The sequence below is a fragment of the Schistocerca cancellata genome, chromosome 6 (assembly GCF_023864275.1).
Source record: "Schistocerca cancellata isolate TAMUIC-IGC-003103 chromosome 6, iqSchCanc2.1, whole genome shotgun sequence".
NCBI lineage: Eukaryota > Metazoa > Arthropoda > Insecta > Orthoptera > Acrididae > Schistocerca > Schistocerca cancellata.
Window position 1 is genome coordinate 497,274,155 of NC_064631.1, and position 72,089 is coordinate 497,346,243.

Genomic DNA, 72,089 nt, shown 5'->3' on the forward strand with positions numbered 1-72,089 from the left:
AAACGACACTGTAATGGTCAAATGTGTGTGAAATATAATGGGACGTACCTGCTAAGGTCATCAGTCCTTAAGCTTACACACTACTCAACCTAAATTATCCTAAGGTCAAACACACACACCCATGCCCGAGGGAGGACTCGAACCTCCGCCGGGATCAGTCACACAGCCCATGACTGCAGCGCCTGGGACCGCGCGGCTAATTCCGCGCGGCGACACTGTAATGCCATTCAGGAAGAATTTAAAGATTTGGTTGACAATGAATCTGAAAAAAATTAAACCGATCGAGAGTTGTTATTCGTACATCAACAAGCACTTTGTGTTAAATTTACAGGCGCTGAGCATGTGAGGAAATTGGTGGCACGAATAGTAAAATCTCTGAAATCGTACGCATTATTCGATTGTCAGTTGTTAGAATTGATAATAGAAGTGAACGAAGAGTTTGGAGACTTCATACATTACTGCGAAGTATGTTTGTTAAGTAAAGGGGCATACCTGGAACGATTTTTCGGTTTAAAATTCTCTTCTGTTGAATTTATTAAGGAAAAATGAGCGCAGGAACAAAGATTAAAACATGTGGAATGGGTTGCAGACTACAGATTTTAAGTGGACTTGAATGCATACTGCCTACAGTAAGACACGGTAAGGTGACTTCTTTCTGATTTGATGGGGATGCATTTAAAAGGAAAATCGCATTGTAGAAGGGGAATATTCTGTCAAAGACGGCGCAGTTCCCGAAGCTCACTGGTGCTAAAGAAAACCCGAGGCCTGAAGAATTAATTGTGGCCGTAAAGGAATTACAAAGATAATTTCCTAAACATTTGGAAGACATTGCCAATCTTGCATCTATACTCAAGCTCTTTTCGATACCGTTTGCCGTTTCAGTGGAAAGCACTCCTGTGGATGTGCAGATGTAACTGTTTGAGCTGCAAGGTAATTGCCGTTTTAGAAAGAAGAAATTTTAACGTTAAAACTGTCTAGAACGTCTGTATTGCTTTCCTGAGGTTCAGTTTCCATTTCACCATAATCAGGTTGCAAAAGTGCTACAATATTTCTATCGTCATATTGTGTGAAACACGTTTCTTACACTTTGAAACTAAATAAGTGACAGTTACGTCAAAATCAGAATTTGAAAACCCGTGAAATTGTCTGCCTTTGCCCATATGCTGACGGCTTGATTCAGAAAAAAATTATGATATGTATTCGGGGTGCCATAAATAATTAAATAATAGTGAAAATTTGTTTTTTTATCTCTGTTGGTGATAAGTATGAAATATAATACAAATTGATATGCAATGTGACTGTATTACCATTCGAATGCAGTACGTTCGCAGTTCTCCGTCTCTCCCCTCCCTGCGATCAGGCAGCATAGCGTGGTAAAATTTTTGGAAATTTGTCATGAGGCCTTATGGTACCAAACTGGTGAGGTCATCAGTGCCTAGTAGCTGAGTGATCAGCGCGACAGAATCTTAATCCTAAAGGCCCGGGCTCAACTCCCGGCTGGGTCGGAGATATTTTCCGCGCAGGGACTGGGTGTTGTGATGGCCTAATCATCATCATTTCATCTCCATCGACGCGCAAGTCGCCGAAATGGCGTCAAATCGAAAGACTTGCATCTGGCGAACGGTCTACCCGACGGGAGGTCCTAGTCACACGACATTATTATTATCGGTGCCTGAGCCTACACACTACTTAATCTAACTTACACTAACTTATGCAGTGGATGATACACATTTCCATGCTCGAGGGAGGACTCGGGCCTCTGACGGGGGAAGTCGCGCGGACCGTCGAAAGGTGGCTACACTGAGTCACAGCGCCAGAGATTGCGCCAAAGATTACTATTCTGTCGCCTCCACTAGTGCAGTAGTAGTTCAGAGGATGTCGAGGGCAGTTGTTGTTCTGTTAGGCGAGAGAGTAGATGCTGTACAGTTGGTGTAATGTATAGATAGAACAAGTTGCAAATGTCAGAGTGTATTTGAGAAAGGATATGGGCTTTTGATTTATGATGCTGGTGTAATGGAAAATTTTCGTCAATATATAATGAGGTAAAAAGGTATTACAGTTTTCTTTAATGACAATGCCTCTTGCTCACAGGTACAGTCAACAAGGTATCTGGCTCGTGTTCATTTATTAGACTTGTAATTCTGATTTCTATGAGCAATTATAGTATTTCTTGTTTTTCAATTGGTTCATTGTAAATGGTGTTCAAAGTATTTTGTCATATTGAGAATTAACTGAGCCAGATACATGTACGTTGAGTCACACTACCACACACAGAACTTGTGCTTTGTAGTTTCGTAGCTGTTATAGTTGCAGGGGACATAATTAATCAATTGTGTTAATGGGAAGTCCTTGTCATTCTTTATTTTTATTTTATGCAGTCAGATTGCGTGCTAATACTAGTCAGGGCCAACCGGTTACGAGACTTCGTAACCGGTCACACAGCTAGTAAAATTATTGCATTTATTCATAAATATTAGTCTTTTCTTTTTAATTAAGCCCCCACGTACGTGGCGACCCTGTCAGGATCGTCCCTTGGAATTCTTTTGATAGTAAAAATAGTAGAAAGTAGTACTGTTGTAGTAATTTGTAGTTTAGTAATTGTAGTCTATATTGCATGTGTAAATTTTGTAATTGAACATTTGTAGTTGTCTTGTCATTTTTCTAATGGTATTTTTGCAGAATTTAATTTCTGATGTGTCATATACTGGTTTGACTATTTTGTGCAATTGTGAAGGTTTTAATTGTTCGTTAATCGTTTTGTCGGGCAGCATTTCCTGTGAATGGTATTGTTGCTGATATTGTGTGTAATTTTCGTATAGTGAAGAGTGTTGTATATTTTGTAAATGATTATGCGATCTATGAAAAAGGCAAGAATGATGTATAGTCAGAATAACGAAATTGTTAACATGGCGAACTCACCAACACAGGAGAACAGTATGGTGAATAATGGAGTGGAAAACAATTTAATAAGACGGGAAAATGGTCCTGGCCATGCGGTTCTAGGCGCTACAGTCTGGAGAAGAGCGACCGCTACGATCGCAGGTTCGAATCCTGCCTCGGGCATGGAGTGTGTGATGTCCTTATGTTAGTTAGGTTTAATTAGTTCTAAGTTCTAGGCGACTGATGACCTCAGAAGTTAAGTCGCATAGTGCTCAGAGCCATTTGAACCATTTTTTTCAAAATAGTCCAGAACCAGTTCAAATTTTTTCACAATCGGAAAATTTTCGGAATACGAGGTTAACGATACAAGATTCTGGAATACTATCGAAGACAGATAGCTTTACAGCTATGACGAAGGAAGTTAGTTTTACGGGAAATTTTAGTGGAGAAAATAATTTCGAACCAGTTAATATGGAGCAGTTAATGAGTGCAATATTAAATTGGGGATCACAAATAGGAACAATTATAACTGATATGGGAACAATGGAGACACAGTTAGGATCTGAACTAAAAAGAGAGATGGGAACAATGGCAACACGGTTAGACTCACGAATAGCGATATGTTTTGAAAACATGAAACATGAATTAAAGAAAGAAATTAGAGAAGAAGTACAACCGATTTTGAATGCTCACAATATTAGATTAACTTCAATAGAAATTAGACAAAAGGAACACGGCAGAGAACAGGAAGAAAGAGATCGCGTGATAGTAAAAAAAATTTTAGAGTTAAACTTACAACGTGCTCACGACAAGGAAGAAATATTTGAAAGAATCGAGGAATGCGTACCAAATGACAGAATAAATAACCTAACACAAGTATATGAACAGTTAACTACTAAATGTGTCAATAGTGAAACCTGAGTCGCAACACTTACGTAAGACGTAAATAAACATAAAGAACAAATAGGTGACTTATCGGAAACAGTTGAGGAGAATTCAGATAAATTGATAAGTCTTAGTTTAAATGCCATGCTCCTTTGCCATTTGCAGAAACAGAAGAGTACCAAGATATAAATAAACATGTTGAAACTCAGGGAAAATTTAATGAACGCATTAAAAGGGTATCTGAGGCTTCACGAAAGCAAGTTAAACAAATTGAAAACGAAATCGTAGGAAAAGGCAGTAGAAGAAATTTAGAATCACCGATAGCGGTGGGGTTTTGAAGAAAATAATTTATTTCATTTACGAGATGCAACAAGAGAGCGCCAGGCGCGCGGACTTGACAATAATCAACATTCGGACTGGGACAGACGCTGTAGGTCTTTGTCGCCACGAGGCGAAAACTTCTTTTGAACTCTTCGGAAATTTAAGATCTTTCGCAATTCTAATAATAACATATATCCATGATCATGGTTAGATCAATTTATGTACGCACTTCCGCCAAATTGGCCACTAAGTCACAAACTGGAATTTATGTGTGGATATTTAGAAAACGAATTCCACCCCTTATAGCCCGACTGAATTAATTCGTATTTGTTTAACTAAGCTGCCACAATCGATAGGACACATTGGTTTAGCCGGAAGATGTAAAGACGACATTGAAACTTTTAAGACTTCGCTACAAGAACTTGAGTATGACAACGACGACGGAACTTCCTGTAATTTTTTCAGTAACGGTAATCACAATATATTTTCAGAGAAAAGGGATAATGATCGGAACGGACGTTATAGCGGTAATTTTGAAAATGACAGACGAAACAGACACGACAATAGATACCAGCCTTATGACAATAACAGACGTTCTAACAGAAATTACACAGACAAGTATAATAACAGAAATGATCAATCATACGGAAACAGTAATCGGTATCATCAAGAGAGAAATTATTCATACAATAATAGAAATTCTTACTACAGAATTAACCAGGGTAGTAGACCTAACAATAATTTCAGAGGTGACTGTCGAAATTACACAAGAAGTAGTCATGCAGATAGCTAGGAAAATAGAAATTTTAATAACAAACACAACCAAGAATTTACATCTAACAGACAGCAGGGACCTGATTGCCATCCTCCACATGACAGAAATTCAGAGCGACAAGTGCAAATCGCAGAAATTGATCCTCGAAATGACGCGAATAATCAAAGACGTGACGCAAACAATCGACAATGACTTGTAGCTTCGGCTTCAGGCAGCAATATAGACGGTTGAGAAAGTAATGACACTACGACTTTTCACTACGTACGCTTGGAAGATATGAGAGATACTTTGCTAGACGTAAAGGAAAATAATGTAGACGCACTTTTACATCCTGGTATTGAAGTATGCGTGAGTAAGAATAAGTTCACTGCGGTTTTAGATTCTGGGAGCCCATTGAATGTTGTTAGTAAATCGGTTTTTCGTATATGTGTAAGAACTATTGCTTCTCCTGTGTTACCTCTTTCTAAAACTACGATTCGAGGAGCTATTTCTGGAAAAAGTGTGGAAGTCAAACAACAGACCAACTTAAATTTCATTTGTCAAGGATATGAATTTTCTGCTAATTTTATTATTGTTCCGTTACTCAGTACACAAATTATATTAGGTATGGAGTTTCTTAAGACATATAAGGCAATTTTAAACCTTAAGGATGGAAGTGTGACCTTGACTGTCGCCGGAATGCCGAGATGTTTGAAATTTTTCGAGTCTGTAACGAAATCTGAATCCGACACAAATTGTTTAAGGTTTCTTACTTCTGATGTTTTCGCTGAGTATTATGATGACAATGTGTTTATTCATGACAACGACAATAGATGCAGAGACGCGATGGATGACATGATTAATAGTGAAGAATTAATTAATGAAAAGGTTAACAAAACAGAAGTGACAGATGACGTTGCAAGAGAAGAATTGCACCATTGACTTCACATGCTACAGTATTTAGTCATCACACAGGAACTATACAAGGCTTATAATATTTATCTAAAATAAAAGAACACACACCATTTCGGGTAATAACGTACGCTATTCCTTTGGATTATAGAGACAAGGTTAAGAGTGAACTTCAATACATGTTAGATCAAGGCATTATTGAGCCAGCAGTCAGTCATTATACCAGCCCATTAGATGACGTTCTTAAAAAGGATGAGTCAATTGGTTCGGTTCGGGATTCCAGACAGATAAATAATATTATCATTCCTGAAACTGACCGTCCAGAAAATTTAGATGAACTTCATCAACATATCAATGGAATTAAAGTTTTATCCACAATTGATATGCGCGCAAGTTTTTGGCAAATTGAACTCCACCCTGATTGTAGAAAATACACTGCCTTTTTATCCTTCGGTAACTGTTATTGATTTCGGAAATTACCGTTTGGACTTATTGTATCTTGAGCAGAATTCATTCTTGGTTTAAATGAAATTTTACCTTTTATCTTCAAAAATGGCTCTGAGCACTATGGGACTCAACTGGTGTGGTTATCAGTCCCTTAGAACTTAGAACTATTTAAACCTAACTAACCTAAGGACATCACATTAATCCATGCCCAAGGCAGGATTCGAACCTGCGACCGTAGCAGTCGCACGATTCCGGACTGCGCGCCTAGAACCGCGAGACCACCGCGGCCGGCCTTTTATCTTCGTAACATTATTACCCCCCCCCCCCCCCCCCAATGAACCATGGACCCTGCCGTTGGTGGGGAGGCTTGCGGGCCTCAGCGATACAGATAGCCGTTCCGTAGGTGCAACCACAACGGAGGGGTACCTGTTGAGAGGCCAGACATACGTGTGGTTCCTGAAGAGGGGCAGCAGCCTTTTCAGTACTAGGCAGGGACAACAGTCTGGATGATTGACTGATCTGGCCTTGTAACACTAACCAAAATGGTCTTGCTGTGCTGGTACAGCGAACTGTTGAAAGCAAGGGGAAACTACAGCCGTAACTTTTCCCGAGAGCATGCAGCTTTACTGTATGGTTAAATGATGATGGCGTCCTCTTGGGTAAAATATTCCGGAGGTAAAATAGTCCCCCATTCGGATCTCCGGGCGGGGACTACTCAAGAGGACGTCGTTATCAGGAGAAAGAAAACTGGCGTTCTACGGATCGGAGCGTGGAATGTCAGATCCCTTAATCGGGCAGGTCGGTTAGAAAATTAAAAAAGGGAAATGGATAAGTTAAAGTTAGATATAGTGGGAATTAGTGAAGTTCGGTGGCAGGAGGATCAAGACTTTTGGTCAGGCGAATACATGGTTATAAATACAAAGTCAAATAGGGGTAATGCAGGGGTAGGTTTAATAATGAATAAAAATAGGAATGCGAGTAAGCTACTACAAACAGCATAGTGAACACATTATTGTGGCCACGATAGACACAAAGCTCATGCCTACTAAACTAGTACAAGTTTATTTGCCAACTAGCTAGACAGGGTTGTAGCCTCTCCCCAACGTATTCAATCTGTATATTGAGCAAGCAGTGAAGGAAACAAAAGAAAAATTCGGAGTAGGTATTAAAATCCATGGAGAAGAAATAAAAACTTTGAGGTTCGCCGATGACATTGTAATTCTGTCAGAGATAGCAAAGGACTTGGAAGAGCAGTTGAATGGAATGAACAGTGTCTTAAAAGGAGGATATAAGATGAACATCAACAAAAGCAAAACGAGGATCATGGAATCTAGCCGAATTAAGTCGGGTGATGCTGAGGGAATTAGATTAGGAAATGAGACGCTTAAAGTAGTAAATGAGTTTTGCTATTTGGGGAGCAAAATAACTGACTATGGTCGAAGTAGAGAGGATATAAAATGTAGACTGGCAATGGCAAGGAAAGCGTTTCTGAAGAAGAGAAATTTGTTAACATCGAGTATAGATTTAAGTGTCAGGAAATCGTTTCTGAAAGTATTTGTATGGAGTGTAGCCATGTATGGAAGTTAAACATGGACGATAAATAGTTTAGACAAGAAGAGAATAGAAGTTTTCGATATGTGATGCTACAGAAGAATGCTGAAGATTAGATAGGTAGATCACATAACTAATGAGGAGGTGTTGAATATTATTGGGGAGAAGAGAAGTTTGTGCCACAACTTGACTAGAAGAAGGGATTGGTTGGTAGGACATGTTCTGAGGCATCGAGGGATCACCAATTTAGTATTGGAGGGCAGCGTGGAGGGTACAAATCGTAGAGGGAGACCAAGAGATGAATACACCAATCAGATTCAGAAGTATGTAGGTTGCAGGAGGTACTGTGAGATGAAGAAGCTTGCACAGGATAGAGTAGCATGGAGAACTGCATCAAACCAGTCTCAGGACTGAAGGCCACAACAACAATAACAATATTAGTTAATATGTTGACGATATTCTTATTGCTAAACGTTCTTGGAGTGAGTGTAACGGAATTTTGGATTCATTATTACGTACTTTTGCAAGAGATGGCATTACAGTGAACTTGGAAAAATCTGAATTTGGTCGTACTAAGGCGAAATTTCTTGGTCATATTATTTCTACAGAAGCTATTCTCCCTGATCCAGAGAAACTAGACGCTATTCGTAATTGTGCTGTTCCTACTACTAAACGTGATGTTCGTAGTTTCCTTGATGTCTGTAATTTGCTTAGACACTTTGTTAGATTGGTGAATTTGGCCACACCTCGTTTAGGTGAACTTTCTGGGAAGAATTCTAATTGTTGTTGGGATGAGGAAGCTCAATTATAATTTGAACAACTTCGTGATGCTTTAGATGCTGCTCCACTTCTTTCACATCCGGATTTATCTAAAGATTTTTGTTTGGTGCCTAGGTGCACACTTATATCAAGAGATAGAAGAAAATGGCGTTGTAGTACAGAAAACTATTGCATTTGGAAGTCGTGTTCTCTCTAAATCAGAAAAGAATTATTCGATTACGGAACTTGAAGCTTTGGCGGTTGTTTGGGCTTTCACAAAATTTCGCATCTTTTTGTATGGCAGACATACTAAGGTTTACACCGATCATCGAGCTCTGGAATTTCTTATGTCAACATAATTAACACATGGAAGATTATCACGATGGGTACTGTATCTACAGGAATTTGATTTTAGTATCGTTTACATCCAGGGTTCTTCTAATATTATTGCTGATGCCTTATTATGTGCACCTATGGGTTTGAAAGAAAGTGTTGAGGAAGACTCCAAAGAAAACAATTACTGTTTGATATATATTCAAGGTGTTGCGTTTGAAAATTTCATTTCGTCCTCGCTCCAGGACATCGCTAAGGAGCTTAACAAGGATCCAATCTGGAAGGACATTAAGGAGAAGTGGAGGAGAAAGGAAAGCGTAGCGACTAGGCAGTATTATTTAGTTCGCAATGATATTCTTTTTAAGCGAATCTCAGTTGACAACTCTGTTTGGTTAGTTTGCATTCCTGATGAGTGGGTTAATAAATTGATTTGGTATACACATATCAGTTATGCACACTTTGGTCCCAGAAAATGCTTTCATAAATTATGAGAAAACTGCTACTTTATTAATCTGGAAAAACGTATTCGATTTGGTCTTGCTAAATGCAAATTATGTCAAAAGGCTAAGCCGGCAACTATTTCTCACAGAGCACCGTTGTTTCCTATCATTCCAGCGAGATTAAACGAGATGGCTGCAGTCAATTTGTTCGGTCCAGTGGTTCGTTCTACTAATGGTTTTACGTACGTTTTGGTAGTAGTGGAATTGACGTCAAAATATGTGTGTTTTACACCTTTACGCAAAGCAACAGCTCGTTCAGTATCTAATGCTTTCATCAAACATTTTCTTAAAGAAGTGGGTCATGTTGATAAAGTTATATCAGATAATGGATCACAGTTTCGCTCTAAAATTTGGCTACTTACTCTACGGCGTCGTAAGATTAAACCAATTTTCATTTCACTTTTTCACCCTCGATCTAACACGTCAGAGAGATGGATGAAGGAGATCAATAAATTGTGTCGTCTTCATTGTCATCATAATCACAGAACGTGGGATCAGTATCTTGATATTTTTCATTCTGAATGAACTCCTTAATGATCGTACTTTTTTACCGCCTATATTGATATTAAAAAATAATGCCCGACAAACCGTATTTCTGAAAACGCTCCTTTTCGGCCTACACGGAAGCTGCGGCATTCCGAAGTTGCCAACCTGGCTCTACAAAATATTGCATCTGCGGCTGCTAAAAGAGAGAAATGTCCTGGTCGTTTAAAAACTATGTCAGTTGGTCAAACGGTGTTCATTAAGCCTCATCGTTTGTCTCACAAAGGAAAAGGGTTGTGTCGCAAATTTTTTCTGCTTTCAAACGGTCCATATAGAGTTCGCAAAATTATTCGTGGTAACAGTGTTCAAGTAGAAACTCTTAAATCACGGCGCTCTAAGGGAATACGTCATATATCGAACGTTAAAATTTTTGTGGAATGACATACTTTTGACAAATTAACAATTACATGTATACACGAAGAGAATACAGGGATACCGCGCCGTGTTCTAGCGGCAGCACATACACAAAGCGACAGTCGGTCCGCGCGCCGCACAACGTAGCCGTTAACCGCAAACAATTACTTCCTACGTCACGCTTACCTACAGCTGATCGAGCGCTCAATGCAACTGCACTGACAGCCGTAGACAGATACACAGTCTAATTTCTCTGACTAAATTCAGTATGAAGCTACAGTGACTTGATAACTTTTGTTATTAACGTTCAGATTTTCCAGGATACAGTTGTATAAGATATTTAAGAACTTCAGGTAAATTCTGTGTGCGTCCGACATTAAGAAGACTTGCTATCTAGAAAATTTCAGGAAGAATGTAATTTCGAGGAAGAAAGTAATAAACTAAAAAGGTAACTATTCACTGAGTTTATTTTTCAGGTAACATATTTCCACTTAGGTATGTACTTTACACGTAATTTGCTGCTCGCGATTACGTGATTCATACTTTGTGTTAAATATTATGCTCTATGAATTTACTTGTGAAGTGACATGCTTGCGTACATTTGCTGATTTTGACAATGTTTTATTAATGAATAGGGTTGTTACTTGTGTATATTATGCATCGCTTGGCCGCTATGCTTATTCACTGATGTCATATTTTTCATTATGTGCCTGCTGTACCTATTTATTTAAATTATAATTGTCACCTGATTAGTTGTGCTGATATGGCTATGTATATGAGTTATACTTTGTGGTTTATCTGCTTACGCCTTCATGTTTACTTATTGAGATTACATATGAACATTTATTTGCTTATGCAGATATGATGCTATTGACCTGTTTGTTATGTAAGATATATACTTGCTGCTTTGCGTATAGATTGCATATTTACATATTTCTGTTTAGTCGTCATAACTACTCTTTAATTTAGTATACAGAAATACTTATATACTGTGTTCGAACATAGAGTTTAGGTTACACTATGGTATTAATTATAGATTGTTCGCTTGGCAGAGCCTCGTTGTAGGGATTGTGCTGCATCCACTTGTTGACATTCTGTTCTCTACTGGTATATTTACTCGCTATTGCATACTTTTCTTACGCTCAGTGCTTTACATTTTAAGATAAGAAAATGAACTGCTATAATTCTGCGAACTACATGGGTACAAGAAACTTCATTGAAGTCACATGAACTGGAGGTTTTATGGAAGCTGTATAAATTGATGATAATAGAAAGGAAGCTGATGACATGAAATACCAACACTAGCTTTAGACCATTGACATTTCTTACATTGCTTTCTTTGTGATCAATTGAAATAGCAAGTGACACTTGACACAAAGAAATACTTCACATGTTTGCTTCTGCTTTGCCATGATTCTTGAAGTGGTGTACACACTGTGAAATATTATGATTTATTCATTCAAATTCTTATGTGATCATTAATACTGTGTACTCCCACCTACTTACTGAAAGTTATTCAAACTAAAGGCTGTTAGAGGTCATGTATGCATTTCTTTTATTTTGTGATGGACAAGGTTACCAAAATGTATTTTATCATTCATAATGAGTAGAAGATTTGGCTCAGGTGGATTACACAGAGGTTGTGTGTGGACACTGTGTCTTAGGATTGTATGGGATGATGAATTGAAGTTTGCACTAGGATTTTATCTGTACTTGTTCGAGGAGACTGACTAGAGGAAAGAGTTGTTATAGAAGTGAAATGATATTGGCGATAAGATTTATAAGTGTCAACGTATTGAAGAGGTATTATTGAAGTATTGAGATTGTGTGATGTTGATGATTATTGAAGTTTTGGTGGATAAGAGGTAAGGTAAATGATATTGGTGATAAGGTTTATATGTATCGACGTATTGAAGAGGTATTATTAAAGTATTGAGACTGCTGATGATTATTGGAGTTTTGGTGGATAAGAGGTAAGGTACGTGAGGAGCATTTTTTTTTTTTTTGTTGGTTTATATAGAACAAGAAGGATGAAGATGACAGACTAGAACACTCCAGTGGAAGGAGGATTGTCTACACACACACACATTGTTAAATCAATAAGCAGTATATATATATTTTTTTTGGGGGGGGGGGGGAGGAAGTATTTGCGTATCTTGGCAAACTGACAGTTGTTCAGCAACCCTATATTTTGATGTGACTTGGCAAACATTGGTCTTGACATGATGACTATGACGGCCACTTAGCACTACCGAGAGGGAAGACCACGGTGTCAGGCGTATGGTTCTAGCACGTCGTACTGCGTCTGCAGCAGCCGCTTGAGGAACACACGCACCGCAGTGACACAATGAACTGTTACAAATCGCTTACTTCAGTGTCAAATGGCTGGTTCAAATGGCTCTGAGCACTATGGGACTCAACTGCTGAGGTCATTAGTCCCCTAGAACTTAGAACTAGTTAAACCTAACTAACCTAAGGACATCACAAACATCCATGCCCGAGGCAGGATTCGAACCTGCGACCGTAGCGGTCTTGCGGTTCCAGACTGCAGCGCCTTTAACCGCACGGCCACTTCGGCCGGCACTTCAATGTCAGCTCCTCGCCAGACGCCCTATATCGTACATTCCACTGACCCCAAACCACCCCCATTTGCGACTTCAGTGACGTCAAGACAGAGCTTATTGGAGAGCAGGGTGGAGGACTGTAGTGTTTTATGATCAAATCTGGTTCTGTCTCGGTGCTGGTGATCGCCCCTGTGTTGTTTAAAAGGGGGCAAAATGAGAGCGTGCAACCAACTTGTCTGAATGCTAGACACACTGGACCTACACAAGGAGCTATGGTAGGGGACTAGAGATGGGTCGTTGGCGAACTAACGGATCCAAAGGAACGGTTCACCAAGATGAACGGAACGAGCGAGGAACGAACTCTAGGGAACGGTCTGTTATAGTTCACTTCGGTCGCGGCTTTCTACTTATAGTTCCCGGGAACGGGAAACGGTCCCGTCTCGTTCCCGCAACGGCACGTCGGCCGGTCTCGTTCCAGCCTCGGTCCCGTTCCCGTCTGTCTCGGTCTCGGTCTCGCTCGGCCGGACTCGTCCTTCTTTCGCGTCGCCACTCGTCGCAGTTCCACTGCCAACTGCTCATAGTTCAGTATCGAATCGTTGTTGTTTGTTACGTTCGCTTCGCACGCCCATTCTAGATCTTTTTCAAACCTTTTTTGAACTGTGAACTTCTGGTTCTTTTGGTATTCTATTCAGCGTCCACGACCGGTAATTAAAATGTATTTTATAATTACGTCAATTACATAAAAATTACATGGTATGTAATACATTTATCTTCTCAGGTAACAAAACAGCGTATCAGCTTACTTCGCTATTTCGATAAACAGCAGAAGAAATACTTGTAAAAAGGTAAGATTTTTTGTTAGTACACATGCAAAGGACGTCGGAACGGCACACACGAGTGGCCATTTTCCGTCTTTTTTTTATCCAAGGTAAAAGAGTATGTTCATTGTTATGGAAGGCAGACCGACTTACAACCGAATGAAGTCCGCGCTTCGTGATCGAGTGTATGGTGTCACATTTTGTAAAGAGAATATGATAACTCTTACAATATTATTTCAGTGGTACAGGGTGGCGCACGAAAAATTTGCCCCGAGTACTAGACTGCTCATTGCCGCTTACCAATCGTCATCTATTGTTTCGAAGTTGTTTGTATTAGCTTATTTTTCATTTCTTCACTGCCTAATTATTACACGTTTATCTATTCTGCTCGTAGTGGTCAACAAATCGTGCTTAATTGGCAAAACAGTCTGTACCCGGGGCCGATTTTTCGTGCGCCACCTTATATTATTTCACTGCGATCAGCAGCATAACGCTGCAGTTGGCTAAACGAGATGTTTTGCAGAATCACGAAAATTACAAGAGAATTCTGTTATGAATAAAAACTCTGTACTCTAGGAGGGAGCCAAGTGCCCCTCTTGGCGCCTTCCATCTTCAGTCACCTATGTTACTAATTTTCAAATTTTCATAAGAACCATATACCAGGTACAATGAACGATGAACGAGTAAAAATGAACGGTTCCTAAAAAAAGGACGAGCACCAGTGAACTAGTTCCCAAGGATGAACGACTTTGTCCATCTCTATCGGGGACGTGATTCGTATGACAGCTCAAGCACTCTCGTGGTTATCCCGCGCACCCTGACTGCAAATTTGTCTGTGAGTCTGGTGATTCGACTGTTTGTGCTGCCATTCATGAACACCATTCCATGGGGTGTTTTCCAATAGAATAAAACACGCCCACATACCTCTGTTGCAACCCAATACGATTTACAGAGAGCTGACTTGTTGCCTTGGCCTGTTCGACCATCAGATCCGTTTCCAGTCGAACACATGGGAAATCGTCAAACGACGACTCCAGCGCCATCCACCACAATTGGCATTAACCGTTCCTATACTGACCGACCATGTGCAACAGGCATGCAACTCCATCCCACAAACTTACATCTGGCACCTATACAACATAATGCATGCACACTTAAAAATAATTGCTTTCAACGTAATGCCGGTTACACCGGTAATTAATGTACCAGCATTTCACATTTATAATAACTTATCTCACGCTTACATTAACCTCCGATTTTGCAATGTTAATCACTTAAATACATTAACTAGATAAATGTATTTCCGAAATTTCGTTACTCTACATCAATTATTTTTAGTGTTACGCGTTTTTTCCCGTCGGTATATGCCTGGGCTACGTCTTTCTCCGATATTTTGTTCAAGATGGTTGAGTTCTTTGTGAAGCCAATTTCATGTTGGAAGATAGAGGACCTATAGTTTAAGTTTTAAGAACATTATGTATTGAAGGGTCAACAGTTTGTTACCTGAAGAAATGACTATACTGTCACAAAACTAGTCCTAGACCAAGATTTGATACTGGCAGAAGTGAAGCAGTAAAGATAGGCAGGGATACATCGGTGAGACTACTCTCTGCGAAAGGCAAAGTACTGCGTTCGAGTCCTAACCTGACGCACAGTTTTAATCTATTAGGAAGTTTCAAAGGCGCACACTCCACTGCAAAATGAAAGACACGTTCTGGAAACAAATCCGTAGCTAGTATGTGGCTAAGCCATTTCTGCGGAGTATCCTTTCTTCCAGGAAGAGATAGCCTGATCTATTGCACTGGAGAGCTTTTGTGAACTTCGGAAAGTAGGTGAAAGGTACTGGAAGATGTGAATTTAAGAGGTGGATGGGGGACGGGGGGACAACCCATTTTGTAAGTGCATTGCTTGCGAAAGAAAAAATTCTGGATTGGATTCCTTATCCGGTACGCAGTCTTAATCTGCCAAACAGTTACAAAAAAGTCGCACACGTCGCTACATTCATTGTATGACAAATGAAACAGCAATAAGATTAAAATATTGAAAAAAAAAACAAAGGAATTAAATACAACTCCATCATCGAGTGGAAACACCCTGATTGCTATATTTCTTACAATTATTTTGTTATTTCTTCTCACAGATACGTTTATTAGTTTACGAGGCCAGTTTGAAATATGTCAAACGGTGATTTTTGCGTCTAAAAGTAAAGACAGAGCGTAAAATTTCTACGTAATGTTACATATGAGTTATCTACATTAATATATGGAGGGGAACTTTGTTAGCGAAAATCTCGAAAAGTTCTTGACCAATTTACTTCTGATTTTTACACGAGACACTAATAAACATTCAGGTGGACATAGCTTATGTACTTGTTTAAGCAACGATGTACACGTTTTCTTTTAAAACCGACTGCGTGACAGAAAATGCAGTATTGTGCTGTGAAGATGTGTGGTTTCGTTTTCCTTTTTACTATCAGTTTTAACTAGAATAACGGGGCGTTTAAACCAATAGACAAACTGTTTCTCCCATATATTGTTTTTCCATACATATGACGTTAAATAAAAAATGTGTACACGACAATGTGCTGGCGTCTTTACACTTTGGCTTCTCTGGGTGTGCATTTGCTATTCACGGTTGCCTGCGGTACGTGAACACGGTAAGGCTCGTACAATTATTTACAGGAGTCCTAAATAGGAAATTTTATAAACCGATTTTTGACTGTGGGCAACAATTTATATCATAAATGCGTCTTTTCGCAATATGAAAATTAGACGCATTTGCTATGTTCGCGGATTTTTTTCATTTTAATGTATCTTTTAAAGTTTTCCTAGTTTCCTTAGCTCCCTCAGTTTTCCTTGGAGCTCGTCGACAGTGTCCGGAACGTTCTGTAGTTTTATGCACTGTTGCCAACGAATGTGATTTGCAATGTGCAGCACTACAATGAACGGAAATTCAGTATACATTGGACGCAATAGTGTTAATGTGATAGTGATGATGACACAAATCTAGAGTCCAGAAGAATGCAGTGCCTGCGGATGACTTGTTAATGATTATATCCGTTTTGAGTATTAAAATAAATTTTTACATGGTTTTCAGTGTAATTCAAGTCTCACTCATTGAATAACTGTCACATGATTTACTTTTTTCTGTATTTCATATCCATTGATATAAGAAAGTACCGTAACATAATATGAACTTGCACAATAACGCTCTTCCAGCAAATGTGTTTACTTTCGTGCTGTTTTCACCACAATAAGTGAGGACTGCGTGCCCGCTGGCGATACTGCGAAGAAGCCTTCCCACTGTTAAGCGTTGGCTTTTGCTTTCGTTCCTTCTTGCCGCACTTCCCTCTCATCCCAGGAAACTGGAAAAACTTTACAAGGAATAATGGTCGATACCCGAGCGTATTATTAATTATACTTCTAATCTGCACGGGAATGACACTTGCGAAACAGATTGTTACACAGCAATTCAAAAACTGTTAAATGTAATACTCAAGGAAAATAGATCTGTTATCCATGGTAACACATTAGACTCGTTCATTTCCTAAATATGGCGGAATGTCATCTAAAATTAGCGCTTACGGTGTATATTTTTGTACTTTTTAGTTACAATTTAAATTTCTAAAATTTTGACAAATGCAACATGCCTGTGACTTTCCTATTACTAAAGAAATTAAATGTTTTATTGTAATAATGACATTAATCAATCTTGTTTCCAATTCATAAAAAAGTAATTAGTTGATAAAGCCAATCTCTGGAATTCATTTTAACTAAGTTCCGAATTTTGTACACTAGAGTACGTGACAGTGAGCACGAGAAAGTTCAATGGAATACAATAATTTTTTTCTCATTTATATTAATTTTCGTTTCAGTGACCTTCAGTCACACAAAAAAAGTCGTCAACACTTGCAATCATTCTGAAAGTCTAGTCTAAGCTATCCCAAAATAAATATATCATTTAAAAGAAAAAGCAGTCTACTCTATGGTTAGTTAGCCGGGAACCCGCGAGGAACAAATTCCGTTCTTCGTATTTGTCGTCCCTATCACAAAAGCGACAGCACTACTCAGCCAAGAATAGATGGCTCCTTCCTCCGACGCTTACCGACAATTAGAACTGAAATCGTAACGCTGCCAACATACGTAGTCCAACAATGTGTGGTGCGGTATTATTTCAGTAGGTACTTCATAATGAAGTAGCCACACATCTGAACATGAACACATATGCAACGCTCTTTAACGGAATCAGGCGATTTTTATGGCGCTCTGAGCCCACAGTGCATCAATAGTTCAGCGCAGGTGTGTTTCCGGCACTGACAATATCCCTCCTCGCCGTATGTAGTATCTACTTTTCTCTGCTCCATACGTGACAGTATTGTGTCTTTTGTGCAGTTGTTTTTGCTACCTATTTACCTGTAATTATGAGTGATTGTGAGGAAGACAGTGACCGTTCGTGAACTCTTACTCCAAGAAAAGTACCCAAAAAAGGCGACTGGACAAGTAAAAAGGAGGTAACACATCGCAGCATCGCTCACAAAATTTTAGCCATCAGTGATTACAGGATCCGGCTTTTAAGGACTGGCTTTTGCCAGACACCAATGATTCAATTGAAGATAGGTGTGCATTTTGGCCGAGAACATCGATGATACCTGAAGTATCTAATTTGTAAACTCACGCCACTAAAAAAAACAAACCTGGTTCTACGGTAAAAACGCCAACAGTAACATCGCTTGGATTCCAAAAAAGTAACTCCAGAAATTAAAGAAAAAGCACGTGCAAAAATTAAACTTGCTGGCTCTTTTTTTTTTTTTTTTGTAACGTTGCATTTTCGGTTGCTGACCATTTGATATCTTTATTAAAAGTTGTGACGGATTCTAAATTAAGGACATAGGGCTCAAATGAACTAAAGTAACAGCAGTGGTAAAGAGCGTTGTTGGAGGTCAGAAAGGAGAATTAGCCCAAAAACTACAAAAAATAAATTTTCGGTCATGACGGACGAGACAACCGACATGTTAACAGTCAAAACTGCTTGCGTTATGGTACGCTATTTTTATCAAGAAGCTTAAAAAAAAATATGTAACACATTTTTGGAGTTGCACAAAGTTAAGGAAAGAACCGATGCTGATGATATTCCCACAGCCAGTGCCGAGATTTTATATAGATCTCTTGTCGATTCATTCACCAGCTATGATGTACCACTGAAAAGTTGTTGTATTATTGTATTGTGCTATCATCTTTAGCATCTCGAAACTGTTATTGTTTTGTAGTTATTCTGTCCTATGACAGGTCATTTGTTTCAACTGTCTATTTTTTATTTGTCTAACCACATATTTGTTATCTTCAGCGTTGCAAAATGTTGCAAATTTAGGATACAGAATGAAATTCGCAAATAAAAAAATGCCCCCGACCAAGGATCGAACCCTCGATATCCTGCATGATAACCCAAAACTTTATCTACTGCGCCAACCGCACAGAACGTGTGTTATCTGCTGACAAAAATACTTATCAAACATTTTGTTACAGTGTTGTCATATTGCCGCTCTTTAACGTCCTTTTTCTGCGGATGTACTCATAGGACGAAATTTTGTGAGAGATATTTTTTTATCGCTGGTACGTGAGGAGTTGCGGTACGTTGCCCAAGTGCGCGAATTTCGCTTCACCCTGTATAACGACTCTGGGGATTCAAGATGATGTTTCAAATCTCCTGCTTTCTAACAAAAACTGAGTGGGAAATTAAAATTCGTAGAGTGAGACAAGGAATTTTATAATTTTCTCCAGTAATATTGTAGAAAGGAAAACACAAGTCAAAACAACAAAAAATAAAAGGTAAAAAAAACAGTAAAAAGAAATAAAAAATTTAAACATGCCTATGCACTATGTGTGTAGCCAGTCCTCAGCCTGGATAAAAGTTGAATGTCGGTTCTTATTACAGAACGATCGACAGAGCGTTTCCCACAGCTGCATCTTCCTTTGATGATCAGAAAACCCACAACTAAAATATCTGCGGTCGGAAACGTCAAAGGTCGCGAAGTCCACGGTCGGATAGTGCTCTACACCGACATGAAGGAATCGCTGGTGACGAACCACACCGATTGTAAGACATTGCTGACAACGCAATAGGAACATTACATCACTGCTTGCAGTATATGCGTTTAGTCTAAAGATGACCACTGGTTGATCGAAACAGATTACGGCGTTGAGGAATGATCATGTAACAGTGTATTAAAAAATAAAATAGCGCTATTGTTTCTGCTCTATAGTACACTCAGGTCTCGGTGGTAGCAACAATGGCACGAACGTAACCACACTACGTGTTGAAAGGTGGGAGTGTTTATAAACGCATTCTGTCTTAGTCATCAGGAACGTCGCTAAGGTCTGAGCAGGTGGAAGGGGGAGGAGGAGGGGATAATTTTGAAATTTCGTGACAAATGATGATCAAGATTGGTTGGTTTGTTTAAAACAGGGAGGGGGAGGGACCAAACTGCTAGGTCATCGGTCCCTCGTTCCGATTAAAATAATTCCACAAGGGTGGGAGTAAAACGATCGAGACATACGAAACACAGCTGGAAGACAGGAGAAAACCACAAGAATGACAGAAGGGCAACAAATACTAAAATGGACAAAATCGGACAAGTAAACCACAGAGAGACGCAAGAAACATGCAGAAGATTACCATGGCTGGCTGACCATGAGAATAAAAAGGAGAAGCCAGACACTCTGCAACACATTAAAACCTCCACCCTAAAAGCACTAGGGTGGAGGACGCAGAGGGACAAAGGATATGCGCTAAAACTTAGATCAAATGATAAAATCCACCCTCACGAATATAACGTAAAACTAAATCTGCTGTTGAGGCATTGTCGCCCAACACTTAAGAAAGGGTGCTGGAAAAGTTAAAAGTCCGGCACAGAGTGGATAAAATTGGGCAGTCAAGCAAGAGGTGGACGACCGTCATTTGTGAGTCACAGCGACACTGCCGTGGGTCTTCACGACGGAGGAGGTAACCACGCATTGGCCAAATATGGTCAATGCGGAGCCGGCGAAAGAGAACTGATTCTCTGCGAGAGGACCGCATGGAAGTCTTCCACACGTTCATAGTCTCCTTAATGACACGTAGTTTGTTGCACGTACTGTTATGCCATTCCGTCTCCCAAAGCTGAAACACCCTGCGGCGTAAGACAGAACGCAGGTAATTATCGGAGATTCCCATCTCCAGAAGTGGTTTCCCCCTAGACTGTTTGGCCAGACCGTCGGCAAGTTCGTTACATGGGATTCCGACTTGTCCTGGGGTCCACACAAACACCACTGAACGACAGGACCGTTCCCGGGCCTAGATGAACTCCTGAATGGACGCTACCAAAGGATGGCGAGGGTAGCACTGGTTGATAGCTTGTAGGCTGCTCAAGGAGTCAGTACACAGGAGAAATGACTCGCCAGGGCATGATCGGATGTGCTAAAGATCACGATATATGGCCCCCAGCTCTGCAGTGAAAACACTGCAGCCATCTGGCAAGGAGTGCTTTTCAAAATGTCCTCCATGAACATAAGCAAAGCCTACGTGACCATCATTCATCGTGCCTTCGTTGTCGAGAAACGAGAGGAAGTGATAGCGGATAGCTGCAGGTTTGATAGAGTCCTTAGGGCCATGCAAAAGGTCCAGAATAATCTGCGGCCTAGGGGTACACCATGGAGGTATACATGAATGGACCTCAAATAGAGGTGGTAATGGGGAGGACTCCAGTTCAGACAGAAGGGACCGGACGCGAACCGCAATCGTAAGCCCTGACCTGGGCCGCCGATGCGGGAGATGAACCGCCGTGGTTGGGCAAAGGAGACGGTAATTTGGATGCGCAGGAGAACTACGAACGTGTGAAACGTAACTGGCGAGCAGATGTGCACGCCTGACCTGCAATGGAGGGACTCCAGCTTCCACCAGGAGACTGGTCACCGGACTCGTTCTAAAAGCTCCCATCGCTAGGCGAACGCCACAGTGGTGCACTGGGTCGAGTAAACGCAACGCTGAGGGCGCCGCCGAATCGTAAACCAGACTCCCACAACCAAGACGGGATTGAACAAGGGCTCTGTAGAGCTGCAGCAGCGTAGAGCGATGTGCACCCCAGTTGCTGTTGCTCAGGCAGCGGATGGCATTTAGGTGCTGCCAGCACTTCTGCTTAAGCTGACGAAGGTGAGGTAACCAAGTCACTCGGGTGTCGAAAACCAGTCCTAAGAATCGATATGTCTTCACTACAGTGAGTGGATCGTCATTAAGGTAAAGTTCTGGTTCTGGATGAACGGTGCGACGCCGACAGAAATACATGACACACTACTGAAAACTAGAAGCTGTGGGCTACAGCCCATTACTGTGCCTTGTGAATGGCTCCCTATAGGCGCCGCTCAGCAACACCAGTACTGGAGGAGCAGTACGAAATGCAGAAGTCATCCGCATACAGAGAAGGTGAGACAGACGGCCTACAGCTGCTGCTAGACCGTTAATAGCTACCAAAAATAGGGAGACACTCAATACGGAGCTCTGCGGAACGCCATTCTGAATACGGGGGGAACTATGGGAGGCACTGATATGGACACGGAAAGTACGGAACAACAGGAAGTTTTGGATAAAAATCGGGAGCGGGTCCCGGAAACCCCACTCATACAGTGTGGCAAGGATATGATGTCACCAGGTCATGTCGTGTGCTTTCCGCAGATCAAAAAAGACGGTAATCAGATGTTGGAGTCTGGAAAAGGCTATTCAGATGGCAGACTCGAGGGACACAAGATTATCAGCTGTAGAGCGACCCTGGAGGAAGCCACCCTGACATGGAGCCAGTAGGCCACGTGACTCCAACACCCAACCCAACCGCCGACACACCATATGTTCCAGCAGCTTACAAAGAAAGTTGGTGAGGCTGATGTGCCGGTAGCTATCCACATCAAGCGGGTTTTAACCGGGTTTGAGCAGCGGAATGATGGTGCTCTCCCGCCATTGCGATGGAAAGACGCCATGGCACCGTATGCGTTTGAAGATGACGAGGAGATATCGCTTGTAGTCAGACGAGAGATGTTTAATCATCTGACTGTGGATCCGATTCTGCCCAGGAGCTGTGTTGGGGCAATGTTCAAGGGCGCTGAGGAGCTCCCACTCTGTAAATGGGGCGTTATAGGGTTCACTGTGGCGTTTAGTGAACAAGAGGACTTTCCTTTCCATCCGCCATTTAAGGGTAAAAAGGCTGGGCGGGTAGTTCTCCTATGGAGAGGCTCAAGCATATTGCTTAGCAAAGTGCTCGGCAATCGCGTTTGCGTCGGTAGATAACACGCCATAGTTGTTAATGCCAGGGACACTTTTTAAGGTCTGGTACCCAAAAAGACGTCTGATCTTCGTCCAGACTTCGGAAGTTGACGTATGGCACACAATGGTCGACACGTATCTCTCCCAACACTCCTGTTTCTGTTGTTTTATAAGCTGGCGAACGCGGGCACGGAGCTGCTTAAAGGCTGTTAGATGCTCTAGGGATGGGTGCCGCTTATGTCGTTGTAGAGCTCGCCGACGCTCTTTAATTGCCTTAGCGACTCCCGGCGACCACCAAGGGACTGTCCTTCGCTGGGGAGACCTTAAAGAACGAGGGATCGCTTTTCTGCCGCAGAAATGATCGCTGTACTGACCTGCTCAATGACAACATCGATGGCACCATGTGGAGGAGATTCAACAGTGACAATAGAGGTGAAGGCTTCCCAGTCTGCCTCGTTTAAAGCCCATCTGGGTAGGCATCCGTGGGCACGACGGTGGGGGAGTGACAGGAAGATGGGGAAGTGGTCACTACCACGCAGGTCGTCATGTGCTCACCAGTGGATAGATGGGAGAATGGCAAGACTGCAAACCGAGAGATGAATGGCCAAATATGTGCCATGTGCCACATTGAAATGTGTGGGGGCACCTGTATTTAAGAGGCAGAGGTCGAGTTGTGACAGTAAATTTTCAACCTCCCTACCTCAGTCAGTAAGCATGGCGCCACCCCACAAGGGGTTATGCGCATTACAATTTCCCAAAAGTAGGAGAGGTTTAGGGTTTTCATCAATCAGTGCAGGCAATACGTTCAGGGGTGCAGCACCATCTGGAGGAAGGTATACATTGCAGACAGTTATTTCCTGCATTGTCCTCATCCTGACAGCCACAGCTTCAAGAGGAGTTTAAAGGGGCACAGGTTCACTAGATACTGAGTTCGAGACACAGACAAAACTCCACCTGAAACTTTATTATAGTCGCTATGGTTCCTGTAATATCCCTTATAGCCACAGACGGCAGGGGTCTGCATTTCCAGGAACCAGATTTTCTGGAGGGCAATTCAAAAAGCAGATGTAAAGCTTAACAACTGCCATAGCTCAGCATGGTGATGGAAAAAATTGCCGCGATGCCACTGGAGGATTATGTGATCATGAGACTGGGGAGGCATGAAACACTCAATGAGGCAGTCTACGCCTCAGGGTCACCTGATGCTACCAGATGAGTACCTGTGCAATCAACATCGATTGTCTCTGAGGGCCCAGCGAGATCTAGGTCCTCAGTGGATGCCAGAATCTCCACCTCATCCTCAGACACAGAGCTTGTAGGTAGTGGTGGTGTAGGTGCCCCCGCAGTGCCTTGGTTCTTGGGTGCCTTTTTCTTTTTACGTTTCTCTCGCTGCTCCTTAGGTTTGTACAGCTGGGAGAGCTTCTCTGTTTCACTCTCAGGGACTGAGGAGGACTGTGAAGCCCTACTACCAGCTACCTGTGGTTGCTTCAGCCACTGGCCAATGTCAGCTTTGCCACTGGTAGGAACCTGGGAAGGGAGTGATGCAAGGGATCCCTTCCTGGCAAGAGAAGTCGAAGAAGACTTACGCTTCTCCGGCTGAGAAGTGGGGACTGATGTCCCCGATGGTTTGGGGGGGGGAGGGGGGTGTTGCTCCTGAAGTAGGTTTTGCAGGAGCAACAGGGAGGGAAGTGCCTACTATCATCAATGGAGCAGGTGGAGTCTGATGGCTCTGAGAGCCAATTGTACACGGCAGAATGGAAGATGGTAGAATTGTCGTTGTAGCGGCGACGTAGGTTGGCGTTATAAGCGCAGGATGTAGCCTCTCATATATTCTCTTAGCCTCAGTGTAGGCCAGTCGATCCAAGGTCTTGTATTCCATTATTTTTCTTTCTTTCTGGAGAATTCTGCAGTCTGGAGAGCAGGACGAATGGTGCTCTTAGCAGTGGACACAGATGGGAGGTGGGACACAGGGAGTGTTGGGATGTGAAGGACATCCACAATCGTGACAGCTGACACTGGAAGTACAGTGGGAAGACACATGGCCGAACTTCCAGCACTTAAAGCACTGAATCAGGGGAGGGATATACAGCTTTACATCACAGTGGTAGACCACCAGATTTTCCTTCTCAGGTAATATGTCACCCTCGAAGGCCAAGATGAAGGCGCCAGTGGCAACCTGATTATCCCTCGGACTTCGATGGACGCGCTGGACGAAATGAACTCCTCGTCGTTCTAAGGTGTCGCGCAGCTCGTTGTCAGACTGCAAAAGAAGATCCCTGTGGAATGTAATACCCTGGACCATATTTAAGCTCTTATGAGGCGTGATGGTAATGGAAACATCCCCTAGCTTATTACAAGCAAGTAATGCCCGTGACTGGGCACAGGCTGTCATTTTTATCAAGACTGACCCTGACCGCATTTTGGGCAAGCCCTCCACCTCCTCAAACTTGTCCTCTAAATGCTCTACAAAAAACTGAGGCTTCATCGAGACAAAGGAGTCCCCATCAGCTCTCGTAGATACGAGGTACTGGGGTGATAAGCTTCACTGCCATCCTTAGCCTGGCTTTCCTCCCATGGTGTGGCCAGGAGGGGGGGGGGGGGACGATTTAGGGTCATATTTCTTAGCACTGAAGTTAGACTTTGACAGCTTAGAGATTGCTGGTGTTGACCACCAGCAAGAGATAACGACTACATACACTTCATGGTGTGTCATCCGCCCTGATGCCAGCCACTCCGACAATGGGCCCTCCCCACGGGCGCCACCCAGGCGCAGCAAAGGCCACCTGGCTGGATGGCCATTGCCGGGAGTACCGCGCCACAGGGTGATGGGCATCTACTCCTTGGCATATGTGAGGAGTTAACGGCGCAGGCATCAGCAGAGCGATCCCTGTTTGGTCAGAGGGCTACAACCAACAGGGTGCACGGCGGCCCCACCACAACGGACTGGCTACCGTGCGGGATATCAGGCGCAAACGAGCTAAGAAGTCCATTATCGTCGACAGCGCAGAAAGAGATAGTGCGCAGAGGATGGAGGAAAACTCACCTAGCAGGATGGCCTCGCCCAACAGCTGGAGAATAGCAGAAGTGCAGATCCACGTCGACGAAGGATGCGAGAGGTCTCAGCGCATGATGGACACTATTCACCAGTAAGGCGCCCGTCCCCAATTGGTTCGGTCTTCTGGAAAATTTTGAAAATGGAGGTCAAACCCTACAGGGGACAATCACATAAAGGCCGAAACATGGGAGACTCCTTTTAGTTGCCTCTTATGACAGGCAGGATTACCTCGAGTCTATTCTAACCCCCAGACCCAGACGTTTGTTAGTGTGGCCGTTATGCTCAGCAAGCATACAAATGTCCGTTTCAAGTGAAACACATTTTTCTTGTTGTTTATGTTTCTGATACGTTTCGCTTTTAACATTAAGGCGTCCTCAGCGGATTTAATCTGGAATAGCACAGTTTTTTTATTTCATACTTATAGATTAGAAAGAAGTCCAGTTCATAAATTTTACATTAATAAATTACTACAAACAGTTATTCGTTCTTCCGGTCGAAATCTGCGTTTCTTCTCATCTGGTCATACGTTAGAGGTCGTACTGTGACTTCACTTATAAAACATCGTCGCATTTCCACGTCACGGTCTTTTTGTTAATCGGCACGTAAATCTGAAACCGACTTCGGGGAGGCTCAGTCTTTTTTTCCGGAGAAATGTAGGAACATGCAAAACAATACTGATCCTACGAATTTCAGTACGTCATAAAAAGTATCCGGAAACCTTGGTGAAAATAACTGACACGTTGCCAGAATGAGATTTTCACTCTGCAGCGGAGTGTGTGCTGATATGAAACTTCCTGGCAGATTAAAACTGTGTGCCCGACCGACACTCGAACTCGGGACCTTTGCCTTTCGCGGGCAAGTGCTCTACCAACTGAGCTACCGAAGCACGACTCACGCCCGGTCTCACAGCTTTACTTCTGCCAGTATCTCGTCTCCTACCTTCCAAACTTTACAGAAGCTCTCCTGCGAACCTTGCAGAACTAGCACTCCTGAAAGAAAGGATATTGCGGAGACATGGCTTAGCCACAGCCTGGGGCTTAACCATGTCTCCGCAATATCCTTTCTTTCAGGAGTGCTAGTTCTGCACGGTTCGCAGGAGAGCTTCTGTAAAGTTTGGAAGGTAGGAGACGAGATACTGGCAGAAGTAAAGCTGTGAGACCGGGCGTGAGTCGTGCTTCGGTAGCTCAGTTGGTAGAGCACTTGCCCGCGAAAGGCAAAGGTCCCGAGTTCGAGTCTCGGTCGGGCACACAGTTTTAATCTGCCAGGAAGTTTCATAACTGACACGTTCATGGTGCTCTCCATTGGTAATTCTGGAATTCAATATGGTGTTGGCCTACCATTAGCCTTGATGACAGTTTCCACTCTAGCAGGCATACGTTCAATCAGGTGCTGGAAGGTTTCTTGGAGAATGGCAGCCCATTCTTCACGGAGTGCTGCACTGAGGAGAGGTACTGATGTCGGTCGGTGAGGCCTGTCACGAAGTCAGCTTTCCAAAACATCCCAAAGGTGTTCCATAGGATTCATGTCAGGACTCTGTGCAGGCCAGTCCATTACAGGAATGTTACTGTCGTGTAATCACTCCGCCACAGGCCGTGCATTATGAACAGGTGCTTGATTGTGTTGAAAGATGCAATCGCCATCCCCGAATTACTCGTCAACAGTGAGAAGCAAGAAGGTAGGCCTGTGCTGTGATAGTGCCGCGCAAAACAACAAGGGGTGCAAGCCCCCTCCATGAAAACCACGACCACACCAAAACACCACCGCCTCCGAATTCTTCTGTTGGCACTACACACGCTGGCAGATGACGTTCACCGGGCATTCGCCATACCCACACCCTACCATCGAATCGCTACATTGTGCACCGTGATTCGTCACTCCACACAACGTTTTTCCGCTGTTCATTCGTCCAATGTTTACGCTCCTTACACCAAGCGAGGCGTTGTTTGGCATCTACCGGCTTATGAGCAGCCACTCGACCATGAAATCAAAGTTTTCTCACCTCTCGCCTAACTGTCATAGTACTTGCATTGGATCCTGATGCAGCTTGGAATTCCTGTGTGATAGTCTGCAGAGATGTCTGCCTACTACACCTTACGACGGTCTACAACTGTCGGCGGTCTCTGTCAGTCAACAGACGAGGTCGGCCTGTACGCTTTTGTGCAGTACGTATCCCTTCACGTTTCCATTTTACTATAACATCGGAAACAGTGGATCTACCGATGTTTAGGAGTGTGGGAATCTCGCGTACAGACGTCTCACATAAGTGATCACAATCACCTGACCACGTTCGAAGTCCGTGAGTTCCGCGGAGCATCCCATTCTGCTCTCTCACGATATCTAATGACTACCGAGGTTGCTGATATGGAGTACCTGGCAGTAGGTGGCAGCACAATGCACTCAACGTAAGAAACGTATGTTTTTGGGGGTGTCCGGATACTTTTGATGAAAAAATGGTTCAAATGGCTCTGAGCACTATGGGACTTAACTGCTAAGGTCATCAGTCCCCTATAACTTAGAACTACTTAAACCTAACTAACCTAAGGACATCACACACATCCATTCCCGAGGCAGGATTCGAACCTGCGACTATAGCGGTCGCGCGATTCCAGACTGTAGCGCCTAGAACGGCTCGGCCACTCCGGCCGGCACTTTTGATGATATAGTGTATTTTGTAAGAAAGTTTAAAGAAAGGCAAGCCTATCTTTATGGCATTTGCAGGTTTAGAGAACGTTTTTGACAGTGTTTGAAATTCTGAAGGAGGCAGGAATAAAGTAGAGGGAGCGGAAGACTACTTACAACTTGTACAGAAACCAGTCTGTTACAAGAGTTGACGGATATGAAACCGAAGCAGCCGTTGAGAAGGTAGTGAGTCAGGATAGGAGCTCAACGACGATGTTGTTCAGTCTATACGTTCAGCAAGCGGTAACGGAAGCCAAGGAGGAATTTGAAGAGGAAATTAAAGTTTAAGGAGAAGGAATAAAAACTCCGACGTTACATTGTAATTGTGTTAGCGACAGTAGAGAACTTGAACGTGCAATTGAACTGAGTGAACAACGTCTTTTGGAAGATATAAGATGAATATCAACAAAAGTAATGGAATGTAGTCGAATTAAATCACACGAAGCTGTGTTAATTAGATTACGAAATGAGACACTACAAGTAGAAGATGAGTTTTCTATTTGGGCAGCAAAATAACTGATGATGACCGAAGTACAGAGGATATAAAATGTAGACTGGCAATGTCAAGAAAAGCTTTTCTGAAGAAGAGAAAATTGCCACATCGAATATAAATTTAATTGTTAGGAAGTATGTTTTGAAAGAATTTGTATGGAGTCCAGACATGGGTGCAAGTGAAATGTGGACGACAAGCAATTCATACTAGAAGCTTTTGAAAAGGGATACTACAGAAGACTGTCGAAAATTAGGTGGGTACTTTGCATAACTAATGAAGAGGTACTGAATAGAATTGGGGATAAAATGAATTTTTGGCCCAACTTGACTAAAGGATGGAACCCACTTATAGGACACATTATGAGACATCAATGGTTCAAATGGCTCTGAGCACTATGGGACTCAACTTCTGAGGTCACCAGTCCCCTAGAACTTAGAACTACATAAACCTAACTGACCTAAGGACATCACACACATCCATGCACGGGGCAGGATTCGAACCTGCGACCGTAGCAGTCGCTCGGTTCCGGACTGAAGCGCTTCGAACCGCTCGGCCACAGTCGCCGGCTAAGCAAGAGGATTTGCGTTCCAGTTTTGTATGTAGTGCGAGGGCAGGTCAGAGATGATATATAGGGAATAATGAGACATAGATACAGAGGTATTTTTCTCAGATTTTCCCATGTCAGTACCTAGTCGTATTAAAAAGATGGCGATTTCCGTTAAATGTCTTCGAAGGTACTTTAATTCTCTCTTGCACTGGGAGACACGGGCATGGTATAAGTGGTCGCTAGGAGACACCATTTCATGGTAACTAGGCGTCTGAGAGTGGTTCTTCCAGAGCAGCTACAAAAGACGCAATTTGGTAGGTAATAAAGAGAAGCGCCAGTTTTACCTGTTTTCTGTGGGAGCTGACGCCTTAAATAGCAGCATATGTGGACATTAGCCTTCACTTGCTCACTTCATTGATCTCCGTGAGGAATACAACACGCATTTTTACGGTAAGTAAAAAGTCGTGCTACAAGGACCAAGAGTTTAGGTGCCACGTTGTGGCAGTATAGCTGAGCGCTGAAGCATCGTAAGTTCGTGAAGGCTGCCAGTTTTCAGCAAGTAACCCATTTAAGCATTTGTTGGTCATTCATTGCGACAACCTGATTAGCTTAATCATATAATGACAAGCGAGAGTCCAAAGTTGATTAGACCTGCAACTACGAGAGGAAACTGACGCCTAAGTCACCGTAAGAACAGAGAACTATAAGGCATGTCCCGATTTTAGAATGGGCAGGTGGCGCCAGGGAAGGTTATTACAGTACATAAATGTTAAGTCAGTGGAATTGACAAACAGAGAGAAAAAAATTGCTCGTTGTGTATTGATTTGCAAAGGTATAAATTTTTGGAAATACAGAAGCGTCCGATTCCACCCATCTGCTTTGACCCATGACGTCACAAATATGGCGGAAACGAACATACACTACGACTCCAATATGGCGCCTATGACGTCATCATGTAAACATGACCACAAACATGAAAATACATTGAAAAACCAACACACACACGTTCCACAAAAAACCTAAAGAGACTAACGGGACAAGCGTGGGAAATTGGGGGTTTTTGGGTGGGGACGAAGTAAATATAAACAAATTTAGACACACAGCACCATACAAATCACACAAACCACGAAAAAAACCGACAACACAAAACTCCCCAAATTCCACTAAACGCAATATCCTCTGGAATCGGACACTTCCCTTGATCTATAAAGCTCAAAAGCAACACCCGATACCGGAAAACCCATAGCTACAACCAAACATTGGAATCGAACACTTCCCTTGACCTGTTATCCTTACGACATCTCCACATACAGCCGTCCCTGGTCCGAGACGCCGGAACTATAAGTAAGCCTCATTTCTTTACGACATACTGAACACTTCACGACTTCATTCAAACACCCGAATAGTTGAAGAAATTTTATTAGAGACAACGCACTGTCTCCAATCATCGCCGACAACCGAAAACTGTTGACCCTGTCAGGTATATCCATACCTACCAAAGACATAAAAAAAACAATTTACCAAAATTGACACACGACGAACAAAAAGAAACTACAATAATGTCGAAATAACAAAACTAAAATCGTTAACTCACTGAAAAAAATTTCGCTGAAAGCACAGTCCCAATACCACACACGTGCAATGCTATCACGCAAATGAATCCCATACGCCACGTAACACGCTACCCATAAACACACCACCAGAGAAAACCACCGACCGCTACAATACGCCACCTATTAACACGCCTCACACGCAAAATAAAACAAAAACATCACCTAACACACCACCAGAGAGCACCACCGATCACATCAAAACGACACCTACAAACACGCCACTGTCACAAACTTAATTCCGCGCCGTCGTGACGTCACACATCACAACAGCCTTACGTCACAGGTCAAAGCCGAAGGGTGGGATCGGACTCTTCGGCTGACCCAATTTTTTTTTCCACCAGCCAGGGGTAAAGAGCCCCGGGCTTGGAACCACAGCACGAGGGTCACCTGCAAGCCCGTCGTGGGCTCCTCGCTGAATCGGCAGTCGTGGTGGTCGTCCCCCGGGGTCGTGCCGGCCTGCGCCGTGAAGTAGTCGACGGCGAACGCGAACGCGTTGAGCGGCTTGGCCACGAGCAGAGCGAGCAGGAAGTCTGCGAGCAGCGGCCGCAGCTCGCGCAAGCGGCGGCCGTAGCGCGCCGCCAGCAGCTGCACGCGGTCCTCGTACAGCGACACCAGCTGCTCGTCCTCCCGCGGCAGCGACCATCCCAGCCGCATCGTCATGTACAGCCGCAGGCGCGGGTCCGACCGCACCCACCACTCCCTGCGGCCCAGCCAAACAGCGCAGAAGTAAATAAGAGTGGCACTGGGGACGGGTCAGGTGTGTCAAGCTTCCCACTCCCTCTGGGTACCCTCAACCGCAGAGGTGGTGGTCGCTCCACACAACTAAAATCGCACGATACATGGGGAGTGAAATTTCAAGTCATCCAATGTGCCTAAAAAAATCGTTTTTCTTAGATGAAGCAAAGCTACAACTGTCTCCACAGTTAGTTTCTCAGTAAAACTTCCCATTTTCGCTTAAATACACTAAAGGCCATTAAAATTGTTACACCAAGAAGAAATGCAGATGATAAATGGGCATTCATTGGACAAATATGTTATACTAGAATTGACATGTGATTACATTTTCACGCAGTTTGGGTGCATAGATCCTGAGAAATCAGTACCCAGAACAACCACCTCTGGCCGTAATAACGGCCTTGATACGCCTGGGCTTTGAGTCAAACAGAGCTCGGATGGCGCGTACAGGTACAGCTGCCCATGCAGCTTCAACACGATACCACAGTTCATCAAGAGTAGTGACTGGCGTATTGTGACGAGCCAGTTGCTCGGCCACCATTGACCAGACGTTTTCAATTAGTGAGAGATCTGGAGAATGTGCTGGCCAGGGCAGCAGTCGAACATTTTCTGTATCCAGAATGGCCCGTACAGGACCTGCAACATGCGGTCGTGCATTATCTTGCTGAAATGTAGGGTTTCGCAGGGATCGAATGAAGGGTAGAGACATGGCTCGTAACACATCTGAAATGCAACGTCCACTGTTCAAAGTGCTGTCAGTGCGAACAAGAGGTGACCGAGATGTGTAACCAATGGCACCCCATACCATCACGCCCAATGATACGCCAGAATGGCGATGACGAATACACGCTTCCAATGTGCGTTCACCGCGATGTCGCCAAACACGGATGCGACCATCATGATGCAGTAAACAGAACCTGGATTCATCCGAAAATGTGACGTTTTGCCATTCGTGCACCCCGGTTCGTCGTTGAGTACACCATCGCAGCCACTCCTGTCTGTGATGCAGCGTCAAGGGTAACCGCAGCCATGGTCTCAGAGCTGGTAGTGCATGCTGCTGCAAACGTCGTCGAACTGTTGGTGCAGATGGTTGTTGTCTTGCAAACGTCCCCATCTGTTGACTCAGGAATCGAGATGTGGCTGCACGATCCGTTACAGTCATGCGGATAAGATGCCTGTCATCTCGACTCCTAATGATACGAGGCCGTTGAGATCCAGCACGGCGTTTCGTATTACCCTCCTGAACCCACCGATTCTGCTAACAGTCATTGGATCTCGATCAACGCGAGCAGCAATGTCGCGATACGATAAACCGCAATCGCCATAGGCTACAATCCGACCTTTATCAAAGTAGGAAACGTATGCATTTCTCCTCCTTGCACGAGGCATCACAACAACGTTTCACCAGGCAACGTCGGTCAACTGCTGTTTGTGTATGAGAAATCGCTTGGAAACTTTCCTCATGTCAGCACGTTGTAGGTTTCGCCACCGGCGCCAACCTTGTGTGAATGCTCTGAAAAGCTAATCATTTGCATACCACAGCATCTTCTTCCTGTCGGTTAAATTTCGCGTCTGTAGCACGTCATCTTCGTGGTGTAGCAATTTTAATGGCCAGTAGTGTAAATAAAATCCACTATTATGGAATTCGCGCATGTTCTCTTCTGCAATGCAGTTTTTCTCACTCGACTCTGAGGTAACGATACTGCCGCAAAAAAATTGTACACCCTTTTAGAGGATTCCAATTCACTCAAGACGTATTGCTGCAACTGTTCATATGGATTACATGAAACGATTACATTTACATATGGTTCAAATGGCTCTGAGCACTATGGGACTTAACATTTGAAGTCATCAGTCCCCTAGACTTGGAACATCTTAAATCCAAATAACCTAAGGACAGCACACACATCCATGCCCGATGCAGGATTCGAACCTGCGACCGCATCAGCAGCGCGGTTCCGGACTGAAGCGCCTAGAACCGCTCGGCCACAACAGCCGGCTGATTACATTTACACATCAATAACACAAGCGGTTCTGAGGACCCAGCTATCGACCCATGCTGAAACACCCAATTACCACGTGGTGTTGCCTCCACAGGAGGCAACGCAGGCACTGACTCTGATCGTACAGACTTCGAATCCTGTCCTGGGATATGTTATGCCACGCCTAATCGTCCTGTTCACGTAGTTCTGTCAGAGTTGTTCCCTGATGGGTGGCAAAATTCACTTCTCGCCCCTTCATATCCCACACACGCTGTGTTAGAGACAAGTCCTGTGATTGTGATAGGCAGGGAAGGTGCTGCACGTAATGCAGAGCACGCTGAGTCTCACAGGCTGTGTGTGGGCGACCGTTATCCTGCTGGAACAGCACATCAGGTTCCTTTTGGAAGAACGGCAGAAGAATTGGTCTAACAACATTCTGCACGTACTGAGTGGTGGTTAGCGTCCCCTCCATAAACATCAAAGGAGAAAGAGAGTTATAGTCCATCGCACACCAGACCACAAGGCGGTGGTGGGGACAGTGTGTCTTAGACGAATGCCCTCTACGACACAGCGCTCACTGGGTCTGTGTCATAGATGCAAATGACCGTCACTTGCTTCCAGGCAGAATCTGCATTCATTTCTGAAGACCACTCGCGATATTCCATCGTCCAAATGATCTTCCGGAAAAAGTCGAGCCGGGCACGTCGATGCTGTGGCGTGAGTGTGGCTAGAGGTGGGCTAGAGGTGTTCTTGCCAGTAGCCCCACTGCTAATAACCAGTTCGCAACAGTTCATGTTGATACGTCTGGGATCACAAGTCCTCTTATATGTGCTGTGGTAGTCACCTACGTCTTTTTCCAGTCGCTTGGGACTTTGTGGTAGGCGAGAAATTCACAATAAATGCAAGCTAGGTAAGGAGCCAAAAGCGTAGTGTACTCTTTACTGGAATTCCATCTGGACCTGGTGATTTATTTACTTCCAAATCTTTCAGTAGTCTAAGCCATTAATGCTTATTACTATGTTGTCCATATGGGAATCTGTCCGATGGTCAAATGACAGTAACTTTTTACGATTCTCCTGTGTGAACGATTTCTTGAACGTGAACTCTAAAACTTCGAGTTTCGTTTTGCTATCTTCAACTGCCACCCCAGACTGGTTGACAACGGACTGAATGGAAGCCTTAGATCTGCTTAGTGATTTTACATACGACAAGAATTTTGTCGGGTTCTCTGCCAGGTCATTTGCCAAGGTGTGACGGTGGTAGCTGTATGCTTCGCGCATAGATACTCGTATTTCCACAGACGCCGGAATCTCTACTGACCTTCACTTGTCGTCGTTTGTGCGTTCCCATTTAAACCGAGAGTGCAACAGCCTCTGCTTTCTCAGTATCATCCGAATTTCGTTGGTAAACCATGATGATTCTTTTCCATCCTTTATCCACTTACTAGGCACATAACTCTCCAAACTACGATTTACAATCTGCTTTAACTTTCCCTACAATTCCTCTACATCCATCTTACTGGAACTAAGTGACGTCAATTCGCTGTCTAAGTGAGATGCTAATAACTGCTTATCTGCTCTATCTAGCAGAAACACTCTCCTAGCCTTCCTGACTGATTTACTAACTTTCTTAGTCATAGTTGCTATAATGACACCATGATCGCTAATCCCTGTTTCTAAATGACGTTGTCGATAAGGTCGGGCTTATTTTTTGCTACAGTGTCTAAAATATTTCCATTGTGTGTGGGCTGCGGAGGTAGCTGCTCGAGACAGTTTTCAGAAGACGTATTCAAAAGTATTACGCATGTCTGTCTTTCTGCACCCCCCGCAATGAATCCATAGACATCCCAGTCTTTACTCGGTAGGTTAAAGTCGCCTCCAACCAGTATTACATGATCGAGGTATTTACGCGCTATTCACCCTAGACTTTCTTTGAATGACTCTAGAACTGTCACAGCAGAATGGGGTGGCCGGTAAAAACATCCAACGATTAACTTGGTTTCACCTAAACCTGTTATTCGAGACCAGATAATTTCACTGTTACACACAACCTCGACCTCACCAGAGACAATATTTTTGTCAACTGCTATGTACACTCGCCCTCCTATGGCTTCTAATCTGCTTTTCCGATAAACGTTTAATGACTTGCTAAATGCCGGCCGCGGTGGTCTAGCGGTTCTAGGAGCGCAGTCCGGAACCGCGCGACTGCTACGGTCGCAGGTTCGAATCCTGCCTCGGGCACGGATGTGTGTGATGTCCTTAGGTTAGTTAGGTTTCAGTAGTTCTAAGTTCTAGGGGACTGATGACCACAGATGTTAAGTCCCATAGTGCTCAGAGCTATTTGAACCATTTGAACTTGCTAAATATCTCAGAGCTTTCCACTTCGAATTTCAGCCAGCTCTCGTCCCAAGAATAATCTGACCACAAGAACTTTCCTGGAGGACAGTAAATTCAGGAGCTTTATTATGAATACTTCGACAATTAACTGATAAAATTATGACAGTCGAATTGTCTTTATTCTGAACGCCGTTAGACTTCCCTTGCCGACTATCGACTAGCGAGTGTTCATCAGAGTACCTCAAACTACTGCCTAGCCTAAAAAAAACCCTTGTGCACTTCGCAAGTACTCTGCTAGCCGAGTAGCTGTTCCTTTGGTGTAATGCACCACTCACGTAACGAGGGTCTAGAAATCTGCAGACAACACTGTCACAGAGTCGACAAAGCCTATGGCTGAAACCCTCCACTCCACTCCAAACCAAAGGATCCCGATCAACTCTGGGAACAGTGTTGCAGATTGTGAGCTCTGCTTGCACCCCGTCGCGAGGCCAGCAGTCTTCACCACCTCTCCCAGTACCCTGTACGAACTGACGATCGCCTCAAAACAAATGCGAAAGGCGTCGTTCGTGCCGACGTGAGCTACAACTTGCAGTCGACTGCACCCTGCACGATCAATAGCCGCAGGCCTTGCCTACATCTCGGATGACGCCCCCTGTCAGACAAACAGAGGTGCGCTCTGTATTGGCTTACTTTGCAGTCCTGAACATTATCTCCCTAAGGGACTCCGTAAGGCGTCTAAACACTGGAGCTCCCCATAACTAGTAAACCACTACCCCCGTGTGCCTGCTCGGACCCTCCTGAAGGAGCGGCCACCTGTCCACACAGAGGGTGAACGGGCGAGGCCAAGCGGTCAGCCTGCACATTGGCCCTCCGCCTCGAGAGACGCGAACGCGTTATCGCCCACCACTCACCCTGCTGTGAGGAGCGGTCCACCGCGCGGATGCACTAGGAAGTGCCTCGGAAGCAGAGCCCGTGGGCAAAACAAGCGACACCTGAAGTGTCCCATGCGACGCGCCAGATTCTCCGCCACCCCGAGGCAGCAGCCCGAAGGTGATTGACCATAACCAAAAGCGCATTCAGCTGTTTGCGAACTTCGGCCAGGCCCTCCTGCGGCCGCACACAGTGTGAACACATCCTAACCATCCTAGTAAGACTAACGGAAGAAGTAAACAATAAAAGCACACAGAATTCTAGATATGCAGCTTGCTACTCTCCTGATGTGTCGTCAATAGAGGCAGATGCGTCAGTGACCTATGTAGCTTGACGCAGTGTTCAGACATGGTTCATCTATTCTTGCCAACATCGTCGAATAATGGCATCGGTGTTACTCAAATGTCGGGCGATTCACCGGCTTCTTTGAGGTCAACTACACGTCCTCTCTCAAATGCTGACATCTGCTATATTGTTCACGCGGCTGTCTGCGAGACATAGTTACTGTCCAGCTGAGTACAGGGAATGAAATTCGCAAAGACTTTATACCATTGTATCGACATGTGACGCGTTCGCTATCCTTGCCAACTGCGCGGGGAAATTGTGCTGCAGCGTCACACGTTTATCCATTGGTCGCCTAAGTTTAAGTTCTGAATTTTCCGTCGATAACTGTATGAACATCAATTTGTGACCAGTTTGTATTTGTATTATATTTACGGTAGTTTTGTTTGAAATACCACTTATCGATTATAATTCTTACAAGCTCATGGATATATGTCGGGAAATATCCAAAATGCTTAAACCAGACTGATTTGATTAGAGAAAGGAAGTTACAATGATGAGGCGAAATATTATGACCACCGTCTACCGCGAGAATGAATGTTTCCTGGTGACGTTGCGTGCACGTCCTAAAACCATTCGATTTCAGGCTGGCAACTTGAAAGGTTACAAACTCCTTTTACATCAATTTCTGAAGCGAAATTTTATGCTTATCCAAAAAGACAGAAATCCAAGATTCAGGTGGTCATTTGTGACATCCTACCCGATACAACTGAATAGAGGGTCATGGGGGCATTATTGGCCAAGAACTTCACGCTGGATAACATGAGGCTTGTGACTAAGGCTTCCAACCCCGATCATCCAGATGAAGGCATGGTTAAGCAGTCGCTGTTTCTTACAAGTTTACCGAGCAACAACAAGAAGTTGTCGATATACCAAGTGACCAACCTATTACGCCTTAAGGTGTCAGTCAAAAAATACGATTAACCTCAAGGTCCGATGCAGTGTTATCAGTGTCAGGGATTTTATCATGCTGCACAGAAGTATCATATGCGTCAGGTGCGCTGGAAGACACCTGCCTAGTGAGTGCACAAAGTCGAGGAATTCCCTGACCAACTGCGTGCCCTGAGGAAAAATCTGGTGAAATACCACTGAAGCCACTATTGTATTAAAGTATTGGGCAGTCGTCTGGAGACTGGTACCGCCCTTCGCTGTAGGCACATTCCCGCTGCTGTGGCACGCCCAACTGGTAACTCCCACCCTCAAGAGTCTCTCTCTCTGCCGAATTGTCACCGGTCTGCAACTGGAACGAGTTCGCAGACAGACATATGCCCAAGTTGCTTTCACGACGATCCCACTCTGGCTTCCTACCCTAATTCTAATTCCTCTTAATGATGGTTGGGAAATAACTACCATGAAATTAAGTCTTTGAACAAACAAATTCTCGAAAATCATGATCACAGCCGAAGTTGTTATGACCTCCTTCAGTATGGAGCAGATTCGGCTGAGCTCATTCCTTATCTTGAATTGGAACGCTACTGGTACATCCGATAAAAAAATCTGAGTTGGAGCACTTCCTGGACCACAATGATATTGACGTGGTGTACCCTTCTGAGATACAGGGTGTCCCAGCTATCTTGTCCACCCAAAATATCTCTGGAATAATAACAGCTATTGGAAAATGACTTTCACCGGTATCAATGTAGGGCTGGGGCCCATGAATGTACATATTTGGAAACATTCTAAAACGAAAGCATACGTGTTTTTTAACACAAACTTATGTTTTTTTAAATGGACCTCCTATATTTTTTCTTCAGCAATCCATAGCATGACAAAGCACATACACAAAGACGTCGATTGCATCGCAATATTCCCATTACATCCCGAGATATTGAGACGCGAAGTTGACGCTAGAAACACCCGACATGCGCTGCTAGCGCACGTCCTGAGGCTCAGGCGTGAACCCCATGCTGCCCGTAATCGCGATGTGATTGACATGTGTAATCACACCTCCATACTTATCAAGAGGTCCGAAACGAATAATACGGTCTGCTGCCATCAACTCTCATAAGCACATAATGGTTTCCCTCTTGCACATTTTACCTATCTACACAATGTGAACCAGTACCGATCGGTGTACACCCGTCAGGTTGTCTTATTTATCCTGCACACCCAAAATAAGGTTTATCTGATGCGTTATATGACCCATTGTGCCTGTCGCGCAGGGCCTGCCTCTACTTAGTCAAGTGTCCAACGTAGTTCCCACTACTGCCACAGTTACCACTTCGCCTTGTTTATGATTTGCGACCCATGCAAACTCCTGTACTCCACCACCCTCCGAGCATACCATTTGTTGTTGCTTTGGCATGCAGTACACCGCTTGCCAGTGTAGTCGTGCATCAGAGTAATCTAGTGACGGCACGGAGGTAGTACACATTGCGAATAAACGTTGTGTTGTGGAACTTATACTGTACAGTATAATGTACACACATGAAGATATGGTAGAAATGCTGCTGATCTATGGAGAATGTACGTTGACGGGAAATACGTTATGAGATTGCTTGTTTGTTGATAGTACTGTTAGCGAACATTATGATTAATATGTCTGTTTTCTACCCTACTCTACATACCTGTACCGTACCCTGTTGTAGCTGGACGAAATGCTGTTCAGGCAGAACGACAGTACAGAAGACGATTTCCTGACAAGCCATCGCCTTCGCGCCGGATGTTTGGTCGTCTCACATCTCGTCTACGTGAAACGGGAAGCTTAAATCCAAGACCTCGACATCGTTCTAGAACACACACAGATGAACGTGCTGAAGTTGCTGTGCTCGCTACCATAGCTGTGAATCCTCAAATCAGCACACGTCAAACTGAACGTGAAGTTGGTGTGTCGAAATCAAGTGCACAGCGTATTCTTAAACGTCATAAATTTCATCCTTACCATGTTCATTTAAACCAGGATCTTCATGGAAATGACTTCCGCAATAGGGTAACATTTTGTCGGTGGGCTCAGCAAAAACTTCTGACTAATCCAATTTTTTTGCAGATGTTCTCTTTACCGACGACGCATCATTCTCCAACAAAGGAATTGTCAATATGAGGAATATGCATTATTGGTCCGCAGACAATCCAAAATGGCTCCGTCAGGTAGAGCATCAACGTCCGTGGAAAGTTAATGTTTGGTGTGGGATTATTGGAGATACCATTATCGGACCTTTCTTTATAAATGGCATCCAAAATGGCAGACAATACTCCAGATTTATACGACACAATCTTCCTGTTTTCTTGGCCACCGTACCTCTTAACCGGAGAATGGTCATGTGGTATCAGCATGACGGATGCCCTGCACATAACGCTTTACGAGCACGACGACTTCTGAACCTGGTAGGTGGATTGGACAAGATGGCCCAGTTAGGTGGCCTGCCCGATCTCCGGACCTTACACAGCTGGATTATTTTCTTTGGGGAGCAGTGAAGGATGCTGTTTACCAACATGAACCAACAACACCAGAGGACATGAAGCAACGCATTATTGATGCTTATACAGCCATCAAAGAGGAAACAGTAGCACGAAGTAGGGCATCCTTCATCCGCAGAGTGACCCTATGTATGCAAGCCAATGGGAATCACTTTGAGCATGAGATGTGAACGCTATATTTAGTATGTAGTAGTATGTAGTATCACAGTGGAAGTTTCTACAAAGGGCCATTTTACCCAGTGATGTTAAGAAACATTTGTTTGCAACAATTTGTCATTTAACGCATTAGATAAACATAACATTGATAATTATGTGATGATAAAACTAATTGGTTAAACATGTTTACATTCATCGTCTATGTCCTACCTGAACTTCCCAAATCAAAACATTTTTACCTAAACAACGGTAAAACTTTTAGTCCACTTGCTCGTTTCACTAAAACCATCAACATGAATTTTACTGTTACGAGTGAATGATTAACTGTGACTTGCGCTAGATCTAGAGTAAAGTAAAGTTTTAACGTTGAACGGCATTACCTTTTTAGTAACGGATTAACGATAAGCGAAGTTAACTTTGTGACTAACGTTGCGGTACACAGATATGTTACAGAACCGCATCACCCCTAGCCTATGGGATAAATACCTGCTGGAATGTACGACGTTAATGCAGGATGGCAGCAGACCGTATTATTCGTTTCGGACCTCTTGATAAGTATGGAAGTGTGATTACGCATGTCAATCACATCGCGATTACGGGCAGCATGGGGTTCACGCCTGAGCCTCAGGACGTGCGCTAGCAGCGCATGTCGGGTGTTTCAAGCGTCAACTTCGCATCTCAATATCTCGGGATGTAATGGGAATATTGCGATGCAATCAACACCATTGTGAATGTGCTTTGTCATGCTATGGATTGCTGAAGAAAAAATATAGGAGGTCCATTTAAAAAAAAACATAAGTTTGTGTTAAAAAACACATATGCTTTCGTTTTAGAATGTTTCCAAATATGTACATTCATGGGCCCAAGCCCTACATTGATACCGGTGAAAGTCGTTTTCCAATAGCTGTTATTGTTCCAGAGATATTTTGGGTGGACAAGATAGCTGGGACACCCTGTATATTTGACCAGCACTGACAGACTGACCATCCTGCAAGATAACTTGGTATTGGGTATGTTTCAACCTACGCAATCAATCAGCCTTGGCGCAGAGCTAGCTGAAACAGCCATTGACTATGGCACTAGGGACCGGCCCACAGAAATCAAAAGCTTCATCGTTGCCAGACACGAACCATCGTTCTACCACTAATCTGGTCGTGGATCGTTGACGCTACTCACTACGCTCTTTTTTTGTTAATCTCATTTTGTTCTATATTGTTCGTTGACTTTGTTTGTGGCGGACGTCCTATGACACTTGTTCTGGTTGTTCGTTGATCCGTTCACTCAGTTTTTTATTACAGAGGATAGCTAAACCCTCTGACCGAACACGCTGAGCTACCGTGCCGGCACCACTCAGCTACCGGGGACAGACATATGGACAAATTAAAGAGCGGTACACTATTTCGAAGGTGAAAATCAGTCCTACCAAGAGCCAAGCAATTATGTTCACCACCCAGCTCAAGTTCGTCAACCGCCATCTCACAACAGGTGACACATACTTGGCTTGGAGTGACTCACCATCAGTCAAACTTACTTGGGCTGACCACAGACAACAGACTGACTTGTAGGTCACATATTAGCTGTTGCGTCCAGTAAGGCTTGTGTTATCAATTGTACTCGCTCTCAGAGAGTGACACACTATCAGACAACACGTAACTGATTATTTGGCGTTCCATAATACTTTCGGTCATCTTGTACGGTTAGGAAGTGTCCTGAACCGCCACAGACAAACACTTGAAAATACTGCGGACTCATCAGTATAGCACGATATGATATTGCAGTGCCTGTGTTGTTCAGAACTTCGATGCAGTGTTCCTTCGGAGATGCATGCATTTAGGATGGAACAGGCACTGCGGCATCTACAGCCACAATGAAAGACATGGAATGTATTCGCAATTGCGAATGTGGACTACCATCAGCCATATAATGGAGTGACTACAATGAACAGGTGTGCCGGACCGGACTCGAACCCAGATTTCCCGTTTATCGCGAGTGGTCGCCTTACCAATAAGTTATCCGAGCGTGCTTCACAGCCAGATCCAAGCTTCCACAGGTCGTCCGCCATGTGTCTACAACACGCACTTCTAAATGGAAATGCCTTGTGGATAGGGCCTCCCGTTGGGTAGACCATTCGCCTGGAGCAAGTCTTTCGAGTTGACGCCACATCGGCGATTTGCGTGTCGATGGGGATGTAATGATAAGGACACCACAACCAGAGTGGAGAAAATCTCCGCCCCAGCCGGGAATCGAATCCGGGCCGTTATGTATGACATTCCGACGCGCTGACCACTCAGATACCAGAGGCGGACACGCACTCGTACATCCATATGTATAATGCTGTGCAGGAGACATATATTAATTGAAAGTCGCTTACCCGGTGTCATTGGATAAATATGATATTTCAGTACCTGTGTTGGTCATAAGTACGATGCATTGTTCCTTCAGACAAGTATGGATGTCAGAAGGAACAAACACTGTAGTGACTACAGCTGTTATGAGATGTTGTTGTTGTTGTGGTCTTCAGTCCTGAGACTGGTTTGATGCAGCTCTCCATGCTACTCTATCCTGTGCAAGCTTCTTCATCTCCCAGTACCTACTGCAGCCTACATCCTTCTGAATCTGCTTAGTGTATTCATCTCTTGGTCTCCCTCTACGATTTTTACCCTCCACGCTGCCCTCCAATACTAAATTGGTGATCCCTCGATGTCTCAGAACAAGTCCTACCAACCGATCCCTACTTCTAGTCAAGTTGTGCCACAAGCTCCTCTTCTCCCCAATTCTATTCAATACCTCCTCATTAGTTATGTGATCTAACCATCTAATCTTCAGCATTCTTCTGTAGCACCACATTTCGAAAGCTTCTATTCTCTTCTTGTCTAAACTATTTATCGTCCACGTTTCACTTCCATACATGGCTGCACTCCATACAAATACTTTCAGGATTGATTTCCTGACATTTAAATCTATACTCGATGTTAACAAATTGTTCTTCTTCAGAAACGCTTTCCTTGCCATTGCCATTCTACATTTTATACCCTCTCTACTTCGACCATCATCAGTTATTTTGCTCCCCAAATAGCAAAACTACTTTACTACTTTAAGTGTCTCATTTCCTAATCTAATTCCCTCAGCATCATCCGATTTAATTCGACTACATTCCATTATCCTCGTTTTTCTTTCGTTGATGTTCATCTTATACCCTCCTTTCAAGACGCTGTCCATTCCGTTCAGCTGCTCTTCCAACTTTGTGGTCTCTGACAGAATTACAATGTCATCGGCGAACCTCAATGGTTTTATTTCTTCTCCATGGATTTTAATTCCTACTCTGAACCTTTCTTTTGTTTCCTTTATTGCTTGCTCAATATACAGATTGAATAACATCGGGGAAAGGCTACAATCCTGTATCACTCCCTTCCCAACCACTGCTTCCCTTTCATGTCCCTCGACTCTTATAACTGCCATCTGCTTTCTGTACAAATTGTAAATAGCCTTTCGCTCCGTGTATTTTACCCCTGCCACCTTCAGAATTTGAAAGAGAGTATTCCAATCAACATTGTCAAAAGCTTTCTCTAAGTCTACAAATGCTAGAAAAGTAGGTTTCCCTTTCGTTAATCTTTCTTCTAAGATAAGTCGTAGGGTCAGTATTGTCTCACGTGTTCCAGCATTTCTATGGAATCCAAACTGATCTTCCCCAAGGTCGGCTTCTATCAGTTTTTCCATTCGTCTGTAAAGAATTCGCGTTAGTATTTTGCCGCTGCGGCTTTTTAAACTGATAGTTCAGTAATTTTCACATCCGTCGACACCTGCTTTCTTTGGGATTGGAATTATTGTATTCTTCTTGAAGACTGAGGGTATTTCGCCTGTCTCATACATCTCGCTCACCAATGGTAAAGCTTTGTCAGGGCTGGCTCTCCGAAGGCTGTCAGTAGTTCTAATGGAATGTTGTCTACTCTGGGGGCCTTGTTTCGACTCAGGTCTCTCAGTACTCTGTCAAACTCTTCACGCAGAATCATATCTCCCATTTCATCTTCATCTACATCCTCTTCCATTTCCATAAAACTGTGCTCAAGTACATCGACTTGTATAAACCCTCTATATACTCCTTCCACCTTTCTGCTTTCCCTTCTTTGCTTAGAACTGGGTTTCCATCAAAGCTCTTGATATTCATACAAGTGGTTCTCGTTTCTCCAGAGGTCTCTTTAATTTTCCTGTAGGCAGTATCTATCTTACCCCTAGTGAGATAAGCCTCTACATCCATACATTTGTCCTCTAGCCATCCCTGCTTAGCCATTTTGCACTTCCTGTCAATATTTTTTTTTGAGAAGTTTATATTCCTTTTTGCCTGCTTCGTTTACTGCATTTTTATATTTTCTCCTTTCATCAATTAAATTCCATATTTCTTCTGTTACCCAAGGGGTTCTACTAGCCCTCGCCTTTTTACCTCTTTGATCCTCAGCTGCCTTGACTATTACATCCCTCAAAGCTACCCATTCTTCTTCTACTGTATTTCTTTCCCCCATTCCTGTCAATTGTTCCCCTATGCTCTCCCTGAAGCTCTGCACAACCTCTGGTTCTTACAGTTTATCCAGGTCCCATCTCCTTAAATTCCCACCTTTTTGCAGTTTCTTCAGTTTTAATCTACAGTTCATAACCATAGATTGTGGTCAGAGTCCACATCTGCCCCTGGGAATATCTTACAATTTAAAACCTGCTTCCTAAATCTCTGTCTTACCATTATATAATCTATCTGATACCACTTAGTACCTCCAGGGTTCTTCCATGTATACAACCTTCTTTCATGATTCTTGAACCAAGTGTTAGCTATGATTAAGTTATACTCTGCGCAAAATTCTACCAGGCGGCTTCCTCTTTCATTTCATAGCCCCAATCCATATTCACCTACTAGTTTCCTTCTCTCCCTTTTCCTACTCTCGAATTCCAGTCACCCATGACTATTATATTTTAGTCAACCTTCACTACCTGAATAATTTCTTTTATCTCATCATACATTTCATCAATTTCTTCATCATCTGCAGAGCTAGTTGGCATATAAACTTGTACTACTGTCGTATACGTGGGCTTCGTGTCTATCTTGGCCACAATAATGCGTTCACTATGCTGTTTGTAGTAGCTTACCCGTACTCCTATTTTTTATTCATTATCTAACCTACTCCTGCATTACCCCTACTTGATTTTGTATTTATGACCCTGTATTCACCTGACCAAAAGTCTTGTTCCTCCTGCCAGCGAACTTCACTAATTCCTACTATATCTAACTTTAACCTATCCATTTCTCTTTTTAAATTTTCTAACCTACCTGCACGATTAAGGGATCTGACATTCCACGCTCCGATCCGTAGAACGCCAGTATTATTTCTCCTGATAACGACGTCCTCTTCAGTAGTCCCCGCCCGGAGATCCGAGACCCAAGAGGACGCCATCATCATTTAATCATACAGTAAAGCTCCATTCCCCTTAGGAAAAATTACGGCTGTAGTTTCCCCTTGATTTCAGCTGTTCGCAGTACGACAACAGCAAGGCCATTTTGGTTAGTGTTACAAGGCCAGATCAGTCAATCATCCAGACTGTTGCCCTGCAACTACTGAAACGGCTACTGCCCCTCTTCAGGAACCACACGTTTGCCTGGTCTCTCAACAAATACCCTTCCGTTGTGCTTGCACCTACGGTACGACTGTCTGTATCGTAGAGGCACGCAAGCCTCCCCACCAACGGCAAGGTCCATGGTTCTTGGGGAATGTGTTATTAGATACATCAAATGTATTCGCAGATGCGAATGTGGACAACCAGCAGCTGTATGAATAGCTGAACATGAGGGCATGTAGGAGACGACCCCTATGTGTTCCCACGTTGAAACAACGACATCGTCAATTACGACTGCAGTGGGCACAGGATCATTGAGCATGGACTGTGTATCAGCGGAAATACGTCGCCCAGTCGGATGAATCAAGTTGCCTGTTATACTAGGTCGACTGGTCGTGCCTAGATAAAATATCATTCAGACCAATAGCTGCTCGAAACATTCAGCGCACCACAGGCGCAGATAGGTAGGGGCAGTTTTATAATGTGGGGGACATTTATTTACCTGGGTTTCTATGGGGCAAATGTTAGTAACTGAAGGCATCTTGACAAATGTGGACTACGTAAACATTAGTGAGGAAGATATACTGGGTGATCAAAAAGTCAGTATAAATTTGAAAACTGAATAAATCACGGAATAATGTAGGTAGAGAGGTAGAAATTGACACACATGCTTGGAATGACATGGGGTTTTATTAGAACCAAACAAATACAAAAATTCAAACAATGTCCGACAGATGGCGCTTCATCTGATCAGAATAGCAATAATTAGCACAACAAAGTAAGACAAAGCAAAGATGATGGTCTTTACAGGAAATGCTCAATATGTCCACCATCATTCCTCAACAATAGCTGTAGTCGAGGGATAATGTTGTGAACAGCACTGTAAAGAATGACCGGAGTTATGGTGAGGCATTGGCGTCGGATGTTGTCTTTCAGCATCCCTAGAGATGTCGGTCGATCACGATACACTTGCGACTTCAGGTAACCCCAAAGCCAATAATCGCACGGACTGAGGTCTGGGGACCTGGGAGGCCAAGCATGACAAAAGTGGCGGCTGAGCACACGATCATCACCAAACGACGAGCGCAAGAGATCTAGCTATATGTTTTTTTTGTTCTATTAAAACTCCATGTCATTCCAAGCATGTGTGTCAATTTTTACCTCTCTATCTACATTATTCCGTGGTTTATTAAGTTTTCAAATTTATACTGACTTTTTGATCAGCCGGTTTATCCCTACATACATGATATGTTCCCCCACGGCGATGGCATTTTCCAACAGGAAAACTGTTGGTATTACAAGGCCAGAGTCGTGCTACAGTGGTTTGAGGAAAATCTTTATCCATTATCGAGAAACACCCCAAAAACACGGTTTTTCGGTGGATTCCAGAATGCCTACGCACAACAAATGGCTGAAATTTTTGCGATATATTCCTACGGTCCCGATCTCGAACAGCCGTGGAAATACAAAGGTTCAAAGCTACCCTAATTGCACTCGTAAAGTATGTAGATCCGGTGTCAGACGAAAACTTAGTTTATAAAGAGAAGTAACCCAGAGAAATCTTCTGTAAAATGGATCCGTTATCATCAGAAGGGTTCAGGTAACACCGAGTTGTAATAGTGAAGTACACGCGAAAGTTTTGTGCAAGCAAAATCCCGTCTGAGGTGTTAAGTTAGTTTCGCGTTATTTCAATTACATTATAGGTAAACTATCAAAATTTTACTGACCCATAAAATTCTTTTAATATAAGTGACATGCCCTGTTGTAGCAGAGAAAAAAGGTAACCAGAGAAAAACACTCATATCAGAATACCAAAAAGGTGAATATGCCTCTATTTGAAACTGGGTACCAGCTGCCTCATTCTACCTTCCTCCGAACCTTTAAAAACGTTCCTGAAAATTTTGGCATGCGAACATATTCGTGCTTTTCTATTCAAGGCGAGAAGGAGGCACTGGCCCTGGCAAAAAGACGTAGAAGTAATAAATACTGGAAGATAGCAGACTGTGGTTGCGGTTTAGAAAGAGCGAAGGAGACAAGGGCAGTGTGAGAGAAAGAGAGAGAGAGAGAGAGAGAGAGAGAGAGAGAGAGAGAGAGTGGCAGTGGAATATAACTGATGGTGACGGAACAGTGCTAGGAAAAGAGTGAAGAAGGCAGTGCCAGTGGGAGAGGAATAAATAAGAGAATGTGGACGTTTTTGAGAGCCAGTGATAACGAGAGACATTCTACGTCAACGAGGAAGAGAGAGGTAATGAGGGAGGAGAGAGACAGCAGCAGTAGGAAGGAAGAACAATGTTGATAACGGCTGTGATGTGGGATCTGAGTGGGGTACTGTCAAGTGGGTGGTGCCCCAGGGATCAGTGTTGGGGCCGCTCCCGTTCCTTATTTATATAAATGATATGCCCTCTAGTATTATGGGTAACTCTAAAATATTTCTGTTTGCTGATGACACTAGCTTGGTAGTAAAGGATGTTGTGTGCAACATTGACTCGGTCTCAAGTAGTGCAGTACATGACCTCAGTTCATGGCTTGTAGAAAATAAACTAACGTTAAATCACAGTAAGACTCAGTTTTTACAGTTCCTAACACACAATTCAACAAAACCTGACGTTTTAATCTCACAGAACGGGCATATGATTAGTGAAACTGAACAGTTCAAATTCCTAGGTGTTCAGACAGATAGTAAGCTGTCGTGGAAAGCCCACGTTCAGGATCTTGTTCAAAGACTTAATACTGCCATTTTCACTATTCGAACGGTATCGAAAATGAGTGATATTTCGACACGTAAATTAGTCTACTTTGCTTATTTTCATTCACTTATGTCGTATGGTATTATGTTTTGGGGTAACTCTTCCCATTCTAGAAGGATATTTTTGGCTCAGAAACGGGCGGTTCGGGCGATAAGTTGTGTGAGTTCACGAACCTCTTGTCGACCTCTCTTCACGAGTCTGGATATTTTGACATTGGCCTCTCAATATGTGTATTCCTTATTGTCGTTTCTTCTTACCAATATTAGTTTATTTCCAACAATAAACAACTTTCACTCGGTTAATACTCGGCAGAAATCAAACCTCCATTTGGATCGGACTTCCTTAACTCTTGTGCAAAAAGGTGTGCAGTATACTGCTGCATCCATTTTCAATAAGCTGCCACTCGAATTCAAAAATCTTAGCAGAAATCCACGCGCTTTCAAATCGAAACTGAAGGGTTTCCTCATGGGTCACTGCTTCTATTCTGTCGAGGAGTTCCTTGAAAAATTAAGATGATTCTCATTGTATTGCTGATAGCGTTTGCTTAAACTTATGGACTGATTTTCTTTCAGGTTCATGAACATTTATTTTTATCTGTTATTACTTTTTATGTTGTAAGTTTATGTACTGACACGTTCCATGACCTTGGACATTTGCTCCTCAATTTGGTCCTACGGAACTTGACATTTAAATAAATAAATAAAAAAGAAACGAGATAAAAGCAATAAGAGAGGCAAGAGGGAGACAGTGAGAGTGAGAGGACACGGTATCAGTACGACAGAAGGAAGGGGAGGGGGCTGTGAGACGGGAGACAGTGACAGAGAGACGCAGAGACATAATTACGCTACTGGCCACCAAGAAGAAATGCAGATGATAAACGGGTATTCATTGGGCAAATATATTATACTAGGACTGATATGTGATTACATTTTCACGCAGTTTGGGTGCATAGATCCTGAGAGCTCAGTACCCAGAACGACCACCTCTGGCCGTAATAACGGCCTTGATACGCCTGGGCATTTAGTCAAACAGAGCTTCGGTGGCGTGTACTGCTGCAGCTACCCATGCAGCTTCAACAAGATACCACAGTTCATCAAGAGTATTGTGTATTGGTGTATTGTGTATTGTGTGTATTGTGACGAGCCAGTTGCTCGGCCACCATTGACCAGACGTTTTCAGTTGGTGAGAGATCTGGAGAATGTGCTGGCCAGGGCAGCAGTCGGACATTTTCTGTATCCAGAAAGGCCCGTACAGGGCCTGCAACATGTGGTCGTGCATTATCCTGCTGAAATGTAAGGTTTCGCAGGGATCGAATGAAGGGTAGAGCCACGGGTAATAACACATCTGAAATGTAACGTCCACTGCTCAAAGTGCCGTCAATGTGAACAAGAGGTGACCAAGACGTGTAACCAATGGCACCCCACACCATCAGGCCAGGTAATACACCAGTATGGCGATGACGAATACACGCTTCCAATGTGCGTTCACCGCGATGACGCCAAACACGGATGCGACCATCATGATGCTGTAAACAGAACCTGGATTCATCCGAAGAAATGACGTTTTGGCAATCCTTGTACCCAGGTTCGTTATTGAGTACACCATCGCAGGCGCTCCTGTCTGTGATGCAGCGTCAAGGGTAACCGCAGCCATGGTCTCCGAGCTGATAGTCCATGCTGCTGCAAACGTCGTCGAACTTTTCGTGCAGATGGTTGTTGCCTTGCAAACGTCCCCATCTGTTGATCCAGGAATCGAGACGTGGCTGCGCGATGCGTTACAGCCATGCGGATAAGATGCGTGTCATCTCGACTGCTAGCGATACGAGGCCGTTGGGATCCAGCACAGCGTTCCGTTTACCCTCCTGAACCCACCGATTCCTTATTCTGCTAACAGTCATTGGCTCTCGACCAACGCGAGCAGCAATGTCGTGATAGGATAAACCGAAATCCCGATAGGCTACAATCCGACCTGTATCAAAGTCGGATACGTGATGTTACGCATTTCTGCTCCTTACACGAGGCATCACAACAGCGTTTCACCAGGCAACGCCGGTCAACTGCTGTTCGTATATGAGAAATCGGTCGGAAACTTTCCTCATATCAGCACGTTGTAGGTGTCGCCACCGGCGCCAACCTTTTGTGAATGCTCTGAAAATCTAATCATTTGCATGTCACAGCAACTTCTTCCTGTCGGTTAAATTTTGCATCTGTACCACGTCATCTGCGTGGTGTAGCAATTTTAATGGCCAGTAGTGTACAATGAGCTGACCTGAATGAGTGAGTGAGAATGGACAAGTGGCGGTGAATGGGTATCAGCTACTTGCAGCAATGGATTAGGGTGTGTGCGCTAGTTGCAGTTAGGGGAGCTCGTGAGCTGCATGTTAAAAAGATTGCGAGTATGTTCGCATGCCAAAATTTTTGAGTAAATTTTTAAAGGTGCTGAGGGAGGTAGAATGAGACTACTGGTGCACCACTTTTGAGTCAGAGTCTGTGAAATAGGAGCATATTCTCTTTTTTTGTGCTCCAATAGGAGCATTTTTGCGCTGTCAAGGCACGCTCACCCCGGGCTGCGCGTGTACCACAGCAGCTCTCCGGCGCGCGTCACCTCGCACTCCACGCTGAACTCCGGCAGGTCTCGGCGCATGGGACGCACACGGCGGACCACCTGGGTGGTATCCTCGCTGCTGCCGCGCGACGACGTCAGCGTCAGCAGCGCCAGGCCGCCATCGCCGTCCAGCGGCGCGAAGAGTGATACGCTGCCGACGAAACGGGACACGCCCAGGTGTCTGCGACAGAGGCCAGGCACTGAATCAAAGCCGAAAGAGTCTCTACGGCCTGTTTCACACGTATGCGGTCCCATTAGCCTCTGTTCGTTTTCGGTTTCTGTTCGGTACCTAATAGAAACAATACAGCACCGAATACTCCCTCTACACGAACAAGTTTCATCAGGGTACTATAAGGTGCGAACTCATGACCAGGAAACAGAAAGAAATGAAGGCGTTCACAAAGACACGGTTCTGTTTCTGTTTTAATCTGATAGAAAGTGAATCCCTTTAAAAATTATCTGTGTTATAGTTTTTTGAAAGTTTTTGTCGCAGTTTTTCTGATAAAATGAGCGGTTTCCCAGATGTTGATGTGAATCGGTTGAATTCTGCAGTGCAATCCAAACCAGTGCTGTAAGACAAAACTTGTGAAAAATATAAGGATAAATGAAAGAGGCGGGAAGCATGGAAAAACGTTAGTGTTGAAATTTTCAATGACTTTGATGAATATGACGTCACTAAAAAAATGGAATTGGTAAATATTGAAAAAATCATTTACGTCGAATAAGCGACTTAGTATATTAGCATAGCTGATAAAATCACCGCCTTTTTTTGAGGAAATTTAAAAGGAAATCATTTGAAAATTAAGAAAATAAAAAATGACATTTCTTTAATAAAGGTATCAAATTATAACACAGTATAACACAGTAAACCATTTTCTGTGATAAATATTAAGGTAAATAAGGCTTTAGAAAATTGGCAATTCACTGAAGCCACGTCAGTCATGAACTACTGAGCCTGTGTACGGAAGAAAACACAAAATCTAAGATGAATCGAATGAGAAACATGTACGTGTGAAAAGGTTTCATTCGTTTTCGGTTGCAACCAAAAAGGAACCGAACCGAATGGAACGTCGTACGTTTGAAATAGGCCTAAGGCAGTAAAAAAATTCAAGACTGCTTTATAGTCTTTCTCCTAATTCGAGTATACGAGGATCATTCTGAAAGTGAAGTGGGTTATTGTCTCCTGATATTCTTATTCCAGGTAATGAAAGAAAACTAGGTTGGTGCATAAGTTGGCAGCATTTTTCCATAAGTTTAATAAATAAAGCAGATACACATACAGAGGCGTTAGTCATCAGTAATATATTCTCCTTCACTATTTACAGCAGTCTGCCAACACTGGGGTAATTTTTAGATTCCACAACTGTAGAAATTACGTTGTTTTGAGGCGAAGAACTCGTCGAGCCATGTCCGGAGCGCATTTTCATCCTGAAAGGAAGTTTCTTCGAGGTTGTTCGATAGAGCGGCAAAGGTGAAAATCTGAGGGCGCAAGATCATATGAATATTAATATCCACAGTAATATTTACGTAAACTGACATGGATTCAATCTGTGACCTATCTGAGGCCCGAAAATAAAAAAATTATCTACTTCTATGTGTTATTTTTTGAGCTGATTTTCATAACTTGTCATGTGCTGTGAAAAGTACTCAACTGTACAAAAGTGGGTCTTATCAAAATTTAATGATAGTATAGTTACCTTGAAGCAACTGTGATGTTTCCAGCTACATCATTAGCAGGCTTTTTAGTAAGAAGACTGACGCTGTTTTTATTCCTGCACTTTTATCACCTGTAAAAGGACAAACTTTACATCTTACGGCAGTGGCAGTAGATCATTTATTTATATAATTTACAACTGTGAAACCAAAGTAGATCTTAATGGTAACCCATGTCTTATTGCTTCAAATTTTAAGTGCCCATTGAATGTGGTCGATTGTTTTCTGTCACGTGAGATAAGATTAAAAAACCGGTTTTAATTTTTGCATGAAAATATGGTCCACGCAATCAAAACCCTTTGTTAACTCACAGAGTATTCACAATAGCAACATGCTGCTGTTGTGTATTCAGTCTGAAGACTTGTTTGATGTAGCTCTCCACGCTAATCTAGACTGTGCAATGCTTTTCATCTCTAAATAACTACTGCAACTTACATCAGTTCCAATCTGCTTACTGTATTGATGCCATGGTCATCTTTGCAGTTTTTATGTCCCGCAGTGCACTCCAGTACCAAACTGAAGATTACTTCTTTCCTATCAACTGATGTCTTTCGTTTGTGAAATTGTGCTATAAATATATTTTTCCCACCTCTATTCAGTATCTCCTCATCAGTAATTTGATCTGTACAGATAAACTTCAGAGTTCTTTTGTAGCATCATATTTATAATGTTTCTACATTGTTTTCCTATCTGAACTATTTATCATCCACATTTCATACCAGTACAAGACTACGCCCCATACACTTTAAAAAAAGGCTCCCTCACACGTTAGGTGCTAACAAATTCCGCTTTTTCAGAAATGTTTTCCTTGATTTAACCACTCTGCATTTTATATCGTGTCTGCTTCCTCCGTCATCAATTACTTGTAACCCCCACCCCCCCAAAAAAAAAAAAACTCGTCTACTTCATTTAGTGTTTCATGTCCTTAAAAAAAATGGTTCAAATGGTTCTGAGCACTATGCGACTTAACTTCTGAGGTCATCAGTCGCCTAGAACTTAGAACTAATTAAACCTAACTAACCTAAGGACATCACACACATCCATGCCCGAGGCAGGATTCGAACCTGTGACCGTAGCGGTCGCTCGGCTCCAGACTGCAGCGCCCAGAACCGCACGGCCACTCCTTCATGTCCTTATCTAACTTCCTCCCCCCCCCCCCATGAACCATGGACCTTGCCGTTGGTGGGGGAGGCTTGCATGCCTCAGCGATATAGATAGCCGTACCGTAGGTACAACCACAACGGAGGGGTATCTGTTAAGAGGCCAGACAAACGTGTGGTTCCTGAAGAGGGGCAGCAGCCTTTTCAGTAGTTGCAAGGGCAACAGTCTGGATGATGGACTGATCTGGCCTTGTAACAATAACCAAAACAGCCTTGCTGTGCTGGTACTGCGAACGGCTGAAAGCAAGTGGAAACTACGGCCGTAATTTTTCCCGAGGGAATGCAGCTTTACTGTATGATTAAATGATGATGGCGTCCTCTTGGGTAAAATATTCCGGAGGTAAAATAGTCCCCCATTTGGATCTCCGGGCGCGGACTACTCATGAGGATGTCGTTATCAGGAGAAAGAAATCTGGCGTTGTACGGATCGGAGCGTGGAATGTCAGATCTCTTAATCGGGCAGGTAGGTTAGAAAATTTAAAAAAGGAAATGGATAGGTTCAAGTTAGATATAGTAGGAATTAGTGAAGTTCGGTGGCAGGAGGAACAAGACTTCTGGTCAGGTGACTACAGGGTTATAAACACAAAGTCAAATAGGGGTAATGCAGGAGTAGCTTTAATAATGAATAGGAAAATAGGAATGCGGGTAAGCTACTACAAACAGCATTGTGAACGCATTATAGTGGCCAAGATAGATACGAAGCCTACACCTACTACAGTAGTTCAAGTTTATATGCCAACTAGCTCTGCAGATGACGAAGAAATTGAAGAAATGTATGATTAAATAAAAGAAATTATTCAGATAGTGAAGGGAGACGAAAATTTAATTGTCATGGGTGACTGGAATTCGTGTGTAGGAAAAGGGAGAGAAGGAAACATAGTAGGTGAATATGGATTGGGGCTAAGAAATGAAAGAGGAAGCCGCCTGGTAGAATTTTGCACAGAGCACAACTTAATCATAGCTAACACTTGGTTTAAGAATCATGATAGAATGTTGTATACATGGAAGAACCCTAGAGATACTAAAAGGTATCAGATAGATTATATAATTGTAAGACAGAGTTTTAGGAAGCAGGTTTTAAATTGTAAGACATTTCCAGGAGCAGATGTGGACTCTGACCACAATCTATTGGTTATGACCTGTAGAGTAAAACTGAAGAAACTGCAAAAAGGTGGGAATTTAAGGAGATGGGACCTGGATAAACTGAAAGAACTAGGGATTGTACAGAGTTTCAGGGAGAGCATAAGGGAACAATTGACAGAAATGGGGGAAAGAAATACAGTAGAAGAAGAATGGGTAGCTGTAAGGGATGAAGTAGTGAAGGCAGCAGAGGATCAAGTAGGTAAAAAGACGAGGGCTAGTAGAAATCCTTGGGTGACAGAAGAAATATTCAATTTAATTGATGAAAGGTGGAAATCTAAAAATGCAGTAAATGAAGCAGGCAAAAAGGAATACAAACGTCTCAAAAATGAGATCGACAGGAAGTGCAAAATGGCTAAGCAGGCATGGCTAGAGGACAAATGTAAGGATGTAGAGGCTTATCTCACTAGGGGTAAGATAGATACTGCCTACAGGAAAATTAAAGAGACCTTTGGAGAAAAGAGAACCACTTGTATGAACATCAAGAGCTCAGGTGGAAACCCAGTTCTAAGCAAAGAAGGGAAAGCAGAAAGGTGGAAGGAGTATATAGAGGGTCTATACAAGGGCGATGTACTTGAGGACAAAATTATGGAAATGGAAGAGGATGTAGATGAAGATGAAATGGGAGATACGATACTGCGTGAAGAGTTTGACAGAGCACTGAAAGACCTGAGTCGAAACAAGGCCCCCGGCGTAGACAACATTCCATTGGAACTACTGATGGCTTTGGGAGAGCCAGTCCTTACTAAACTCTACCATCTGGTGAGCAAGATGTATGAAACAGGCGAAATACCCTCAGACTTCAAGAAGAATATAATAATTCCAATCCCAAAGAAAGCAGGTATTGACAGATGTGAAAATTACCGAACTGTCAGTTTAATAAGTCACAGCTGCAAAATACTAACACGAATTCTTTACAGACGAATGGAAAAACTGGTAGAAGCTGACCTCGGGGAAGATCAGTTTGGATTCCGTAGAAATACTGGAACACGTGAGGCAATACTGACCTTACCACTTATCTTAGAAGAAAGATTAAGGAAAGGCAAACGTACGTTTCTAGCATTTGTAGACTAAGAGAAAGCTTTTGACAATGTTGACTGGAATACTCTCTTTCAAATTCTAAAGGTGGCAGGGGTAAAATACAGGGAGCGAAAGGCTATTTACAATTTGTACAGAAAGCAGATGGCAGTTATAAGAGTCGAGGGACATGAAAGGGAAGCAGTGGTTGGGAAGGGTTGTAGCCTCTCCCCGATGTTATTCAATCTGTATATTGAGCAAGCAGTAAAGGAAACAAAAGAAAAATTCGGAGTAGGTATTAAAATCCATGGAGAAGAAATAAAAACTTTGAGGTTCGCCGATGACATTGTAATTCTGTCAGAGACAGCAAAGTTGGAAGAGCAGCTGAACGGAATGGACAGTGTCTTGAAAGGAGGGTATAAGATGAACATCAACGAAAGAAAAACGAGGATAATGGAATGTAGTCGAATTAAATCGGATGATGCTGAGGGAATTAGATTAGAAAATGAGACACTTAAAGTAGTAAAGTAGGTTTGCTATTTGGGGAGCAAAATAACTGATGATGGTCGAAGTAGAGAGGATATAAAATGTAGAATGGCAATGGCAAGGAAAGCGTTTCTGAAGAAGAAAAATTTGTTAACATCGAGTATAGATTTAAGTGACAGGAAGTCATTTCTGAAAGTATTTGTATGGAGTGTAGCCATATATGGAAGTGAAACATGGACGGTAAATAGTTTGGACAAGAAGAGAATAGAAGCTTTCGAAATGTGGTGCTACAGAAGAATGCTGAAGATTAGATGGGTAGATCACATAACTAATGATGAAGTATTGAACAGGATTGGGGAGAAGAGAAGTTTGTGGCACAACTTGACCAGAAGAAGGGATCGGTTGGTAGGACATGTTCTGAGGCATCAAGGGATCACCAATTTAGTATTGGAGGGCAGAGTGGAGGATAAAAATCGTAGTGGGAGACCAAGAGATGAATACACTAAGCAGATTCAGAAGGATGTAGGTTGGAGTAGGTACTGGGAGATGAAGAAGCTTGCACAGGATAGAGTAGCATGGAGAGCTGCATCAAACCAATCTCAGGACTGAAGACCACAACAACAACAAGAACATCTAACTTCCTGAGGATACCCTGATTTAATTCGACTACATCCTACTACCTTTGTTTTACGTCTGCTTTTAAATTATGTCACCTTTTCAAGACGCTAACCGTTCAGCCCAACTGCTCTTCCGAGTCTCTGACAGAATTAAAATGTCATCAGCAAAGTTCAAAGATTTTATTTATTCTTCCTGAACTATAGCTCCTATTCCAACTTTCTTCTTGTTTTCCTTGACCCCTGCTCAATGTACGAATGAATAACGCGTCTCGTCTGATTTCTGTGAAAGTTGTAAATAACATTTCATTTCACTCCCTGTATTTTATCCCCACTCCCAAATTTTCGAAGTGTTATTCCAATCAATAATGTCAAAAGCTTTCTCTAAAACTACAAATGCTATAAGCGCAGGTTTGCCTTTTTTTTAACCTATCTTCTAAGATAAGTCGTAGGTTCAGTATCGTCTCGCGTGTCTTTGCATTACTTCTTGTCATAGCGTCGACTAGTTTTTCCATTCTTCTACAGTAATTCGTGTCAGTATTTTGCAACTATGACTTATGAAACTGCAGTCATGGACTGTGCGGCTGATCCCGGTGGAGGTTCGAGGCCCCCCTCTGGCATGGGTGTGTGTGTTTGTCCTTAGGATAATGTAGGTTAAGTAGTGTGTAAGCTTAGGGACTGATGACCTTAGCAGTTAAGTCCCATAAGATTTCACACACATCTGAACATTTGAACTTATGAAAGTGATGGCTCGTTTTTATTTACACCTGTCCAAACCTGCCTTCTGTGGTATTGGAATTATTGTATTCTTCTTGAAATTGGAAGGTATTTTGTCCATCTGATACATTTTACTCATCATACGCAATAATTTTGCGATGATTGGCTCTCCAAAGGATCTCAAGAATTCAGAGAGAATGTTCTCTACTGTAGGGGCTTTGTTTCCACATCGAAGTTTCAATGCTCTTTCAGATTCTCCTTGTAGTTTCATATCTCCGCTCTCATCTTCGTCTACTTCCTCTTCTCTCTCTACAGTATTATCGTCAACTTTGTTTATACACTGACGGAAAAAAATTACAACACCCAAAAATAATTAATGTAGAGTAATGAAATTTGGGGTATACAGGTATGCATTTGTATAGGCAACATATGTAAGTGATGACCATTGCAAGATCACAGCGCGAGATAAGCCGTCGTAAATGTGAAGTGGTGGTACATTAATATCCGAGTAGCCTCTAGAATGTTGAATGCGGGCATGCAAACGTGCGTACAGTGTATTTTACTTGTGCCGGGTGTCAGCTTGTGCTATGGAATTTTATACCTGTTGCATTTGGAAGGTCAATACATGAACAGTTAACGCTGTCTGGAGATGACGCTGAAGCAACATGTCGATCCTCTGTAGAACATATTGGATTACAACAGCTGTATGCGAGCGATCGCTATCCTGTTGCAAAATATCGTCTGGAATACTGTTCATGAATGACAATGCAAGAGGTCGAATCATCAGAACGACGTACAAATTTACAGCCGGGGTGCGTGGGATAACCACAAGAGTGCTCCTGCTGTCATACGAAATCGCATCCGAGAGCATAACTTCTGGAGTAGGTTTAGTGTTTCTAGCACACAGACTGGATGGTTTGCAGGCCATCAATGGGCCTCTTCCTAACCAAGACATGGCCATCACTGGCATCGAGGCAGAACCAGCTTTCACCAAGAAGCACAACAGACCTGCACCCTGCCCTCCAATGAACTCTCGTTTGACACCACTGAAGTCCCAAATGGCGGTGGTTTGGAGTTAGTAGAATGCACGCAACAAGGCGTCTGGCTCGGAGCTGTCCTTTAAGTAACCGATTTGTAGCAGTTCGTTGTGTTACTGTGGTGCCAACTGCTGCTCACATTGCGGCTGCAAATGCAGTACGATGCACCAAAGCCATACGTCGAACACGATGGTCTTTCCTTTCAGTAGTGCCAGGTGGGCGTCGGAGCACGGCCTTCTTGAGACCGTGCATTCTCGAGACCACCGCTGCCAGAAATCATGTACAGTGGCTCCACTCTTGACAGATCTTTCTGCACTATCTCGTAGCACTATTACACGACCCTGTTCAAGCTCAGTGACGTGTTGATAATGGCCTCTTAGTCGCCTCAAAGGCATTCTTGACTAACATCAGTTCACCATGTCCAATTTGAGAGGTAACTTACGCTTACAACCGTTACAGCGTGTATTAAAAGCAAACCTGATTTGAATCCTCATAGTGGCGTTACTAGTTACCGTATTTCTTCGACATTTCAGTTTCCCCTTCTTTGCTTAGCATTGGTTTGCTTTCTGAGCCGTTGATGTTCATACAGCTGCTTTACTTTTCTTCAACGGTCTCATTAATTTTTCGATAGGTGGCATCTATCTTTCTCCTGGACATTGCGTGCGTTTACAGCTTTGCATTCTTCCTCCAATCATCCCTGCTTAGCTACTTTACACTTTCTGTCAATCTAAGTTTTTAGACAGCTTGTATTCCCTTTCAACTTCTTCATTAGTTACAACCGACTGAGGTGGCGCAGTGGTTAGCACATATGGACTTGGATTCGGGAGGAAGACAGTTGAAATTCTCGTTCGTAAATATTGGTCTTGTTTTCTGTGATCTCCCTAAAATACTTAAGGCAAAAGCCGGTATGGTTCCTTCGAAAGGGCATGGTCGATTTCCTTACCATCTTTCTTTAATCTGATCTTGTGTTTCATCTCTAATGACGTTGTTGCCGACAGGATGTTAACATTAATCTCTTTTCTCTCATTCATTTGCTACATTTTCAGATTTTTTTCCTTTCATCAGTCAAATTCAGTATCTCCTGTGTAATAGCTTAGCTACCAATTACCTGTCCAACTGTGCGCTTAATCGTGGTATTGAACCTAGCGATACCAATGACAAAACGATCTTGAACACATCACGTCACAAGCCACACCCCCCTCTTATAAAAGACGTGATCATCTTTTTTTATAATCATGGTGTCACAGGTCACACTCTTCTCTTCTATGACGACATTTTGGTATGAAATTTAAAAAAATTTATCAAACAGACAATCAATATATATTTGCAATGTTGAATCTGAGGTAATAGTGTAATTTTCTTTAAATATGTATAAGATTCTGCTGAGTTGTGTAAAATGGCGTCATGTTAAAAGCTAATCGTCAATAATGTAGTTTCGTATCGAAAAATAGGTAACTGTCAAGTAAACTGTGTAAAGTGGCGCCGTATTAAAAAAAAAAAGAGATGTTGCCAATATAACAGCATTCTCACAAATTGCATAAGCTTCACCTGAAATGTGTAAGTTGGCAATCTTGATCTCTCTGTCTGTGTCTCTGTCAAACACACACACACACACACAGACACACACACACACACACACACACACGCACGCATCAAAATAGACGTCTAAAACATCGCTGTGGTCTGTGGAAGTAAGTATTCCAATGCTATTTCCATGTCAAAATTGTTACAAACCGTATGTGGTTAAAAAATAAAATGCTAAGCAGGGATATGACATTTTATTTTTAGACCTAAATGAGACTACGTACAAAAATGCATCTGGTCAAGCCCATAACTGCACAGAACACTTGTTGACTAAAATATTATGATAAGCACGCAAGCATTGATAGTGACTGCACAAAGCACTTGTTGGCTAAAATAGCATGATAAGCACACAAGCACTGACAGCGACATGAACAAATAGGCAGTCTAAATTATTATTATTATTATTATTATTATTTTGGAAATTTGTGGTAAATTCCTATGGGACCAAATTGCTGAGGTCATCGGTCCCTAGGCTTACACACTACTTAATCTAACTTAAACTACCTTACGCTAAGGACAACACATACACCCATACCCTGGGAGGACTCGAATCTCTCACAGGGAAAGCCGCGCGAACCGTGTCAAGGCGTTCACGCCGCGCGGCTACCCCGCGCGGCAATCCGAATTATTGTCAGCTATTGGAAGAATACAATTAATGTATAACTTATAACTTACACTTGACACTTAAAACTGCAGGACCGAGAATACTCAAATTAATTGCCACAATGATAATTCCACCTCCTAATTCGTGTATAACTGTACAAAACACATGCTAAGCAGGCAGTTGACACTTGGTAATAGACAAACATAATAGTGACTCCCAATCTTGGGTATTAACTTCATATTGCAGTATGAAACGTTAGTTATTTTGTGGTTATACTTCTGACTTATGCTATCGAACAGTGGTGACTACATGGCGCTTCAGCACACATGCATCATCATTTTACAGCAAAACTATAGCAAATTGCCCCATATACCATCAAAGCAAAATTCTAACAAATTTCTCCATAAATCACAACGTTACAGGAAAACTGTAACAAATTGCCCCCATACATCATAATTGTTACACAAAATGGCAACAAATTGCCCCATACATTGCGTAAACTTGATGCATATAGTTGCAGCAATAATGGTCCATTGATATGCAGACTACCATTACCACACATGTTATTGGTTGGAGGAATGATGGTCGGTTTAAAGGGTGACTGCAATTACTCCAGTTGCAATTCGGAGGTGGGCAATGACAGTCAATTGACATACAGTCACTACCAGTATCCCGTATGCAATTGTGGCTGCTATTGTCAGTTGACGTATTGGACTACCATTATCCTCTAAGAAACTGCGGGCAATGATCATCAGTTTATAGAGTGGGGTAGTGATGGTCAGTTTACTGAGAGCAATGATGGTCAGTTGACATATATGGACTATCATGACAAAAACGCAATTGGGGCAATGATGGTCAGTTGACAAGAGGGCAGTCAATCTAATTTTGAAAGAAATAATCCATACTAGCTGTGAATACTTTTTATGAAAAGTCTCGGCCGGTTTCGTGCCACTATAAGAGGCATCCTCAGGTGATCATCATAAAATATGAATAAGGTAGTGAAATGTCAGCTTCTGTTAACAACATATTAATACAGAGACTACCAGCAGCCTCTCAGTAATTGTAAGTTCCTGTGTCAATAGACACCAGGCCACTCATTGCTCAGTTGACAGGTTTTATTTCTATTTATTCGACACGTGTCAACTTCAGTATAGGTTTTTAAGTATCTGCATGTAGTGCTGAAATTCAGCTTGTTTTGAATTTCATGAATGTTGTAATATCAGTATTTCCTCTCATTTGACTCATGCTCCCCTGATGAACACCATTTTCGCTGTACTGGTATCTGTTTATAATTCTCTTTGTGGTGTCGATGTGTTGTCCAATAATATTATTTGTCACCATAATTCCAGTATATGAAAAATGCCAGTCGTTATTCAGTATGTCTTCTGTGCACACACAGTCTCCAGACAATTAATTCCTCTGGTCCACTGCCAAAAATTAAAGACTCTTACCTCTTTAGTTCGTGTCCTTTGGTTTACATAGAGTTCCATGGTGTATAAATTTCTAACTGGGTGTTCCTTCTAGCACTATATAAAAAACGTACTGTCTCGTACATCTCTGAGCCGTTACTCGATTAAAGAAATATCTTTTCAGTTCCCAATGTTATTATGTTTCAACAAAATAAAGATATAATTCGTAATTGCTGTACAATACCGTTTATTACCCCCCATGAACCATGGACCTTGCCGTTGGTGGGGAGGCTTGCGTGCCTCAGCGATACATATAGCCGTGCCGTAGGTACAACCACAACGGAGGGGTATCTGTTGAGAGGCCAGACAAACGTTTGGTTCCTGAAGAGGGGCAGCAGCCTTTTCAGTAGTTGCAGGGGCAACAGTCTGGATGATTGACTGATCTGGCCTTGTAACAATAACCAAAACGGCCTTGCTGTGCTGGTACTGCGAACGGCTGAAAGCAAGGGGAAACTACAGCCGTAATTTTTCCCGGAGGTAAAATAGTCCCCCATTCGGAACTCCGGGCGGGGACTACTCAAGAGGATGTCGTTATCAGGAGAAAGAAATCTGGCGTTCTACGGATCGGGGCGTGGAATGTCAGATCCCTTAATCGGGCAGGTAGGTTGGAAAATTTAAAAAGGGAAATGGATAGGTTAAAGTTAGATAAAGTGGGAATTAGTGAAGTTCGGTGGCAGGACGAACAAGACTTCTGGTCAGGTGACTACAGGGTTATAAACACAAAATCAAATAGGGGTAATGAAGGAGTAGGTTTAATAATGAATGGGAAAATAGGAATGCGGGTAAGCTACTACAAACAGCACAGCGAACGCATTGTTGTGGCGAAGATAGATACGAAGCCCACACCTACTACAGTAGTTCAAGTTTATATGCCAACTAGCTCTGCAGATGACGAAGAAATTGAAGAAATGTATGATTAAATAAAAGAAATTATTCAGATAGGGAACGGAGACGAAAATTTAATTGTCATGGGTGACTGGAATTCGAGTGTAGGAAAAAGGCGAGAAGGAAACGTAGTAGGTGAATATGGATTGGGGCTAAGAAATGAAAGAGGAAGCCGCCTGGTAGAATTTTGCACAGAGCAAACTTAATCATAGCTAACACTTGGTTTAAGAATCATGAAAGAAGGTTGTATACATGGAAAAACCCTGGAGATACTAAAAGGTATCAGATAGATTATATAATTGTAAGACAGAGATTTAGGAAGCAGGTTTTAAATTGTAAGACATTTGCAGGGGTAGATGTGGACTCTGACCACAATCTATTGGTTATGATCTGTAGATTAAAACTGAAGAAACTGCAAAAAGGTGGGAATTTAAGGAGATGGGACCTGGATAAACTGAAAGAACCAGAGGTTGTACAGAGTTTCAGGGTGAGCATAAGGGAACAATTGACAGGAATGGGGGAAAGAAATACAGTAGAAGAAGAATGGGTAGCTTCGAGGGATGAAGTAGTGAAGGCAGCAGAGGATCAAGTAGGTAAAAAGACGAGGGCTAGTAGAAATCCTTGGGTAACAGAAGAAATACTGAATTTAATTGATGAAAGGAGAAAATATAAAAATGCAGTAAATGAAGCAGGCAAAAAGGAATACAAACGTCTCAAAAATGAGATCGACAGGAAGTGCAAAATGGCTAAGCAGGCATGGCTAGAGGACAAATGTAAGGATTTAGAGGCTTATCTCACTAGGGGTAAGATAGATACTGCCTACACAAAAATTAAAGAGACCTTTGGAGATAAGAGAACCACTTGTATGAACATCAAGAGCTCAGGTGGAAACCCAGTTCTAAGCAAAGAAGGGAAAGCAGAAAGGTGGAAGGAGTATATAGAGGGTCTATACAAGGGCGATGTACTTGAGGACAATATTATGGAAATGGGAGATGATTTAGATGAAGATGAAATGCGAGATATGATACTGCGTGAAGAGTTTGACAGAGCACCGAAAGACCTAAGTCGAAACAAGGCCCCGGGAGTAGACAACATTCCATTAGAACTACTGACGGCCTTGGGAGAGCCAGTCCTGACTAAACTCTACCATCTGGTGAGCAAGATGTATGAAACAGGCGAAATACCCTCAGACTTCAAGAAGAATATAATAATTCCAATCCCAAAGAAAGCAGGTGTTGACGGATGTGAAAATTACCGAACAATCAGTTTAATAAGCCACAGCTGCAAAATCCTAACACGAATTCTTTACAGACGAATGGAAAAACTAGTAGAAGCCGACCTCGGGGAAGATCAGTTTGGATTCCGTAGAAACACTGGAACACGTGAGGCAATACTGACCCTACGACTTATCTTAGAAGAAAGATTAAGGAAAGGCAAACCTTCGTTTCTAGCATTTGTAGACTTAGAGAAAGCTTTTGACAATGTTGACTGGAATACTCTCTTTCAAATTCTAAAGGTGGCAGGGGTAAAATGCAGGGAGCGAAAGGCTATTTACAATTTGTACAGAAAGCAGATGGCAGTTATAAGAGTCGAGGGACATGAAAGGGAAGCAGTGGTTGGGTAGGGAGTAAGACAGGGTTGTAACCTCTCTCCGATGTTATTCAATCTGTATATTGAGCAAGCAGTAAAGGAAACAAAAGAAAAATTCGGAGTAGGTATTAAAATCCATGGAGAAGAAATAAAAACTTTGAGGTTCGCCGATGACATTGTAATTCTGTCAGAGACAGCAAAGGACTTGGAAGAGCAGTTGAATGGAATGGACAGTGTCTTGAAAGGAGGATATAAGATGAACATCAACAAAAGCAAAACGAGGATAATGGAATGTAGTCGAATTAAGTCGGGTGATGTTGAGGGTATTAGATTAGGAAATGAGACACTCCAAAGTAGTAAAGGAGTTTTGCTATTTGGGGAGCAAAATAGCTGATAATGGTCGAAGTAGAAAGGATATAAAATGTAGACTGGCAATGGCAAGAAAAGCGTTTGTGATGAAGAGAAATTTGTTAACATCGAGTATAGATTTAAGCGTCAGGAAGTCGTTTCTGAAAGTATTTGTATGGAGTGTAGCCATGTATGGAAGTGAAACATGGACGGTAAATAGTTTGGACAAGAAGAGAATAGAAGCTTTCGAAATGTGGTGCTACAGAAGAATGCTGAAAATTAGCTGTGTAGATCACATAACTAATGAGGAAGTATTGAATAGGATTGGGGAGAAGAGAAGTTTGTGGCACAACTTGACCAGAAGAAGGGATCGGTTGGTAGGACATGTTCTGAGGCATCAAGGGATCACCAATTTAGTATTGGAGGGCAGAGTGGAGGGTAAAAATCGTAGAGGGAGACCAAGAGATGAATACACTAAGCAGATTCAGAAGGATGTAGGCTGCAGTAGGTACTGGGAGGTGAAGAAGCTTGCACAGGATGGAGTAGCATGGAGAGCTGCATCAAACCAGTCTCAGGACTGAAGACCACAACAACAACAACAACTGTTTATTAAAAGTCACGACCGGTTGCCTGCCACTAGAAGACGCATCCTCAGGTAATATTCGCATCTGTCAGCATTTGCTTTCTTTGCAATTGAAATTATTACATTTCTGAGGGTATTTCGCCTGTCTCATACATTTTACACACCAGAGGGAAGACTTTTTTTTATAGCTGTCTCTCCCAAAGCTGTTAATAGTTCTCACGGAATATCGTCTACACCCAGGCCTTGTGTTGACTTGGTCTTTCAGTACTCACTCACGTTCCTCTCACAGTATCACAATTCCCATATCATCTTTATCTTTGTCTTCTTCTCTTTCAATAATACTACCTCCAAGTTCATTTTCCTTCCACCTTTCGGATTTCCCTACTTTGCTCAGCTCTAGTTTTTCACCTGAGCTCTTGATATTCATGCAGCTGCTTCTCTTTTCTCTAAAGGCCTGACTAATTTTACTGTAGGTAGTATCTATTTTTTCCCTAGTGATACATGCTTCCAATTTCTTGTATTTGTCATGTAGTGTTTACAGATTAGCCATTTTGCACTTCCTGTCAATCTCATTTTTGGACGTTTATGTTCCCTTTCGCCTGCTTCATTTGCTGTATTTTTATATTTTATCCTTTCATTAAATAAATTCAACATCTCCTTTGAAATCCAGGTCTTGTCTTTTTGCGTATCTGATCCTCTGCTGCCTTCACTATTTCATCTCTCAAAGCCACCCATTGATGTTCTACTGTATTCTTTTCTCCTGTTGTGGCCAATCGTTGCCTAATGCTCCCTTTGAAATCCTCAACAACCTCTGGTTCTTTGAACCTATCCATCTCCTTAATTTCCTACCTTTTTACGCAATTTCTTCAGTTTTAATGTCCGGTTCATAACCAATAAATTGTGACTGGAGTACACATTACTCCTGGCAGTGTCCTACCGTTTAAAACCTGGTTCCGAAATCTGTCTGATCACTGTGTAATCAGTCTGAAACCTTCCAGTGTCACCAGCTCTCTTACACATATATAACGTTCTCTCATAATACTTAAGGCAATTAATTGATAGCGATGATTAAATTACGCTCTGTGCAAAATTCCACTAGGTGGCTTACTCTTTCATTTGTTTCCCCCATTCCATAATGACCTACTATTGTTTTCTTTTCTTCCTTTTGCTACTGTCGTATTCTAGCCCCATCACAATTAAATTTTTGTCTCCCTTAAGTACAGAATAATTTCTTTTATCTCGTTAAACATTTCATTAGTCTCTTCAGCATCTGCGGTGATAGATGGCATATAAACTTGCGCTACTGTGGCTGGCGTCGGCTTGATTATCTAGGCTACGATAATGTCTTCACTATGCTGCTCATAGTAGCTTAACTGCATTCCTATTTTTTACTCATTTGATCTACTCCTGAATTATCCGTATTTGTATGTATTTATAATCCTGTACTCACGTGACGAGAATTCCTGTCCATTCTGCCTACGAACTTCACTAATTCTCACTATATCTAACTTCAACCTATTCCTTTTCCTTTTTAAATCTTCTAACCCATCTGCTCCATAAATCTAACATTCTGCGTTCCGACTCGTAGACTGTTGATAACAACATCCTCCTTAGTATCACCCAACCAGCGATCCAAATGGGAGACTGTCTTACGTCCGAAATATTTTATCCAAGAATGTGTCATCATTTAACCATACAGAAGAGCTGCATGAGGTCGGGAAAAATTATGACTGTAGTTTCCTCTTACTTTCAGTTGTTCGCAGTACCAGCACAGCAAGGTCATGTTGGTTTACGTTACAAGGCAATATCAGTCGATCATCCAGACTGTTTCTGCTACAACTACTGATAAGGTTGCTGCCCCTCTTCAGGAATCACACGTTTGTCCGGCCTCTCAACAGATACCCCTTCATTGTGGATGCACCTACAGGTTGACTACCTGTATTGTTGAGGCATGCAAGACACTCCTCCACGGCAAGATCCACGTTTTTTTTTTGGGGGGGGGGGGGTGGAGGCGTGCGAAAATATGTGCTCTAACATAAAGAATAAGAATAATTTTGCAATGAAAGGTATTCTTTATATTTAGTAACTATTATTGTTATTATTATTATTCTTTCATTCTTTTCTCAGACGTTATGTCTGGTCAAAAATGGAAAGTGACGCGGACCTTGATCAAGCGTGATTCCTTTTAACTGTACGGTATATGTTATATTGCATTTAGGAACTTTCGGGTGATTGAACATGTATCACTAATTACGGGTTTCTGTAGTTGTATATATAAGTTAGGATGAAGCTGTATTGCATTGATGTACTGGTGGATGTTGTGTGGTATGACTCCTGTAGTTGATAGTATAATTGGTATAATGTCAACATTATCCTGATGCCACATGTCCTTGACTTCCTCAGCCAATTGGATGTATTTTTCAATTTTTTCTCCTGTTTTCTTTTGTATATTTGTTGTATTGGGTATGGATATTTCGATTAGTTGTGTTAATTTCTTCTTTTTATTGGTGAGTATGATGTCAGGTTTGTTATGTGGTGTTGTTTTATCTGTTATAAGGGTTCTGTTCCAGTATAATTTGTATTCATCATTCTCCAGTACATTTTGTGGTGCATACTTGTATTTGGGAACGTGTTGTTTTATAAGTTTATGTTTTACAGAAAGGTGTTGATGTATTATTTTTGCTACATTGTCATGTCTTCTGGGGTATTCTGTATTTGATAGTATTGTACATCCGCTTGTGATGTGATCTACTGTTTCTATTTGTTGTTTGTAAAGTCTGCATTTATCTGTTGTGGTATTGGGATCTCTAATAATATGCTTGCTGTAATATCTCGTGTTTATTGTTTGATCCTGTATTACAATCATGAATCCTTCCGTCTCACTGTATGTATTGCCTTTTCGTAGCCATGTGTTGGATGCGTCTTGATCGGTGTGTGGCTGTGTTAGATGATACGGGTGCTTGCCATGTAGTGTTTTCTTTTTCCAATTTACTTTCTTCGTATCTGTTGATGTTATGTGATCTAGAGGGTTGTAGAAGTGGTTATGAAATTGCAGTGGTGTAGCCGATGTATTTATATGAGTGATTGCTTTGTGTATTTTGCTAGTTTCTGCTCGTTCTAGAAAGAATTTTCTTAAATTGTCTACCTGTCCATAATGTAGGTTTTTTATGTCGATAAATCCCCTTCCTCCTTCCTTTCTGCTTAATGTGAATCTTTCTGTTGCTGAATGTATGTGATGTATTCTATATTTGTGGCATTGTGATCGTGTAAGTGTACTGAGTGCTTCTAGGTCTGTGTTACTCCATTTCACTACTCCAAATGAGTAGGTCAATATTGGTATAGCATAAGTATTTACAGCTTTTGTCTTGTTTCTTGCTGTCAATTCTGTTTTCAGTATTTTTATTAGTCTTCGTCTATATTTTTCTTTTAGTTCTTCTTTAATATTTGTATTATCTATTCCTATTTTTTGTCTGTATCCTAGCTTTTTATAGGCATCTGTTTTTTCCATCGCTTCTATGCAGTCGCTGTGGTTATCCAATATGTAATCTTCTTGTTTAGTGTGTTTTCCCTTGACTATGCTATTTTTCTTACATTTGTCTGTTCCAAAAGCCACATTTATATCATTGCTGAATACTTCTGTTATCTTTAGTAATTGGTTGAATTGTTGATTTGTTGCTGCCAGTAGTTTTAGATCATCCATGTATAGCAAATGTGTGGTTTTGTGTTGGTATGTTCCAGTAATATTGTATCCATAATTTGTATTATTTAGCATGTTCGATATTATTATTATTATTATTATTATTATTATTACTATTATTTTCGTATCCAGGACGAAACAATAAAATTATTTACAAAATTAAACATATCTGCAATATATAGACAGGATTTTATACAAGCCAAATTGGTTTTGAGGCCCAGAAATAGTTTTTCTACGACCAGGCTATCGATTGTGCAGGTTTCAGGCAACTACGGGTAGACCAAGAGGCGTGCATATTCAGTATTGTATTGTACTGCATTGAACTGGGGACTAGAAACGACGGAGAGGCTTTGTCCCCGCCGTGACCCTCAGTGGTTCACAACCCCACAACAGGCTACAGCAGTCCACTCACCCCACCGCCGCCCCACACCGAACCCAGGGTTATTGTGCGGTTCGCCCCCCCCCCCCCCCCCTGGGAACGGCTCACACCAGACGAGTGTAACCCCAATGTTTGTGTGGTAGAGTAATCATGGTGTACGCGTGCGTGGAGAGAGTGTTTGTGCAGCAGTCGCCGACATGGTGTAACTGAAGGGAAAAAGGGGAACAAGCCCGCATTCGCCGAGGCAGATGGAAAACCGCCTTAAAAACCATCTACAGGGTTGGCCGGCACACCGGATCTCGACGCTATTCCGCCGGGAGGATTCGTGCCGGAGACCGACACGCCTCGCCTCCCGGAAAGCAGTGCGTTAGATCGCACGGCTAGGATATTCAGTAACTACGAGAAACAGAAGTAAATGTTGATGGTGTTTAGAAAGCAACCAGCCACAAATTTATTTTCAGTTGCTTTATTCGAAGGGTACCATTCCGGTTTCGAATCGTTGTGATTCATCTTCAGATGGTTTTCATGCTTTCATTACAAAATTTTTTACACATTAATTGTCCTAAAATATAAATAATACATAATTATAAGCACGCCACACAAGAGGTTGCGTTACAGATTTTCACTGGATGTGACTTACGTGAAATGTCGGTTTGTAGTTTTGTTTTCAATACATTCGTCCAACAGATGTGAATACATTCCCACTGCATTCTTATCGTTGCTCACGTAAATTTTTCTCGCTGCAGAGGAAATGTATTCACATCTGTTGGACGGATGTAACGAAAACAAACACTCCAAACCGACATTTCACGTAAGTCACATCCAATGAAAATCTGTAATGCAACGATCTGTGTGGATTGCTTATAATTATGTATTATTTATATTTTAGGACAATTAATCTGTAAAGAAACGTTGTAACGAAAGCA